The 72089-nt window shown below is 35.0% G+C and overlaps 3 protein-coding genes across 3 annotated transcripts; all 3 read left to right on the top strand.

The window, feature by feature from the left end:
• Positions 1-29652: 29652 nt before the first annotated feature.
• On the top strand, positions 29653-30600 carry LOC133803204 (auxin-responsive protein SAUR50-like). Its single transcript, XM_062241179.1, has one exon. The coding sequence runs from the start codon at positions 29765-29767 to the stop codon at positions 30095-30097; it is 333 nt and encodes a 110-aa protein (XP_062097163.1). The 5' UTR covers positions 29653-29764; the 3' UTR covers positions 30098-30600.
• Positions 30601-48590: 17990 nt separating this feature from the next.
• Positions 48591-50696, top strand: LOC133806640 (uncharacterized). Its single transcript, XM_062244734.1, has one exon. The coding sequence runs from the start codon at positions 48591-48593 to the stop codon at positions 50694-50696; it is 2106 nt and encodes a 701-aa protein (XP_062100718.1).
• A 14972-nt stretch (positions 50697-65668) lies between these two features.
• Positions 65669-66377, top strand: LOC133806639 (uncharacterized). The gene is made up of 2 exons (XM_062244733.1): positions 65669-65959; positions 66162-66377. Exons 1-2 carry the CDS (start codon positions 65669-65671, stop codon positions 66375-66377), a joined length of 507 nt encoding a protein of 168 aa, XP_062100717.1.
• Positions 66378-72089: the final 5712 nt, after the last annotated feature.

Here is a 72089-nt window from a genome sequence, read left to right as displayed (position 1 = left end):
AATGGGAGAAAGTGTGAGAAAATATATTTTTTATTTGATTGATTTTAATTTTTTTTAAATATTTTTTTATTTAAAATAATTATGTGGCATTAATGTGGCAATGACACATTATTTATGTTAGGTCACGTCAATGGCCACATACTGTTAACAATGTTAATGGGTGAGTAGTGACAGAGAGAGGCTTTGAGTGGGTTTGGGTATATTGACCGCTAAAAAATAGATTAAGTGTAAAAGTGGAACACTACAAAAATATTGGGTATTTTTGCTGCCAAAAATCCTAATTATAATATCTTATACAAAAAATATATTGTACAATATATATAGATATATTACTCCATAGAATCCAACTGTCCGTAAGGCATTTCCAAGCCCATTTGGTTAGGAATGCCTTGTTTATCATTGCCGTACTCCTGAAACCCAATCCTCCTTCTGTCTTCGGTCTACAAAGTTCTTTCCAACTCACTGTGTGAAGAGTTTTCCTTCCAGGATTGTGTCCCCACCAGAAGTCACAGAGAGCCTTATCAATTCTAGTTGCTACATAGACAATAATTACTTAAGAAGAAGCCACATAAGAAGATAGGGATGATCCAACTGATTGGATGAGGTAAACTCGTCCTGCTTTAGAAAGCAGCTTTGTTTTCCATCGCTGAATTCTTGTCATAACCCTCTGTGGGAGAAATTTCACATCTCATGTTCTCTTTGATAATCTGAAAAGAAGTAGTCCCAAGTACATCGTATCCTTTTTCATGCGCTTCATTTGAAGTAGCTCTGAAATCTTGATAGCTTTGGACCCCGGAACTCGTTTCGAAAAATAGACACAGGATTTCTGATTGTTTACAGCTTGTCCAGACCATGCATAATAAGTCGATAGACAATCCAAAAATGATTTTGCTCCTTTGTGCTCGCTCTTCCAAACAGGATGATATCGTCTGTGAACATAAGGTGGCTTATGGCTGGGATGTTTCTGCTTGTCTTGAAGCCTTTTATTTCACTTGTCTGTTCCTTAGCCAAAATAAGTCGAGAGAGGACATCTACAACTAGGATATAGAGGCTTGGGGATCGCCCTGGCGAAGACCGCTGGTAGGAATGCCTTCCTAGCCAACTTTCCATTTAAAATCAAGTTCATCTCCTCAACAGAGATACATTTTCAGATCCAATCACTAAAAGGAGTTATAAATCCTCTTTTTTCCATCACTTCGATGACAAAGTTCCAATCCATTTTATCTCACGCCTTTTCCATATCAATTTTTATCATCATGTATCCTTTCTTCCCACTCCTCTTTCCCATCGAATGAAGAATCTCTCTTGCCACCATTGAATTTTCAGCAATTAGACGCCCTTGGACATAAGCTGCCTGGTTTGGGGCAACTTGTTGAGGGAGAATACTTCTGAGTCTAGTAGCCATTATCTTGGATATGATTTTATAAGATACATTGCATAAAGCAATCAACATATAATCATTTACCTCGGTTGGGCTATCTCTTTTTGGGATAAGAACCAAGTTTGTGGCAATGATAAACTTGGGCAGCTCCTTAGTAAGGAAGAAGTGTCTTATCATTTTGATCAAATCTTGGTTTACGGTCTGCCAGTGGTGAAGGTAGAAGGCCACTGGCATGCCGTCTGGTACCAGTGCTTTGTCTTTTCCCATGGATTGAATGGTTTCTGTTATCTCCACCTCTATTGGGATTACATGCATGTTTTCCAATACTTTAGGCGGGACATCACTCTCCAACAGGTTTTCTAAGTCCAGCGGAACTGTCCGATCAACCTCATTTAAAGTTGCATGGAATTTATTGATGAACAACTTTGCAATATCGACTGGTTCTTTGAGCCATTCTCCCTCGTGGTTCCTTATGAACTGGATATAGTTTCGCCTTCTTCTAACAATTGTGGATGCCATAAAGAATTTGGACTTGTCGCCTTCCTTAAGCTATGCAACTCTGGACTTCTGTTTCCAAAAAAATTCCCCCCATTGTAAAGCCTCGTTGAGATAGGCTCTCGCCATTTCATTGGCCATTATGTTGTGATTACATATCCCGAATACAACACGATATAAAAAACATATCCAAGAGATAGCCCAACCAAGGTAAATGATTATAGGTCGATTGCTGACATCATGAATACAACACGATATAAAAAACATAAATGTTTTAAATTTTATACTTAAACAAAAATAGAAACAAAAATCATAATGAGAATTATATATTTTACAAAAAAAGTTAATTTTGAATATATATCAACAAAAGACAAACAAACAAATTTACATACATTTAACATAAATGATTAGAAAGTAAACATATCAAATAAAAAACACATGTAAAAAAATTCCTATTATAACCTTAATAAACATAAAAGTTTAAAATTTTATAGATTACTAAAATTTATTTTAAAATTAATAATTCCTATTATTTAAAATTTATTTTTAGTATCCTATAATGCAAATAAACATAACAATTATTAATCTTTTAAATAAAAAATAAAACAAACTAATTTATAGACATATGACACAAATGATCGGCATAACAAACAAAACAAATAAAAAAAAGTTGTAAAACAAAACGCAACCTTTAAATTATATCCTAAATAAATATAAATGTTTAACCTATTCATATTTACATCACCAAAGTTCACAAAAAATAAGAAAATATTTATTTTAGTAAGAAAAAGTGCAAACATGCCTCAATGAACAACAAGAGTAATAAACCCTAAATCAATTACAAACATTACCTACAAAAAAAATGTAAACATTTGTATTATCCCCGTTTCCTGCCAGGCGCCCGGGTCCGCGCTTCAGGCCCACGGGCTGGCCAAATGAGTTTGGGCTCAGCCGAGGCCCGTTTGGCAAGAAGTATAATAGATATCGACAGCCCAATTCTGAGCGAGGCCCGAAAGGCATCCGGGGAGTATGGTCTGGAACAGTCATCCAGGAGGTGGTGTGTTTGGCTTCCGGATAACAGTCGGGATCGATGAGGATGATCCCGAAGCATGGTAAATGGTCCGAGCCCCTGGTAAATGATCCAGGCCCATGGTAGAAGGTCTGGGCTCATGGTAAATGTTCCGGGCCCATGGTAGAAGGTCTGGGCTCATGGTAAATGTTCCGGGCCCATGGTAAACGGTACGGGACCTCGACGATCGGAGAGGGACATGGGTAAACGAATCTGGGACGGTTCTCCAAGGTTGGCAGGACAAAGCATCTGTGACCCTGACTTTGTCCCATGAAGCGTGGGAGTTGTCCCCACGTTTCACCTACAGAAAAGGTCACCTCGGGATTGTACGCCGTTGGTTCAGACCTCCACCGCCACTACTCTGATCGATCTTGTCCCCTGAATCTGCCTCGTAACTCGAGATGCCCAAACCAAAGCTCCAATTTGTCGCATGATAGATATGGTTTGGGCTGGCCCAGTGGGCTCAGATTAATGTATTTCTCTTATGTTTTAATCCTTTGTATTGGGCTTTCAATGAGAAGCCATCAATATTTATACCTTTATTGGGCCCGGGTCAGCCCTACCTAAGCCCAGTGCACCTGTGAACCTATAAATACATGTAATAGAGCACTGGAGAGGGGATCTCTTGGGAGCGTGTATACAGTTACTCTGCCGAAACTGATAAAAAACTCCATTGTTGTAAATTCTCTAAGCTCTAATACAACTGTCTCGTGGACTAAGGCTCATTAACGCCCCAACTACGTAAAAATATGGCTTACAACTTCTAAACCCTTTCTCTTTAGTCTCTCTTATCTTTTACTATTGTAGTTTCCGAAAAACTCGGTAAACATTTTGGTGCTTTCATTGAGAGCCTGAGAAAGCTAGTGTTGACATCAAACCTCTGCAACAATGGTGAACACAAGACACACCACTTTCGACCCTACTAACCCAGAACAGGGCAATGGAGAGCCACTGCCCACCCAACCTCTTCCTCAAAGTCCACCTGAGGACACTCCCCATCAGATGTCCCAGCCTGACGAGTCGCAGAACTATGAAGGTGGAGCGGAGTACGAGGAGGACTACTACGAGGAAGAGGAGGAGAATGAGGGGGAATACCACGACGAAGCTGAGGATCCCGAGATCCCAGGAGTGGACCCCAACCAGGAGGATCCAGAGGTGACTAGACTGAGGCAGCAGGTCCTGGACCAAGAAGCCAGGATTGCTGAGCAGGCGGAGGCTTCTTGCCGGATGTAAGAGTCCCTCCAAGCCTTGCGGGCTTTCATAGCCGCCCAGGGCTTGGGGACCACTCCCCCGGCTGGCCCGCCTCCGGGAGCACAACCGCCCGCTCCATAGGCCAGAATCGGCGCCCCTGAGGACGCGGTGCCAGCTCCTCCTCCGGGACAGGCTCTTTAGCAAGGCCCAGGAAACCCAGACCGAGAGAAAAAGAAAGACAGGGAAAACGCCCAGAGGAAAAACCCTCCGGTCCAGAGATCTGGGACCCGTCCTCGACCGCTCCCTAGGAAAGAGAAGGTGCGCCCTGTCCAGGGACAGGGCCACCCGACTAATCCCCAAGGGACGCGACCACAGGGTACTAGGCCCCGGTATGCCCCAGGGCAAGCCGGACAGGAGAGGTCTTTACATCCCAGCGCTTTAGTGAACAAAAGCCGCTGGGAGCGCCTGCGTAACGATGAGCATCATGCCCTCATCTCTGGGGACGATACCTCCCGAGTAGACCTGCGCGATAGGTTGAATGCTCGGAAGGAACGGGCCCGCAAGGAAAAGTTCCACCCCCGAGATGGCGACCTTAGGAACAACATCAATGACAGGAGGAACGAGAGGGTTCCCCTAGAAGATGGCATGGCCAGACAGCTCATGGAGCAGTTGGCCGCCTTGAAAAAGGGCACGGACCGCTTGGTCCGCAAACAAAAAGGAGCGGACAATGATTCCGATGAGGATGACAAAGAGCCCTGTGCGAGGCACATTCTGGGCGCCCTGCTCCCCAAGGGATTCAAGATGCCGAGCCTAACTGCCTACATCGGGAACAAAGACCTCAGGGATCATCTGTCCCGGTATAATCGACTAATGACCGTGGCCCATGTTAGTGACGACGGCAAGTGACTCTGTTTTTCGATCACTCTAGGCGGCCCCATAGAAGAATGGCAGAAGAGACTCAAGCCAGGGTCCATCCAATCCTGGTCAGGACTATAGTCGGCGTTTCACAAACAGTTTGTGGCCGCCATGAGAATGGACATGCAAATCAGTGCCCTCGCCAACATTAAACAGCTCCCTACAGAGACACTGAGAGCCTACATCCAGCGTTTCACCGAAGAGGCCTCCAAGACCAAGGTGGACGATGGGCAACGCCTGGTGGCGCTGCAGTCCAGAATCCGGGCCGGATCCCCCCTCTGGGATGATATGCAGCGTAGTAAGGCGGCTACCCTAGAGGAGTTCATAAGGAGGGCCCAAGGATTCATCAACTGGGAAGAGGCCCAAATTCAGGCATTCGGATGGCAGCCGACACCTCAGCCCAATGGCCAAACATTTCCGGGATACGGGGTGCAGTTTCTGGCACAGCAATACGTCGCTCCCTCGCTTGCCCTAGGATCGGCGGCTGTGCCCGGGATGACCTTCTCCACGCCCACGGTGTACGGTCCTGCCTCTTCAGGGTACGCCCTAGTCCAGACCTCCCCTTTTTCCAGATATGGAGTCGCACCGGTCGGGTACAGCACTGCCCCTGTCGGAGCCCAGCCGTCCCAGGCAAGGGTAACTGAGGCGAGTGCAAACCCCTCCCGGGGGAAGAGATCCGGCAAGGGCCAAAACCGGTCTGAGCTGGCTAAGAAAGGCAAGAGGGGCTACGAGCCCCCAGTATTCGGAGTACACCAACTTGGTGGACACTAGGAGAACATCTTCTTGGCCCGAAAAGGGCAGTTCATTACTGGAAGCCTACCCCCATGTTTAAAGGAGGAGGGAATCCGAGAGATACCAGTAAACGGTGCACTTACCATAAGGATTTGGGCCACACGACTGAAGAGTGCCGACAGCTCAAGGATGAGATCGAGAATTTGATTAAGTTAGGGCATCTCCACCAGTGGGTCAGGATGCCCATGGGAGTCCCGGGCCTGTCAGCAGTCCTCGGATAATCCACGGTCCCGGGTGCACCTGGAGCATATCCCCCTCAGGGAGGATACGCAAAGGGTCTGGCAGCACAGGCCCCTCAGGGGGTCCCTGCTGTGCAAGTACCCAGACTTGGAATGCCTTATCCATCCGGGACAGCACCCCCCCGAGTGGATGGCCATGTGTCCACCATCTCGGGCGGGCCTCATCTAGGAGGGCTATCCAGGAATGATAAAAAACGCTACATTAGCGAGCTCGACCACGATCAGGAGGTGTGCGCTCTGCTCCAGGCCCCGGCTCAGTGCCCGAGGCTGATGAACCTCCCTATCACCTTCACGGAAGACGACGCCCGTAACGTCCATTTCCCACACGATGACCCTCTGGTCATAGACGCCCAGATTGCCAATAAACTGGTGTCCCGGGTGCTGGTGGACGATGGAAGCTCCATCAATATTCTGTTCAAGCCCGCCTTTGCTGCGATTGGCTTGACCGAAGCGGATCTGGCATCAAGCCCAACCAAGATCTACGGCTTCAACGGGGACGCAATACTCCCTAATGGAAAAATCCAGTTGCCCGTAATGTTGGGGAGTGAGTTGCAGCGCTCATTCAAGTTCTGCACGTTCGTAGTAGTGGACTACCCCCACTGCTTATAATGTCATTTTCGGTCGGCCCGCATTGGTTGAGTTCGGGGCTATCACCTCTATTCGTCATCTTTGCATGAAGTTCCCTTGCAATAGCGGAGGGGTGGGAACAGTCCAGGGAGATCAGAAGAGCGCCCGAAAATGTTACCACGTGTCCGCCCGGCCAATCTACATGGTCCGGGAGGAACCCTTTGAGGGAGTCGTCAGCCTGGTTCCGCCTCCTCCAGCTAGAAGAATTATTCGGGAGGAGGATGATCTGGACTCAAGGATAGGAGACGACCGCGTCCTGGAGCCCATGGATGAGATTGAGGAGGTGTACATTAGTGACACCGACTTGACCAGGGTAATCCAAGTCGGAAAAAATCTACCACCAGAGGTCCGAGCCGCCATCGTCGCCCAGGTAAAGGAGAACCAGGATATCCTAGCCTGGTCTCATTCGAATATGATGGGGATCGACTGTAACATCATCTGCCATGCCTTGAACATCGACAAAGATGCGACCCCGATCCAAAAGTTGTCGTCGATCAACTTCATCCTCGAAGCTATATACCTCGTATGGCTAGCCAACCTAGTTCTGGTACCAAAGCCGAACGGAACCTGGAGGACATGCATCGATTTCACGGATCTCAACAAGGTTTGCCCTAAAGATTGTTTCCCGCTTCCCCGGATCGATCAGATGGTGGATGCGATGTCCGGGTATGAGATCTTGAGTTTCATGGACGCTTACTTGGCTACAATCAGATCTCTATGCATGTAGTAGACCAGGAGCATACCAGTTTCCAAACCGAGAAAGGGGTATACTGCTACATTGTCATGCCTTTCAAGCTCAAAAACGCCGGAGCCACCTATCAGAGGCTCGTCAACCGAATGTTCCGGGCCCAGCTGAGGCGGAACATGGAAGTCTACATTGACGACATGCTGGTCAAAACCAGAACCTCCGGGAAACATTCTAGCGACCTGGCCGAAGCCTTCGCGGTCATCCGAGAGTATGGGATGAAACTGAATCCCAAAAAACACTTTCGGTGTGGCTTCCGGGAAGTTCCTGGGTTTCATAGTGAGTTTCCAGGGAATAGAAGCCAATCCAGACAAGATCAAGGCACTGATTGAAATGCCCTCTCCCTGGAAGCATAAAGACGTCCAGAGTCTGACCGGGCGGGTAGCCGCCTTAAGCCGTTTTGTCTCAAAGGCCACGGACAAGTGCATCCCGTTCTTCAATGTTTTTCGGGGAAGCCAACGTTTTGAATGGTCAGTCGAGTGCAAAGAAGCTTTTCAAAAGTTGAAAGAGCACCTAGCCCAAGCACCGATATTGGCAAAACCGGTGGATGTGGAGCCTCTATACCTCTATTTGGCCGCCACCGAGCACGCGATCAGCACCGCACTAGTGCGGGAGGATGAGGAAACCCAACTCCCAGTGTATTACGTGAGCAAGAGGTTATTGGGGGCGGAGTCAAGGTATCCGTTGATTGAGAAGTTGACATTTTGTCTACTGGTGGCGTCCCGGAAACTCCGGCCTTACTTCCAGGCCCACGCCATAAAAGTTCTGACCAACCACCCTTTGTGGCAAGTCTTGCAAAAACCCGAGTCATCAGGAAGACTCTTGAAGTGGGCTATGGAACTAAGTCAATTCGATATAGCTTACATTCCTAGAGTCTTAGTCAAGGGGCAGACCCTAGTCGACTTCATCGTGGAATGCTCTAGGATCACCGAAGGGGACGATCCCGTAGAACCTGCGGCGCCCGTGTGGAAGGTGTTCGTGGACGGAGCCTCGAATGAAAATGGAGCAGGGGCCGGAATCATCCTAGTGTCGCTGCAAGGGCACCAGTTGCAAAATTCCCTGCGCTTCCGTTTCAAGGCGTCAAACAACGAGGCTGAGCACGAGGCCATGCTGGCCAGGTTGCGACTGGCCCGGGAAGTGGGGGTCGCGAACCTGGAGATCTATAGCGATTCCCAGCTAGTTGTCAGGCAAGTCTCAGGAGAATACCAAACCAAAGGGGAAAAGATGGCGGCTTACGTGACTCAGACAAGAGAAATGTTGCAAACATTCAAGAGGCACTCCATCCGCTAGATCCCCAGGGAACAAAATGTGTTCGCGGACACACTGGCAAAATTGGCCACCGATGTCGAGGCGAAGCTGGCTGGACTGGTCCTCGTCAACCATCTCCCTATCCCAAGCATTCAAGTCTCCGCGATCAACGCCATTGACCACTCCAAATCCTGGATGGGACCCCTTATCCACTATTTGACGACTGGCGGGTTGCTAGCAGACAGGGCCGCAGCTAGGAAGCTTTAGTACCAGGTCCACAGATACGTCATGATGGACGAAAAGCTCTACGGTAGAGGGTTATCCATGCCATACCTCAGATGCGTATCCGGGACCGAACTGAGCGCAATCATGCATTAAATGCACGGAGGTTTCTGCGGAGACCATACAGCCGGACTCAGTCTGTCCAAAAAGATCCTAAGCCAAGGATATTTCTGGCCAACCATGAAGAAAGACTGTATTGATTACGTTCGCAAGTGCGAGCAGTGCCAAAGGTATGCGAAGGTCCCGCAAGCCCCTCCAACAGAAATAACCCTGATGATAAGCCCCTGGCCTTTCGTGGTGTGGGGAATCGATCTGGTAGGATCGCTCCCAACCGGGAAGGGAGGGGTGAAGTACGCCATCGTGGCCGTCGACTACTATACCAAGTGGGCCGAAGCAAAACCCATGAGTACAATCACCTCGAAGAAGGCCCTAGATTTCATCATCAACAACATCGTGTGTCGGTACGGGCTCCCCTACAAGATTGTATCCGACAACGAAAAGCAGTTTGACAGCATCCACTTCACGAATTTCTGTGAAAGACATGGTATCGTCAAAAGCTTCTCCGCAGTCGCCAGGCCTCAAGAGAACGGGCAACCAAAGGCCGTCAACAAAATCTTGAAAGGAACATTAAAGAAAAAGCTCCAAGCCTGCAAGAGCAAATGGCCCAAAGAGTTGCCACGCGTGCTATGGGCTTATCGAACCATCGAAAGGATGTCCACCGGGCACACTCCTTTCTCCATGGTGTACGGGTGCGAAGCCGTCATCCTCGTTGAAACGACCATCCCGTCCCACAGAAGAGACAAATACGATCCCGCCCAGAACCACGCTTTACTCCAGGAGTCCTTGGATCTCATCAAGGAGATCCGGGAAGAGTCACAAGTTCAGCTGAAGATGTACCAAGGCAAGATCGCTCGGCATTTTAACTCGAAAGTAAAAAGCCAGAGGTTCAAAACCGGTGATCTGGTCCTGCGAAGAGTCTTCCCTGCAACCCAAGATCCGGGAGTAGGGGCTCTGGGCCCAAATTGGGAAGGGCCGTACGAAATCCAGCACGAAGTGTGCCCCGAAACATACCATTTAAAATGGCTTGATGGCACGGAAGTCCCAAGAGCCTGGAACGCAGAGCATCTCCGTAAGTACTATCAGTAGTCAGGAGAGCATGTTCCAGTTTTATATTTTCGTTGTAAACAATGTACGCCTCAGGGCGATTCCTTGAATAATAAAAATGGCGTGTACAAAACGTCATAAAGAAATATTATCAGACAATGAAAATTCCAATCTGCTTCCCTAATAAAGTGAATTCGTTATTAAGGTCATGTGCCTTGATTACTGTGCCAGAAGGGCATACTCAGATTTATATGTGGAGCTAATCAAATATATGTATGAATATGCGATATAAATGGTTTATATGGTAGTGTGAATGGTTATGCATGTTTATGTGTATTAAATATGCATGCAGGCCGGTTCTTGTAAATTGAGGCTTATTTGTAATTTTTGACCCGTTGAGGGTATATTTGTAATATATATGCTTTATGGCGGAGACCACAGTATTGTGGGGATATATTTGAGATGTGGGGTCCAAGGCGATCCTAGTGAGCAGATTAGCAGAATAGTCACAACGGGGTTAATACCCGGCTCGGGGTGAGCCTAGGGATATTTTGGGAAACTTAGTGAGTATTCGTGTTTATCGGGTAACAGGTAGTTATTTGGTGATTAATTGGGTATGTCAGGATTTATTGGGAATTTATAGGACCACTTGAGGATTAGCGAGAAATGCGGTAAATAATGGGTTTGCACTTAAAGGCAATGTGAGGCTAAGGATAAGTTTAGGGGCATTTTGGTCTTTTGTGTTAAGAGATATACTTAGGAAAAACTTCAGAAGTGACCAGAAAACATCAAGACACTCAACAACTGTCTTTCTCTCTGTTCGGTTCTCGCTCTCCCTTGGTGTGCATAGAAGTCTAGTGAAACTCATGGAGAATTGGTGCATAAGTTGAGGATTTAAAGCTTGGGGACTGAGGAATCAAGCTAGGATTACTTGAGGATCAGCTCAGGGCCGGAATTGTGATCAAGGTAAGTTTTATAACCTATTTTGCTGGGGGGGTTATCGATTAGTTTAAACTTTGGCTGAGGTTTAGACTTTAGTTTTAGTTTTGAGTTGTGATAAGTATGTTGGCTGGTTCTTGGGTTATAAATTATGCCTAGGCTGTGTTGGTGAGAGTTCTAAACTCACTTGTGACTTGGAACTGTGGTTAGGACGAATTTTGGTAAATTTGGCTGGGGAAAACGCAGTGAAAACCTTGGGGATTTCTGGGCTCCCTACCTTGAGGCTCCCTGACTTGTAGCGCGCCGTGACCCTTAAGGGCTGGGCCGCCACTCTAATTAAAGAAAATAGCCAAAGCATGTTTTTAAGCTCGGGAACTCAAATCTAAAGGCTCGAGAAGGATTCTACTACCCGATTTAGTGGAATTCGAGGTCTCGGAAGCTAGTATATTATTCCAAAGCTTCTAATTGATTTATGTTTTGATAGTTGTTCGTTATTACATTGTGACTAGGTTATACCACTAGGGCTCAGGGATAGGGATCATGCTCAGGACTGCCATACGCCAGCTGCTCGGGAATTGAGATAAGAAAACTCCACCCGAGTTGTGATTGGGGCTCAGACCCCTGTTAATAAATATGAGTATGACTATGATTATATATGAGAATATGGTTATAACTGTGTTTGAAAATATCTGGTTGGCCATGCTTGTATATGCTGCCTCTGATTGCTTGTTGTGCAATGTATATTTGTGATTATATCTATTCTGAAGGTCGGCCTAAGGGAACCGGGGGCCGATATCAAGCATGCGGAACGCAGCCCAGCTTAAGTGTGTCGGGGTCAACTATAAGACCAGAGGACTCGGCCTAAAGGCGTCGGGCCTAAACATTATACAATAAACAGAAGTGTTGTTTGTACTTAACTGATTGTATTGGTTGATGAGATTGGATTATGTGTTTGATTGAGCTGAATATTATTGTTAATCTTATTGCTTATATCCTGTCGTTGAATGAATTTATTGATCTAAGTTTACTGTTTATATATTGTTGTTTATTTGTGCCTGTTGATTTAAGTTTCCTTGCTGTGCCTTTGCTCACGGGTGCTATGTGGTGCAGCTAAGGGAAAGTGATAGTTGGACCAGCCATGAATTTGAGAGCTTTAGGGGTGAGGCATACATATGCAACCTACTCGACCGCCACAGTCGAGATAGCCTGGGAGGAACTAGGGTTAAACCCTTTTTTGCCGTTTAGGATGACTAATTTATATTCTTTTTTGTCTTTTATCAGTCTGTAAACACTTTTTGGGATCCTGTGTATCAACTTAATATTTTAATGAAAAATAATTACTTTGTTGGCCAAAATTTTTAATACCTAACCTTGATCTAGTCTTTAATTACACGTTTAAGTCCAAATGACTCGCTTAGCAAGTTAAGCACTATTTTAAACACACAGTGTAACGGTCTTGGCTAACCAGGGCGTTATATGGATCATCTTCTCAGATTGTCCATCTGTCTTAGGATGATAAACAGTAATAATTTCAGTCTTGTACCCATTCCCTTCTGTAGGCCTTCCCAAAACCTAGAAGTAAATATAGGATCTCAATCCGACACTATAGACTTTGGTACTCCATGAAGATGTACAATCTCTTTCACATATAGTTCAGCATACTAATCCACCGTATGAAGAACAAGGAGAAGAATTCATACCTTTTTCTTATCATTAATTCTTATGATGCAAGTGTATCTTAGCAGTTGCCAATTCCATTTAGAAGCTATAAATCACCTTAATAACTTGGAAGAAATTGAAGAACTTGCTTGAGAGAATTTTTGTGAGGGAGTGTTTTTGAGAAAATGTGAAAATGATGAAGGAAGAAGGAAATGAAAGGGTTTAATGTCATATTTTACTATCTATTTACCCAAAAGACTAAATTTCCCCTCCATTTAATTGCTCACTTAACTAACCCCAATGGTATTTTGGTAGTCTTTCCATTATTACTAAGTACCTCAATAATCTCCAATAACTCCAATAATATCATCAAGTATATAAAAAAAAATCTACCATTTAACTTAACCTCAACAATATTTCAAATTCGACTAAAGTCGGATATTTCCAATGTGACATTCCACTATTATCGCTTGAAGAAATCCACTATTGCTGACATTCAACATATTACCACATAATAATGTGGTCATAAAGCACATAACATACATAATCACAAATATATCCTCAATGGGTCTAATCACAAATATGTCCGTTCTCACCAAGAACGAGCCTTAAACACATTTAATGTACATAGTCAAGTATTTTCTATTATAATAATATAATCCATCAAATAATTCCACTCATGCTCTTGGGCATGCCATTAAGGTACTTAACCTCAATAGGAGATTTTGTGTATTACAACTATCCCTTCCTAATAGAAATTATGTCATTAAAATTTACTTGAGCAGCTCGGGATACCAATCCCGCATATCCGACTCTAGCTCCCAAGTCGCTTCCTTTACTTTGTTATTCCTCCATAATACCTTTACCAATGCAATAGTATTATTCTGTACAACTTTATCTTTTCTATCCAGAATCTCTACCAATTTCTCTTCGTAAGATAAATCTCGCTATAATTCTAGAATCTCATAACTCAACACATGTGTAGCATCTGCACATACTTTCTTAGAATTGATACATGAAATACATTGTGAGCCCCTGACAATGCTAGGGGCAAGGCTAATTTGTAAGCCACTTTCCCAATCATTTCTAGGAACTGAAAAGGTCCAACAAACTTAGGGCCCAATTTCCCTCTCTTTCCAAATCGTTTTACCCTTTTCATCGGTGAAATTCGGAGAAACACACAATCTCCAATCTAGAACTCCACATTCCTACGCTTTGGATATGTGTAGGTTTTTTGTCTATTATGTGAAGTAAGCATCTGTGCTCTAATTTTCTCAATGACTTCATTGGTTCTCTAAACAGCCTCAAGACCAAGATACTTTCTCTCACCCATTTCATCCTAATAGATAGGTGATCTGCATTTTCTACCATACAACTGTTAGGATTTATGCCCTAAAACCATGTAAAGACATTTTATTGATTTAAATAAAAGTACAATTTTATTATATTTGAATGTTATAATTACTATTTGAATAATTTATATGAATATCAAAATAATTTCATATTCATTTATGGGGATATGATCTTGTATTAGTACGAGATAATTAAGATCATATACAATGAATAGAATATTAATTATCTTATTTATAACAAGAAATTTATTCATTTATTTAAAATTGATATTTTAAGATAAAGTTAATTTTGAATTAATTGCAATTTATTTTGTGATAAATATATTATCTTAAATATTAATTAAAGAAAAAGAAAAAAAATCAGGGAGAGCCATATAGTGGCTCATGCCACTCACTGTATTGTACAGTGAGTGGCGCCACCTAGAGATATTTTCTATCCATGGGATTTGAATTTCAAATTAATTAATTAATTTAATTATTCTTTTTTAAATATGATTTAAATTAAATAATTAAATAAGTTGTAACTGATCAGTTTTATTTTAAATAAAATAAAAATTAATTAAATTAGTTAATTATCTTTATAAAACTGAAAGAAGTGATATTTTCAGAAGAAGTTTTAATAAGTTGTTTTGGACTATCAGACTTTCTCAAGAAAAGAAACAATAGAATTTCCTAAACCTGAAGTTCTAGAAATTTATGTAGCATCTTTCTTCTCAATCTTATCTAGATCTCATGTGCTGAGTATATCTAGAGAGTTCTAAATCAACCTTCGAATCCTACGTGCCCACACACGTCCTAGTGTGTTTCAGGATTGATTTGGAAGATTAAGGTGTGAGCTTTCGGAATAAGGATAGGAAAATCGTTGATTTACACAAAAAGATTCAAGGACACTTGATAGGCTTCAAGATGTAATATTTTATCTATTTGTATGTGATTTAATATATCCATATATATATGATCATGACTGGTATTAATAAAATTTCAAAAGATCGCATTCCGCTGCGTATTTTGATTTTCATATTTAATACCAAAAATTGGTACCAGAGCAATCTACTTATATATAAATATATATATACAGTAAAACCTCTCTATAGTAATAATGTTCGGAACAACATATTTTATTACTATGAGGATGTTATAACTCAATAGAATTATATATATAAAATGTTATAAATATACACATTTAAATCTAACTTAAATAATAATTGATAAACATGTCAAATTCAATGTATAAACATTGATAAACGAACATGACCTAAACGTATAGCTACAATATACATATCTATATAATGTTGGAAATATACAAAGTTATTTTATAAGTCTAAGTTGATAATTATTTTTATCATGAATTTTTAGAATGTATAAGATATCATATATAAATATATTTAATATTAACACAATTATTACCATGTGGAAACATATTTTCTAAAGGCGGGACCAAGAAATATTGCAACTTATTACAATATGGAGTTTATTCCTATTTATAATTGGTCTCAAGTTGGGGCTAAAACTTTTTATGACTATATGAGAATTATTCCAATATAGAGTAACATTTTATGGAGGTTTTACGGTATATTAAATGTTGTGTGGGTTTCTTGCATTTGTTATATGTATGTTGATATATATATTGAATGGATGAATGTGTTTTTTGAATGTATGGTTGAATGGTGAATTGTTAATTATATGGTGCAATTGGGTTAGGAATTTGAATTTCTAGATCTTGTGTTAGCCATAAATATATGATTTTTTTGTAAACTTTTATTTTTGAAATTTTAAATCTAAAAAATTATGTACATAAGAAGAAAGGGACTTGAGCCATGCACCATGGAGGCATAAGGCCCGAGCCCCTCGACAACAAGCCAGTCGCGCGCCAGCCCTGCGGCCTGAACCCTACTCCCGCACGTCTGCTCCTAGGCCCATGGCCTCGCGCCCAGTCGTACACGCCCCTGCACCCGAGCCCTCTGGTCCACGTCCCACACCCGAGCCTTCGGCCCTAGCCGTCCCTACGCGTGCAATCTGAGCGCCAGCCACCCTTGACGTAGCCTGCCAAGCCCCTTGTGGCTCTCCTAGCCACCGACCCTAACCGAAGGGCACCAATCTTGGTGCCCAAACAATAGATCCTATTTTTGTGCCAATAATATTTTATTCAATTAATTTTAAATTGTTTGAATTTAAAAGGATAATTATCTTATTTTCTTTTTGTTAGAAAAATAAAATATCTTTTAGTTGGTTATGATCGTATCTTAAGTTTAAATAATTATTTGGATTTGATTATTTAATTATTTAAATTCAACTAAATCAAAAAGATGACAAAAATGATTATTTAATTAAAATTTAGTTTTAATTAAATAAATTAGTTAGAAAGTTAGTTTCTAATTAATTAGTTGGGCCTAACAAATTCCTAAAGAATTATAAAGAAATGCCTAAATGAGAAGATAAGCATTCTTAGAGTCTTGCAAACAATAGAGGTCAATTTTATAATTTTATTTCTATTTTTTCAAAGAATTTTAAATTTAGAAATATCCAATAGTACTCGGTTCATCATTTATTGTTTATTTATTTATTGTATTTATTTAAATAAATGTTAATTAATTTTTTATTGATAACATGATCATGCATTAGTCAATTACATGTCATTCATGAAACTCCACACAATTTTAATTAATCATGCATCTTTTCATGATTATCTAGGATTGTCTTAAGTGTTTATATGAATTGTTTTGGAGAAATCAATTGCGTATAAACGACTAAGTCTTAAATTAGTTAAAACTTGGTAAATCACACCATAATAAAGACAATAGTTTTATAGGCCTTTAAGATAACCAACTTTATTTAAAAAAATGTTTTAGTAAAGTAAGATGAATGTAATGGGTAACTATTTAGATCACATTAATTGTAGGAACAAGTTCTTTTATAATTACATGTATTTTGTAATTAATCACATTCATAGGGTTATCAATAAACTAGTAATTAATTTAGAATTAATTGATTAGTTTAATAAAACACATCTTTTCTAAAATAGTAATTGGGAGAAGGTGAACATCTCAATGTGACTTATGGTCTCCATTATTAGTACAACACCGTGAAATATGAATACGGTCTCGAGGCGACTTTGTTTTCATCCCCTTAAGGAATGTTTCTAGACATATTAATACCAAGGTTGACTTCTTACAAAGATAGGAAAGAGTGATGTATTTTAGGCTTGACCGACCTTAATGCAGCACTCTCTAAGTTAAGTCATGAATTCTGAAATAATGGGTCACACTTACAAAGATGCAATTAAGCTTTTGCGGTGGATAATTGTATCTTGACCAAACCAGCAATACTTTATTTCTAAAAGAGAAAATAAAAAGTTATTTTAAATTTTAAATAATAAAGATAAGATTGTCTTATAAACTATCTGAATTTAACTTGACTGACCCTAAGGCGACACTTTATTTGTTGGATAATTTTATCGCGGAATAGTAAATGCTAAGTTTACATGTGTTAATTGTTGCATTCGTGCATCATATTTACTTTCCAAATTATTGATATTTTTAAAATAGTAATATTATTGCATTTTATTTCTTTCAGTAATGTCGAACTGTGACAATCCAATTACTGCTTTATTTTCACTTGAAAAACTTAGTGGTGATAAATTTATAAGATGGAAATCGAATCTAAATTTAATGTTCATCTGTGAGAACCATAAATTTGTCCTAAATGAGGAATGTCCTGAAGAGCCCGCTGCCAATGCCTCGAAGAATATTTGGGACAAATATGATGCCTGTATTCAATCCAATAATAAGGCTAAGTGTTGCATGCTTGTGAGCATGAATGATCATCTGAGAACAAAACATGAACCCACAGAAACTGCTTTTGAGATAATGGAGTCTCTGCAGGCCATGTTTGGGCAGCAATCTGATCAAAGTAGACATGAGGCTACTAGAACCTACATGACAACTAAGATGAAGAAGGGTGTTTCTGTGCATGAACATGTCTTGAGCATGATCAACGTGATGCATGAGCAGAAATACATAGGGTTATCATTGATGAGCGTACACAAGTTAGCATCATACTTGAAACGCTCACTCTTTCTTTCTCTGCGTTCATAACCAACTATATTATGACTAAGTTGGAATTCAACATGACCCAGCTGTTGAATGAACTACAGACATTTGAGTCTTTTTAAAGAACCATAATTAAATAGGCTAAGGCAAATGTAACAGAGGAGAAACCTTCAACCTCTGAGGATAAAACCAAGAAGATGAAGAAGAACAATGACAAGGACAAGAGTAAGGGCAAGAAGTCCAAGAAAAGCAAGAATGCATCAAAAGCTGAGGAGAGCAAGAATGACAACAACTCTAAAAAGAAAGAACCAAAGGGAAAGTGTTTCCAAAACTGTGGAGTTGAAGGTCACTTGAAGAGAAACTGTAAAAAGTATCTCGCTAGCTGAAAAAGAAAGGTAAATCTAATTTACTTGTACTTGAAGCATGTATAGTGGAAGACGATATGTTATCCTGGGTTTTAAATTCAGGAGCCACTAACCATGTTTGTTCGTCTATGCAGATACTTGAGCAATCAAGGGAACTTGCTGATGGTGATGTGACTATGCGAGTTGGAAGTTGAGCGCTCGTTTCAGCAAGAGCGAATGGAACAGTCTGTTTATTTTTTGGGAACAATAATCTTATTTGAATAATGTTTATTTTATTCTTGGATTTTTTAGAAACCTATGGCCTGTTTGATATTATTTTCTGTTTTTTGTGTTTCAAAACTGTGTTTTCAGAAATGAGAACAGGAAACAGTTTTTGTAGTTTTCAAAAAACATGCGTTTGGTTAATGTTTTCTAAAAATAATTTTTTAGTTTTATTTTTTTTTAAATTATAAATAAAAAATTAATAAATATATTTACAAAGAGAAAAATCTTTTAAAAGTTTGTAATAAATAATGAGATAAAATAATGTGAAAGAAAAAATGATGAAAAATAAGGAGAGAAATTGATGAGAGATAAAGTAAGGAGACCAAAAGTGATGAGAGAGAAAGTGATGTTAGAAAAAGTGAGGAGAGATAAATTAATGAGAGAGAAAATAATGTGAAATAATAATAATTAAAAATATTATGTAAGAAAAAAATTGACAAATTTTTTTTTTTGAGAACAACTAAATTTCAAAATATTATGCCTGTTAGGCATTGTTTTCTGTTTTTTGTTTTCAAAATTTTATTCTCAGAAATGAGAACAGAAAACTGTTTTTGTAGTTTTCAAAAAACAAGAGGTGTTTGATTAATGTTTTCTGAAAACAATTTGTTTTAAATCTTAAATAAAAAATTAACAAATATATTTACAAAGAGAAAAATATTTTAAAAGTTTGTAATAAATAATGAGATAAAATAATTTGAAAGAAAAAATGATGAAAAATAAGAAGTGAGAAAGTTAGGAAAGAAAATTTGAGAACAATAGAAAACAACTTTTTGTTGTTCTCAAAATTTTCTGTATTTTGTAACTTTGTTTTTAAAAATTGTTTTCTGAAAACAATGCCAAACACTCCAACTTGTTTTCGAAAAACAGTTTTTTAGTTAAGGTGTCAAATACCCTCAGTTTTTTGTAACTTTGTTTTTAAAAATTGTTTTCTAAAAACAATGTCAAACACCCTTACATACTTTCAAAAAACAACTTTTAAGTTTTAAAAACAAAAAACTATTTTTTTAGTTAACGAACCAAGCACCCTATTAGTTTGTTTATGATTGTTGCATAAACAATCTTTTGACATTATATACTATTCTAGACGGGACCAGAATGAATTGGGCTGAATGATAATTCTCTCCAATATGGTTGGGTTTTAGTTGAAGGACATGAACATATGCGGATTGTTATTGGTTTTAATTGTTATTCTATTGGAAAAATTAGTTGTAAACAATTGGCTGTTTAACAGTTAACGGTTAGTTAGCTTTCAATTATAACTGAGTTCTTCGGTCAAGACAAACCCTCTTTGGGCCTAATTTCCTCCTGCATCTTCTTCTATTGCTACATTCTTTCGGCCCAACTCTTCTCCTACCATATAGTTTAGATCTGGCCCCTTATTACTTGTGGATTGCCAAAATCTTCAAGTCTAGTCTATTTTTTAAGCAGACTGATTTGGACGAGAATTTGGTGCTTCTAGCAATGTATATACTCATTGCCAAGCATAGGAAGAACTTATACAGAAATCAAAGATGATTTGAGCTCATTGCCTTAAAGAGTAGTTGCATCGTTAAAAAAAGGATCTTCTTTTGGAAAAGTGGTAATTCTTCTATTTTCAAACAATAGAGGATTGACAATTCTTAACCTAGCTCGTGGATTCTTATTATCATTATGTAGGATTGAGAATAAGCAAGTACAACAAGAGGAAGGAAAAAAACAAAAAGGTCACCATTTAGAATTAAAATGGGTCTACTTTTCTTTTGAGAACGGATAAAGTAAAGAAACTTGCTTATAAATCCATATTCTTAATTAGTATATACAGCCTCTTCTAAAATTGGAAAGCAAGAAACGTTAAAATCTAACTCTAAAAAAACTACTAATAATAACTCACAAAAACAATAAAATAGAGACAATGACACAAAAATAAGTAGGGGGAGAAAATGCTTCTTCTTCTTCTTTTTTCAGAGGAATAGTAAAATAAAAAGACGAAGGAAAAATAAAAGTTGTATTATTAATCAAAGAAAGTAGTACGAAGAGATAAAGTACCACGAACTAGCTAGCTAGGGTGTGATGTTTCATTATTATTTGTTTTGTAGTAAAAATACCTATTCGATTGGCACGAGCCTAGCCCAGCTTTTGTTTCTATAGAGTAGGTCACTTATGGTCGTTTTGTTGCCCAATTCTCAACACTCAATACTTTTTAATTTATTCACTTTTTCAGCTTTCACTTCACCATTATATAGAATATATTATTTAATAGGTGGCCGACGCTCCTCCTCCGATTTAATAGTGACAAAGTTTTTCTAAGGTGATTAATGTAAGTGATTTTAAAAAATATATATATATAATCAATAATATGAAATTGCAAAAGAAATGCAAACCCAAATAATATATATACCACAAACCTTAACGTATCATTTATCAATAATTTTAATAATGATCCTAAATTGCCTTCTCAAGTGTAAAATTTTCAGGCTATAAATGTAAAACGCACTCACGCAGTTTGGTTGAAAGTTTAGTACGTAGTAGAAGTGTAATCATATCACTTTGTTTGTAGTAATAATATTCAGCTTTTTTTTTCCTTTGGTTTTTTTGAGGTTGATCTTTCTAGTGCAAAAATATATTGAGCTAGCTAGTGCCTAGTGTAGTGTGGATTGTAATGTAATAATACAAGCGTGATCTCCCTTCACGTTGACATGTTAGACAACCTGACTAACATGTCACTCACACAACAAATCAGCCGAGCTGGCTTAGACCCATCAACACAAGGTGGTTCCCTAAAGTGGGTCACTTGTGTTTTATACTAATCTTCAACTCTAATACCCAATTTTCCTCCTTTCTATTCTACAATACATGTGACCGTAACTACAGTTTGAGCTACATCATATGGAAAAGAAAGTCTTTCAAGCTTTGGGTTTTCATTTTTCAATAGTGAGCTGTAATGGGCCATATGCTAATGCCATTTCCATTCTCAAATTTTCTCCCTCTTATTCCAAAAAAGAGGCTCTTAATCAGCTTGTGGTTTAAAAAATGCCATAACGTTGAGTATATATATATATATATACTCGTCTAAGCTCCACAAATATACACAAGCACTATATTCTTTATATATTTTTTCAGCAAAGACGGTTTTTCTTTTGAGATTTTCTAAGGAGAGGGCAAGACAGACATGTTTGTTTCTGTCTAATCCATATTCCAACTAGACACATCATTCTCTATAGACTTAACCTAAGCCTGCGTCTCTGGGCTTTTTGTCCATTTTGGTAACATGGGGTATTAATTAAAGTTGTAAAAAAAAAAATATGTGTAGTGTTTAAAAAAATGTGGGGTTTGCTTACAAAAATTGTAGGTAAGGATGGTAACCCTTATCAAATTCTTTTGACACCTCTTTTGTCTCGTTTATATTACTCTTATTATGTTTCCAACCAAGCAATTCTCATAGGAAAGTTGCAGCAAATTTAGGCCAATTCTGTCTTTTACATTATGTGGGGTTTAGATTTTAGTGTCAAGTGAGTTTGGTTTCGCAAAGCCAAAACGGTTGAGAAACCAGACAATTTGTGCTTGAATTGAGTTAGTCTTTTGGAGAGAAAAATTTAAGGAGGGCAAAAAAAACGTGGTCGTTCTTTTAACGGTTCTACCCTGTCATATAGAGATGGAGTGGATAATGAAGTTAGTTATTGCTTCTTTAAGGAGGGAGGGCAAAAGAAACGTGGTCGTTTTGAAACGTTACAGTACCTCAAATAATATTTATATATTTATGGCATAGTAGTGAATAGAGAAGTTATTGTTTTTGACTGCCTTTCGGTGAGAATATAAAAGAGTGGGGTCCATATATATATTTATATTTATATCCTTATTTTTCCTCTGTTTTTATCTTTATTATACGAAACGTTTTGATTCACAGAACATGGGGGGCACTCTTTTGAAGTTGGTCTCACTGGTGGCCCACCACCTCATTTTTCAAATCTTCAGTTGAGCATCTTCTCTGCGGTTTCAAATAAATACATCTATACCTAAGTCTTGATCTTGATCAATAATATTATGAACCTATAGGCTATAGTAATGATTATAACTTCTTTTTTCAGAAGAAGAAGAAAAATATCGACTTGAATTATTTATCGATCAGTATGCATTCTCGTTATAATCTCTAAAATCATCATATTTAAATTGAAAAATATACATCAAAAGTAGACAATGATTATGTATAAGTCAGATTACCTTGGTAAATAACTTCATACGAGACTTTTCTAATGATTAAGTTGACTTATTAAGGAATCTTCAACAGTTCAAAAAAATCTTTAAAAAAAATTCTAACTCCTATAGTCAATGAAACCAGTGAATAAGCTTTAATTAGTTTTCAGTTGAAAAACTCTAATAATCACCCATTGTAATAATTATTTTGACTTGTAAGTCTTTTGTTGTCCTTGAATTGAGCATCTTCTACAGTCTCAATAAAACTATACAGAAAAACAAAAAAAAAAAACACCTCTTATTAGACCATCATAAAGGTGGTCAATCACTTTTCTTCTAACTAATTTAGTGTTATAGTTTGGTACGAAAAGTTTAATTTTTTTTTCTATTAACTAAATTTATGGCACTTTAGAATCTTGCATTACATTTATAAAAAAGATCATATATAACTTTGTTAAGTTGCATAGTATAATATATATATATTTTTAAATTATTTAATTATGTACGTGTCCTACATATTTATAAAAAAAATAATATATAACTCATTATGTTGATGAGTTTAATAATATTACCCCATTAAATGATAATAAGCAAAGTGAATCACTTTTTTGTACTTCAAAAAAAAAAAAATTTAAAAATCAAAACTTATAACAAAGAAGATAATATTTTGAAATTCTTTCCCATACTAAACTTATTTCATACCAAACGAACGGTCATTTCATTCTCTCCCTACAAATATATATTAATAATAATAATTAAAAAAAAACTACTATAATTTTTATTCTATACCAAACATTAACATCATCATAATTAAAAAAAGTGTAAAAATTCCTCATCTAGGTTCTTGATGGCTGTGTTAAATCACTTGGCAGTTCAACCAAAAAAAGATATTCTTATTTTCCTTTTTGCAATTAAACCAAACAGAGAAATACTAATATAATATATATATATACATACAAATACATTATATTATGGAAAATATTAATTGAAACTAGGCATAGCAGCAAGTGTCTTGTTTGTGTACGTACGGCCCTATGTACGAGTTTTAATGTGAAAGCAAGGAGGTGAAGATAGGCATAGGACTAAGGACATGGCCGGACGAAGCCGTATATAATAATATTATTATTTATACGAAGCATTTAATTAAATTTAATTATGAAAACATATATGCAATTCTTTTTGGTATATAATTAAAAAGAAAAAGAAAAATAAAAACAGAGACTTTTTTTCTAGGCCTTAGAACATGGGTGTGGGCTTCTCTCTCTCTCTCTCTCTCTCTATTATAAGTCATTAATCATGCATAATTTCACACCATAGCCAAGTCTATGACATTTCAGTACCTTTCATTTATTTTTCAATTTAATACTGATTATGACTATGCTCCTATTCGGTTGGTACAGTACTGCTGCTATTACAAGGGACCACTTTCCCCTTTTATTCTTTTTTTTTTTTTTTGCCATTTAATTCAATGATCTTAACCATTCAATATTATAGGTGCTCTAGTTAATTTTGATTAATATATATTTGGTTATGTACGTAGGAGGAAAATACGTATATAGTTAGTGTCGTGTTTTTGAATTTCAATTCTTTACTTAAACTCATATATATTATTGCAATCGTTTACTCGATCAATCAATTTTATTATTTTAAAGAGAAAACGATAGAAGTTTTTCAAATTTCATGAAAAATTTGGTCATAAACGAGACAATTAATTAAATTTTGAAGAAACTCTATATAAACCTCGATCAGTGGATAGGAATATTCCAATGGTATTTGGATACTAAATAAATGAGTAAAATTTAACTTTTTCAAACCTAATTAAAGATGTGAGAGAAGTGTATATTATATAGTTTAATTAATTTAATTCCTCTTGACCATTTCCAAAGTCCAAGATGGCCCGAGTGGGACACCACACACCAGTACCTCCCTCTTTTAAATGATATTTCTTTAGTTACATTTGTAAAATAATTAATTATTAACTTTTCAAAATCAGATCCACCATATTGGCACATTGGTTAGTCAAAATATTGAGCTTTCAAAAACAAAATCTACTTCTTCATAATACTAATGTGGCAAATGCTATTAATACTATAGCTTTTATTTTTATTTTTTTTTTAAAAAAACCATTAAATCAGGGACGGAGCCACACATAGGATGAGGGGGGATCTTGGCACCCCTCAAAAATTTGAAAAAAAAAAATTAAAAAATATTTTTGTACAACATTCCCTAATTTCTTTAAAAATTATATAATTGGCCCTCTTCTAATTTATTTTTTTCACATTGGCTCTCTTTGAGATAAATTTCTGCCTCCGTACGTACCTGGTGGGGTTGTTTTTATCTCACGTGTAAGTGTAACATGGAAATGTAACATGGACACGGTATACCTAAAACAAGTACGTACTATCTCTTCCTTAAATGAAAAATTAAATAAGGAAAAAAAAAAAGAGGTCTACTTAATGTTAGCATGCAACACAGTTGGTGGGTTAGTATTTTAGGTGTCAGTATAGAATTCGCATTAATATATTTTGTGGAGAAAAAACACTCTAAATTAGTGTTATTGTTTTTTATAGATTGACATTACAGTTAGAAATATATCTACCAAAAAATAAAATATGTTATCTTGTTTTCATTATCTTATAAAATATTAATTAATATCGGTGTTTAGAACTAAGCACCACATTAGTTTTAGTGTATCAAAAACATTTTTACTTATCTATGTCCAAAACAATTAATAAAATTGAAAATTCACGTAATATGTTATTCATTATTTATTGGTGTGCGTTGGGGTATTTATTTTTCAAAATTAGGTATACACTGATCACTAATAATAACGTTTAAGATTGGCCTGGGCCTCTTAAATCTTAACTAGGCAGCAAGAAATAAAGAACCTAATAATAAACAGAGCTCCTAGCCTATGATCAGTACTATTGAAGCTGAGAATAAGTAATTTCCTAGCTTTTGTTGTTCTTCTCTGTGAAGTAAAATAAAAAAGAAGGTTTGCTAGCTAGATCAAAACACAATGCTTTTGAAACGAAGCTACCTAGCTAAAACCCCTCAATTATTCTTGATTTGATTTGATTTCTTCTAGCTAGGGTTTTTGAAGTCTTGTTATTTGATCGTTGTTGGTATATTTTCTGATCCGTGTGCTGAACGAAAGTGTTAGGTATTTTCTGATGCTTCGTTTATAGGTGACATTTAGCAATGATCATAGAGCATGTCATGGGCTATTGTAGTGCCAAATTTAGTCTATTGTTATGTTTACTGACAAATTTAATTAGTATATGTTGTAAAAAAAATTGGCACATACTCCATCAAATATGCTATAAAAATCACATCCTATATCAATCTTAGATTTAAGGCAAAGTTTGGTCTTTTTCGATTGCCTGGTGTGTTTGTGTTCTTTTATTCAGTTCCCTTAATTTGTCACTAAAGATTTGGAAGTTGATTGCCTTGTTCACCAAATGCGTTTGATATTTGTTCGTAATTCTTCTGGTTTTGGTTATTGGATCCAAGAACTCTTGCTATGCTGGTTGTGCGAATTCGCTGGGTTATTGGTATTTTTTTTTTTTTTTTGCTGTGAAAACCGTTTTGAGGGTACCAAGTTTGTTTCTAAATTCAACGATACATTCATTGAGTTGGACCAAAAGATATAAATGGCGTGTGCGGTTGTGGTGAGGTGTGGGGTGTGGTGTGGTGTGTGAGCATGTGAATGAATGGGCTTTAATCTTCCATTTGTGATTGACTGATTCACCAAATCACCAAAAATAGAGTCTAGCATTCAAGGAGAGACCCAAATCCACAGACCACACCACTAAGTAACCGTACAATTTCACTATTATTTGTTCATTCAAACTGAAACATATATCTTCTGATTCTGATTCTGATTGTGGGCTGACCAATATACATGTATAATTATATATCATAACTCCATCTTGGGAGTCGTTTTACTTTTATTGTTGCGTTTGGGAAGTTATTAGCTTTTATTTAATAATTTATGAACCGTTGAAAAACTGATAAAGGGTACTTTATGTATTATTTATTTTTCAGTTATTTAAACCTTTTTGGTATATGTATAAAACGTGGAACCCATATCGTTCAAATTGAAGGAAAAAAGAAGAAGAAGGCATTCACTCAATTCGATCAAGCATGAAAAATTGTTGGAAGGTTAGTAAAAGTAAAAACTAAGGAGTAAAAAGGGCTGTGTTCTGTGATATGGATAAATGTGGACATAAAGTGAGTTATATATTGTGGAAGATGATGCACAAGCTAGCTAGTCATCTATTTAAGTGAAAGAACAATAAAGTAAGAGTAAGTTTAGTACTGCCGGGGTTTACCAAAGCTGGAAAACAAGAAGTGGATGAACGTGTCAAAGGCCCCAAAAAAGAGAGAACAAAAACAAAGTATCTCATTTTTTGAAACTTGAAATCAAATGTCTTGGATGGAACATTTGTTTTAAAACTATACAATTTCATGGGTTTAGTAGTGTACCACTGACAATGTTTTATTGGAATTTAGCATTTGCTTTCTTCGTCTTCTTCTTAATTTGTACCAACCAAGAAAGTTATTTACCTTTCTATAATAGATAATATTAGTACTTGTTGATAATTTTCCCGTAGTAATCATTTCCATACCCAATTCCCATTATAATAATTAATGTTATTACTTGTTGATAAATTTAATGAAATGTTGACTCTTCAATATTACTATTATTATTATTATTATTATTATTATTATTATTTTCGTGTTCCAATCTTTAAAGTTAACACGTCCCTGATTTTTTTTTTACCCTAAACATTGACGAGGGTATTTGTGACAGCAGGGAGATACCCCTCACCTACCTACGCTTGTTAGGGTTGTTAATTTTAGTGGTAAACTTACCCTAGTTTGATTAATAAATATATATTTATTTATATATCATCAAATGCATGTTGATATTAAATAAATTATTTTAAAAAAAATGCATTAATAGCAAAAACATATCCTATTATCGTTAAAAAAAATAGTGCTAAAGAATTTCTTTTTTTAACCATTTTTTTGTTGTTGTACTCTCTCATTACTTTCGTTGTACTTTCTCATTCTATTGTTTATTGTGTGAGTTTTATTTATTATTTATAATATTTGGATAACACTTTATCAACTTTTTACATAAGATAATACAAATTAATATATAAAAGATAGTTTTGTTAATGCTTATTTATAATTAAATGTTACACTTGATCTCACGTTCTCATAATACTAAACCTATTCTTTTCATTCTTCTTCTTCTTTTTTTTTTTTGCTGGAAGAAAATATACTATTATTTCTCAAAAGATGAAAAATATCCGCATATCTTATCTATTTTTTTAGAAGAATAAAACAACTAATTTGCGTGAAGATTTCTAGTCAAACTTCAGTTTTTATATTCTTTAAATACAAACAGTACAGTACCCTTACCAATGTACAATTCCATGTAACAGAAAAGATTTTTTAAAAGTACATAAAAAAAAGGGGTAAATGTCGTGTTTTACAAAGGTTATCATTGATCGACCTCTGTGTTTTGTTAAATGACAATTCGGATCATGTGTTTTGCAAAATGCAACAAAAGAGTACCTTATACCTAATTTGGTCAAAATATTTTCAATTATAAGATCAATTCTCGGGCCGTTAGTGAAGCGATGGGTTTGGGAAAGTGGTCAATGAGCTAAGAATGAAATATTATATTTGAATTTTTTTTACCAAAATTGGGTAAAATGTACTATTTTGTTCCATTTTGTAAACTATAAGGTTCAGATTGTCATTTAACAAAATAAATGGTCCAACCGGAATTTTTGCAAAATACATGGTCTAAAATAGTATTTATCCTAAAAAAATTAGTAAATATTTAAGTTATTACTAATTATTATTCTTTGGTTTTTAATAGGTTTTATTAGAATGTATTTGGCAAATTATAAAAATGTTATTAAAAAAGAAAAAAAAATCAAAATGTTTCATCGGAGGGTTACTTATTATTATTATTATTATTATTATTATTATTGAAAATGTAGCTAGGTAAATGTTTAATATTTAGTGATGGGAAAAAAAGGATCGAAATGGGATTTAGCATAAATAAACAATATAATTTTTTTGTATTATCATTTACTAAAATTTATTTTATTTTGAAAAATATAACATGCGAAATTGGTGGGATGCTTCTCAATTTATTTTTTCAAAGTATAGTAGTGTCTTTTATTGAAAAATCAAAATATATAAAATATGGGAAATCGCGGTAGGATGCTTCTCAAATTAATTATTTAATAAAAAGAAAAATTAACAAAATGTTTTTGTTTAGGATAAGAAAAGATGAAAAATGGTTTAACTCCAAAATTTTAAGATGGCGAAGGAGCCGCAAGGAGCGTGAAATTTGTATTATAATTTTCTAATTTTTTTTTTTTAAAAAAAAAAATAACATAACATGGGAAACTGGTGGGATGCTTCCGATATTATTTTACTTATTCAAAATTTATTTAAAAGAGAAAGAAGTAAGTAGTACGGGAAGTAATGTTGTGTTAGAGAAAAAGGAGAGAGGTACATGAAAGAGATAGGGGAGATAGAGAGGGACCGAGTTGTCCTTTGCAAGGGCAACAATTTGTAACTTAACCCGATGGGATTGGCTCCTCTCTCTCTCTCTCTCTCTCTCTCTTCTCTACCCCAAAACACCCGTGGTCTCTGTCCTATAGCCCCCACATGCCCTTATACTCTCTCTCTCTTTCTCTATACCCTTCTCCCCATAAATACACCCTTTCTCTTGTGATCCCAAAAACTCATTCACAACACAACACAACCCTCCCACTCTCACTGCCCTTAAACCAATTACCTCTAAAGCCTCTCAATCCTATAACCTTCAAATCATCATCATCATCATGGCCATCCGATCAAAATCAGGCAGCAGAGGGCTCCCCCAAGCGGCGGTGCTAAAGCAAATCCTGAAGAGATGCTCTAGCCTGGGTAAGAAACACAATAACGAAGACTACGACGAACAAGGCCTCCCTCTAGACGTACCCAAGGGACATTTTGTGGTGTACGTTGGGGAGAATCGAAGTAGATACATTGTTCCAATCTCATTCCTCAGTCGTCCTGAGTTTCAATCCTTACTTCATAAAGCCGAAGAGGAGTTTGGCTTCGATCACGATATGGGTCTCACCATTCCTTGCCAAGAAGACGTTTTCCTCTCTTTAACTTCAACTCTCAGATGAACCAACCAATGAATGACTGAATGAATAAACCATCATTAAAACGACGTGTCGTTCGTTTTAACCCCTCACGGCCTCAACTCTCTATAATATTAGTATTAGTATTAGTATTAGTATTAGTACTATTATTTTTCTTTTTTCTCTTTTTTTTTTGAAAAAAAATGGGAATAAAATATGTGAAGAAGAGGTTTCTTCTTTATTTTTATTTTTTTCTCCCTATTTTTTTTCTTTTTTTTTTTTGTTGGAGTGGGGATTAGTATTAATTTTACAGTGATTCTGACCCAAAAAGAAGAAAACCCATTAGTAGTACTATTTAATAGGTGGGTTTGAACTTTAGAATGTAAAATTGTAATTTAGATATAATTATATATATATATATATATATATGTTTGAGATTTTCCTCACGGCGGTGTAGGCCAGGACCTGTACTGGTCATTGATACCCTGTGAGAGAACTAATGTTAAGGATCGCTCTATTTTTCTTATAAATTTTTGTCTGTTATTTTATTTTTGTCGATATATTATTTCTCTTATTTTGATAGTTTTGTCTGTTTTGCCCTTATCTTCCGCTGAATTGTTTCCGGTTAACTCAACAGTTTTGGCCGTTAAAACTGTTAAAATATGATTCCCAACCAACAGAGAAACTTACACGGAATGTTCTCTCACGAACCAAACAATTACAAATAATAATTAGTTATATATTTTTGGCTTGTCTTTGATAAATTAATTATTTATAGTTGAACTTTTTTTTTTTCTTTTTCTAAACATTTAAAGCGAAAATTGAGAACTATATAGATTCGATTTTATTATAAAGTGAGAATTAGATCGAGTAGTTAAATATATGGATACGAAACATTAAACCAAAATTAATGTTTGAAACATAAGACACTTTTTACACATCTCCCTTTCTTCTTTGTTTGTTCTCTTTTATATTGATTGTAACATTTTTCTTTAGTGAATCAAAAGCAGTATCCTTTCCTTGTCCGACTTGACACAACATGTATTTACCTTCAATTAAAAAGCACATTTGCTAAGGTAGTAATTATTACGACTAAATATTTTTTTCCAAATAAACTTTTGGGTAATTCTCTACTAAAAGAAAAAATAATTACGTTTTCAAAAAATTCTGAATAATTTATAATTTCTAAAATATGATTCAAAATATTATGTTATGCGTGTGTTTGTTTTTTTATATACAACAAAATATTTTAACTTTGATTTCAATTCTATAAATTATTTATTATTTTTCAAAAAGTATTGCAATGCTACTATAACTTAAATGTATCCAGTAATTTAAAAAAAATTGAAATTATAACTATTTTCTTGCAAAAATAAAGATCCTATTGAGAGGAGAAGTGCCCTAAACGATTTTACATGTTAAGTATATGCATACAATTATTCCTCTAAAACCTCATGGTAAAAATTAATAATAATAAAGCCGTTGGAATAGTGTAATATTTTATAGTATAAACCATTAATCGTAAATATACAAATAAATATGGTTAAGACGTACGTGATGAACTGGTGTATAATATAATAGAGACGTGGCGAGCGGCCACCAATAAAATGGTCGAGGATTGGGCCTGATAGTTCCATATTACTGAAAATTTAACTTCTGCCCCCACCAAATTCGATGCTTCAGATTTCAGATCCACTTGGTAATTCGCAATAAATCTACAAATTTTATATATCCCTGTTGAAACTGACAATTTTTATTTTAAATATTATATATACATATGTTTGAGTACGGCTTTGATTTAGTACCTCCAACTTCATCAACTATATTTAAGTGATAATTTTATTATATAAATGATGTAATTTTGTCCATAATTTTATCCACAATTATGTAATTATTATAATTGATAGAGAATGAATTTTGTTCAATTTGGAGATGAATTTCGTTCAACGTCGTCCCCACAATCATCGAATCAAATAATACTGCAAAATCAACGTAAAATATAAACAAAATTTATTCTAGAACAGGACAAAATATTCTAAAAATTTTATATTACTTGTGAGCAAATTACTATTTCTTACTAATATGATATATAATTTTTTTTTTTTCGTCAAATTTGAGAGAGATTAGGGTAAGTGGTCCACAAACATGGGCTTAAAGTCTGTGGATCCCGATACCGTACACTTCCTAGCTAACTACTCTTTTTCTTCGCCGTTGGATGTATGACTTTTCATTACATGAATGGCCCCTCTCTCTCTCTCTATATATATATGTCTTCGGCTTCAATTGTTTCTTCAAATATTCCTGCTATAACCCACATCACCAAAATTACAGTTACACCCTCGTTATAAAAATCTTCATCTTTACTAGTCTACTATATATATATATATATATATATACTATTACTCTCCAAAGTTTAATTACAAGAAAAAGAAGTGCTCTTCTCTTTTATTATATTTCACAAACAAACAAAAAATGTGTTTACTTTGAATGAACCATTAATTGCTGAAAATTAAAAGATTTTTTTCAAGTTAAAAGTGGCACTATAGTATTCATATTATATAAATAAGAGAATGAAGGTGTAGATATAGAATCTTTAAATATTTTGTATTTCTAAATTCAGATAATATAACGTTTAATAAGAAACACGTACGGTTGATTGCAATCTTCATCATAAAATTTGGAAATGTTTATTAAAGAAGAAAGTAAACGCACGAGAGTTAGCAAGATTTTCTCTGTGAGATCATTGACTGACCCAGTTATTAGCTAGCTTTCTCCTTTGTTTAATCTCTTGTTATTAATTAATTGTTAATATATATATATATATATTAATTAAAGAAGAGACTGTATATATAAGAGTGAAATAACAAAATAAGATGGTTACCGTCTTTCGAGAAGGCATTACCTTAAGAAAATGTTTCCTCTCATCCTAATTCATTCAATGAATCAAACAAAAGCATGTCGATCTATATATTTTCTTTGGGTATCCAATAATCACGGCATTTCACACATTTTATATAAAAAATATATATTTTTTAATTAATTAATTTTCTTATTACGAGTTACTGTAATACTATAGAACTACTCCAACCAAAAAAATTAGGGTTATGAATTATTATTATTATTTAACCTCTAAAATCTTCTCATTTTACTTAAAATGTGTATATACATGCATACACTGTAATCAATGTTGACACTACTTGACTCAACTGATCTTATTAATTATTTGTTAGTATATATGCAAGTTGGTATTAATTAGATCGAGTTTATGGGATATTAAGTTGTTTTTATATTTGCATTTATATTCCATGTCTTTTCATGAAAATTTGAGTCTACAAATCTCTTTTAATTATTAGATAATAAGATATCCCATAGTATATATTTATATATATATATATATGATCGAGTCAACGAGTATGTTAATTGTTAGAGTAACTTGTTTCACAAAACACACACACATAAATAAATACATATAGAGAGAACAGATAGATTGATTGATTTGTTGGATTTACTTTTTTTTTCTTGTAACATATAATTAACCATAAGAAAAGTTTGGCCAAGACTAGCTAAAAACTAATTAAGTAATAAGTGTCTTACGTGCTCTGAGAGTCTGAGTTGAAAAAGTGGCAAACTTCACATGTCCGAGTGTACTACAATATATTCTCCGAAAGATGTTAGATCTGAATATGAAAAGAGCAATAATTTAACAGTGATATAATTCAGTTCATTTGTATTTTTCCCACTTTTTTTACTCTCTCAAGTCTTTTCAACTATTTTTTTATGTCTGTTCTTTTGAAATTTTTGTTGTTGATCAGAACGTACTGTATAATATTAAATAATATATGAACGACCATTATGATAACATTATCTATAATAATGTTCAACTAGTATATATATATGTATATATATACATATAAATACAAATAGAGAGGTATAAATTAATTATAATTTATATAGTGTAAAGCTTGTAAACTAGCTATAATATATAGAATATTGATATCTAGGGATTATCATTATATATCGACAAGAAACATGTGAGTATCAAAATCAAGTAGCTCTAGTGTCACATTATGTTAACGAAGCATGGAATATATATATATATATATATTGCATAATTGAAAAATGGTATACAACCCTAACTAGCTAGCTCGATCGAAGAAACCACCAAAATCATCATTTAAAACTTACAATTAATTCTTGATCAAAAATCATCATGCATTATTAATTAGTTATAATAATCACGATGAAAATGTTAAATGTCCATGTTGTACATGGAATTAATTAAATGTAGTTGTCGAGGTTTCGATTTATGAATTAAAAAGACCAACGAAAATGTCATGACGACGATCGAAGATTTCAAGGGGAAAAAATGGACATGTACTTGTTAGAATATGATGATAATTTTGTATTTCTACACCAAATATTTAATTAGAATATAAGGTCATCATATATAATTCAAATAGTATTCTACACTACATATATATATATATACACACATAACGATAATTTATAAATATACAAATTAATTAGTTTTCAATGCGTAAATATTATGTACTTGTTAATTTTAAAATTAGTTATTATTATTATTATTGTATAATGATGATAAATAATAATATTTTTATTTATTTAAAAGGCTACAAATTTACTATTTTTTGTAATATAGAAAGTTCCTATAAATTTTTCTCGTGAGTATTCATGGATATTGTGAACAATTATTAGAGTATACTATACGGAAAAAATATCTTGTGTGTATGATTCAAGTGGAGACTTGTAAAATGATAGCAACCAAATCTTTAGAAGCACTATATACAAGTTGATTTATTATAAAGAGGAAACAATGAGAGTCCACTTTTAATTGAATGATGATAAACATGTGTTGCTCCATGCATGGATGATATTATTCATCATCGCTAATTTGGTGTGGTTGTTGTTGTAGTTATCAATTTTGACGTGTACGTGCTACAATACAATTACTCTTATATTTATATCATTATATAAATATTCATATAATAAGTAAATATATATATATATGTATTAAAATTAATTCAGCTTTCTTTTTTGTTTTTTTGGTCAATGAAAGAGAGTGAGACCAGTTAGGGTTGGTATTAGACAAGGTGGGCAGTGTTTGTAGGGTTAAGATGTTTGGTGTTGGACTTACGTGGGAGGCTTTTGAGTGTCGCTTACTAAGAGTGGGATACCACTTTTCTCCTTCCATTGCAGCCACCCAGTACAACCAAACCAAACACATACATACATACATACATATAATCCCACCTCTAAAAAATAAAATCATAAACAGTAGTATATAATTATATATTTCTCTGAGAAAATCTGAAAATATAATAATAATAAGTATTAGGAACTATCAAATTTTACAAACTTTGTCTTCACTATTACTACTAGCCACGGCATGTGTTCTTTCGTCGCTAAAAATTAATCATCGTGTAACAACGGCATATAAATTAAGTTATCATTGTTCCCACTAGCAATCAAAAATGGGCTTGTCGCCACAAGAATCCTTTAATCATGTAATGTTAATTCTTAGTTTCCATATATTTAATTTCTCAAAATTTAAATATATACTTTTTTTTATAAAAAAAAAATGTTATGGCATAATGCAACTTGATTGTGTTGTGGGAGGTGGCCTGTCCAAGTTAAATTAATTAGAAAATCATAAATCAATGAATTTTCGGTTGTTTCACATTGATTATAATTATACATAAATCCATGGTTTTCAGAATAAAAATTTTAGTCAGCAATGGTGTGCTTGTGCTCTACATAGATCTGATATATATAATTATATATATATATCTTCCAACTTCATAAATTATTACAAGAAACAACACGAAGAGCAATAAAAATTAAACTTCCCCAACCATGAAAATAATAATAACCTAGCTTTATTACCTAATTATTATTATATCCGTCGTTTCTTATTATTTGCAATAATTAAACTACTTTCTAAAACGAAAAAAATGTATTCATTGAAGGGCTGCTGGGCTGGCGAAATTAATTAGAGGTAGCGATCAAATGGATAAAGTTTGTGTTATATAGCTAAAAGCATAGCATTATACAATCCAAAATTCGACCTATGATCTATTGCACTAGCTATATGTATCAGCATTTTCATTTTAGAGAACAAAATCTCCCTAGATACTTCGAATCAAGCAAGTCTCAAGAGTCATTTTTCTGCGCTTGCTTCTGTTGGAAAAAATTTGACAAGTTATATCAGCAAAACAGAACAAAGTATTTCGATTCTTTTGTTGATCAGGTGACACCTGGATTTGAACTGGGGGAAAAAGGATTTGCAGTCCCCCACCTTACCACTCGGCCATGCCGCCAAAATGATACAAAATAGATGACAAAATTTCTTTTTTTTTGTACTTGTATTTTGAATATCGTTTTCTTTAATCCATTTCCTAAAAGAAATCCTTCCTTTTTTGTTTGGATTAGATCAACCCCTTCGATTGATTGTATAGTATCTTAAAATATCGAATATCTAAAAACTTTCTTTTTAGTGAAGTGATCATATATATATACTGCAATTAACGTGCACGTTTCTGTAATTTTATTTATAGAATTTATTAATTTTATATTAATGTCATATAAATTTTAAGTAAATATTTTGTTTTAATTAAATAAATTTTTTTAAGTTTATGTTTGTTCTAGTTTTTTAATTTGGGAGTGACAACAAAGAATTATATATTATATGTTTAATGTAATATTAAATATTATACGTAGATTTTAAATTTAAGTTTCTTGTTAGTTTTTTTAAAATAAAAGTAATTTGTAGCTAATTGACAGTAGAGCTGTAAATACGAGCTGGGCTTTCTAGCACAGCACGAAACCGGCACGAGCCCGGGAGGCACGACACGAATTGAAAATTGGCACGGCACGACACGACACGACACGACACGACATGGGCCTGAGCACAGCACGGCACGACAAGCCCGAAGGCACGACACGAAAGCACGAACAAACTAATCTGAAAGTACAACACGATAAAAAGCCTGATATTTTGACATTAATAATGATAATATATTTTTATTTGTCAATTATCTATAAATTAAAATTATAATAAAATTCTATTATTTTTCTCAATTTTATATTTTTATAATTATATTAATTTATTTTAAGATTTGTGAGTTAAAATTTTTAGTAGTTATTATTAGGTATTCAAATTCTAATAATTATCTTTGACATAATTTTGTGCAAAGTATTGTTAAAAAGTATATAAAAATATCTAAAACTATAATAAAAATATAGAAATATATTTGGATTGGTGGTGATTCCATTGATTGTTAAAGATGATGCGGAGGGTTCAATTCCCCATCCTCACATTTTTTGGCAATAATAAAATGGGCCCGCATAAGGAAAGAAATAATTTTTAAGCAATAATTATTGTAGCAATAATTTTAAAGCATCGTTGTCTCTGTCAGGCTTAGGCAATTGTGCTTTTTTTATTATTGTACTATTACCTTATTATATATTATTGTTATAAATATTATATATATGGATGTCCATAATAATGAAGAATCACTAGGTTACCAAAAGTATTATATCAGCATTAATTCTTGATTGTATTCAGAGTAGCTGCTCGATTTCCTTAGGGCTAATGTATTTGTATAAATAGGGGTCTTTCCCCTATTGAAATAAAACACAAGAGTTTAACTCTCTCTTTTCATCTCTCTATTTCTCTGTCAATTTCTTTTCTTTATATTTTACATTTCAGTATTCTTAATAGTTTTATAACACGTTATCAGCACGATTCTCTAATTACCATTGTTTGTAGGTTTAAAATATTATCACGACTCTCTAGCCATAATCATTCCTTGAATCTGAACTTGATGATTCAATCTTCAGCCGCCATCATATGTTGATAACAAAAATCATCATCAAAACTCTAGTCATCATATTTCCATGAGGTAAAAATATTTTGTTGCAAATGTATGTTTATATCATTATCATATTATATATTTTAATAAGACTTGTATATATATATATATATGAGTTCATATTTTACCATTGTGATTATATGAGATGGTTTAATAACTTATTATCATAAATATGGTTATATTTATATATGTGTTAATATTATATCACATGTTTGATATTGATTTCACTATAGTATTTATTTTATAATTATGCTTCCATTAGAAATTGTAAACTCCCATGGCATATTGAAAAGAAAAAAATGTATTTATTATAGATTCTTAATAAGATCTTGCATATATCCTAAAGATTATGCAAATTAAAAATGATATTCATCATTATAATTATTTATTAAGGTACATGTGTTCTTTAACAATATTGAAAAAGAAATATAACATGTGTAACAAATACATCCGATCTTATCTACTTTGCTAATGTTCTGGAAAGAACATAACACTGTAATGTGTAAGTAGATCATATCGTAGATTGGCAAGTCAGTGTAAATCCGGTGCACTGACTAATCTTAGGACTAACTTATTTTGAACATATAATCATATTTATATTCCATTGTGATTACGTCACTATAAATAAGATTAGATATATGCTCGGGATTTAATAGAAGTTTATATTAAACAAATAATCATGAAAATAAAACATGTGAGCAAAGTGATTGACCAAGTCAAAAAATGATTTCTATTCTTTTATTGATAATAAAGTGAGATTACAAAGAATTTGGGTTTTAATTAGGGCATAAAACCCCAACAAATGATTCATTACTTATGTCAATTATTCATCGCACATTCCTAGAAGTGAATGTCTAAATTATTAGTATTATAGTGAACTTTGTCATTGATCAAAATGTAATTTATAATTACATTCCTCAAAATGTTATAAAGTCACAAAGATTATTTGAAAAGGTTCTTGATGAACTTGAACACAATTGCTAGCTAAAGTTAAACATATTTTATGTGCCATTAGTACAATGTCTATATAATTGTGAATGTGGCCAAAAATTACTTATAATATGTAACGCCCTGGATAACCAAGGCCGTTACACTGTGTGATTATAAATGTGCAAGACTTGTTAATCAAGTCATTTAGTTAAAAAAAAAAAAAAAAGTGATGCTAAAACCGTTAAAAGATTTTGGTCATAAAAGACAAATTTCATTTAAATAAACATTTGATACATGGGATCCCAAAAACAGGGTTGAAAGGATAGTTTACAAAATTTCAAAGTTTATGTACAACCACAAGCCACTCTAATGGATAAATAGGCACTATAGGTTCTCCTGTTCCTGTACCATCCCTAGGTCGTTGCGGCCGAGCAGCTGTCTATGTACATTCTGCCCCAGAGCTCTCCAACTCAGGACTGGTCCACCTTTACTTGCACCACGTAGCACCCGTGAGCCAAGGCTCAGCAAGAAAACCATAATGCAGAGCATAAACGATACAGACAAACAAATAATCCATAAAGTTGTTAACTAGGTATTCAGCATGCCATAACAGTCATCTATTCAGAGAGGTCAAACAATTATTCATAAGTCACTCATCTCAGTGCTAAACAAGTTATAATCAACATAAAACAATAACAACATATCAAAATTCATCATACAATACTCAGGGTCGACGCCCTTAGGCCGCGTCCTCTATTTAACCCACTGTCTCCGGCTCACTTAGGTCAAGCCCAGTGTTTAACCCACTGACTTCGGCCAGCTTAAGTCAAGCTAAGTGACTACTAAGCTGTCCTCAGCTACCAATGGCCGAGCCACGTCCTGTGCGTAAATATCAGTTCTGGCACTCTTTGGCCATGTATATCATGCTCACATAGCATATCACAATCACACAACATATGCATTCAAATACAAGGAGTCTCAGTCCCACACAATCACATAAGGGTGCGATTTTTCTTACCTTTAATTTCGAGTGCTTTAGTTAATAAAGACGGCCCTCGAGCACGATCCTGTTCTGAGCCCTAGCGTACACCTAGTCACAAATCGTAAGTAGAACCCTCATTAAAATTTGATTCTGTAAATCAACTTCGGGACCAATCCGAAGCTCTCGGGAAGCCCAATTCCACCAAATGGGTGGTGGAATCAACCCCCGAGCCCCTGGACAACAACCCTACAAAATACCCAAAAATCAGATTCTGAAAACAGGGTAGCGCTACAGCGCTACCAAAGGGGCGCTACAGCGCTATAGTCAGAACCCAAGCCCCCCAGAAACACAGCCTAGCGCTGTAGCGCTCCCAACCTAACGCTACAGCGCTAGCACCAGACATGCAAAATCCTGGGTTTTCTCATCAAACTTCCCCGAGCCAAAACCCCAAAAATCCTTCCCAATTATCCACCAAACACAAAATTAAGTCCTTAAATCACTATAGCTCACCCAATACAACATAATAACACTACAACTTAGCTAACAACCTCACCAAACACAAAAAATTGAAATTAAGCTTGAAGCTCAAGAACATCATCTGAGAACCATAAAACCAGAACAATCAAGGGCTAGAAATCATAACCTTCAAGAGAGTTTTAGCCTAGGCTGCCCCCAAACCACTCCAAGCTTCAGCACTCAAGGTCTCAAGCTCAATTCCTCACAACTTCATCACAAAACCCAAAATTTAGAAATTGAAATCCAAAATTCCCAAGAATAGATGAAAACCTAAAACCAGAAAATGAACTCCTTACCTCCTTCCCAAATTTCAAAATTCTAAGTGTGGGTGGCTGCAAATTCTTCTTCAAGTTGATCTCACTCTTTCCCTCCTTCAAAATCGAGCTCTCTCTCAAGACTTATGCTCTGTTCTTTCTTCTTCAAACTTGAACTAAAAGTGACTTATGGATGTTTTGAGAAGTTTGTACGTATAACATATCCTCAACTGTGATTATCCCATTTAAAGCCTAATTGACCCTTTCTACCCTTCCTTCAAAACATTTCCTTCCTAAACCTCAAGGGCAACCTAGCCATTTCTACTCTTTGCAAAAATACCACTTTTCCTTTCTTATTTCACCAATACCACTAACACTAAGGTTACTAATGGTTACCACCTCAACTAAGCATTACTTACCACAGTCGTGACTCTCAACTAGTAACACGAAACAGGATCGCCTCACACCAAAAACACCGCACATAACACCAAAATCATACCCTCGACGGGTTCAAATTACAAAGATGTCATTCTAAACTAATCAGGGCCCACATGCATATTTAATACTCATATGCGTTTAATCATTTATTCACATATAATCATATAATCATACATAAATACCAATTATGCCCTCAAGGCACGCTAATCAAGGCCCTTAAGCCTTATTAGTCATTTTGGGTCGTTACATAATATGTATCGGCCGTACATTTAATTACATAATATATCAAGTCATAAGAATAAGGAATGATTTATTTCATTAATAAATTTGACCACTTGTTGGAAAGAAAAATGAGAAAGAAAAATAAGTGATATATTCATATTATGATTATACCTATTTGGCTACAACAAACATGATTATTATCATTGTGTATTAACTTGAATGAATGATAAAGTTTTTGATATTTGAAAAATAATTGTGCTTTTAAGCAAGCACACCATTTGATAGAGAAAATTGTTAAATGTAATGTTGTTGAACATAATATATTACAAAAATCAAATGGAGAAATTTGATTCTTTAAGAATCAATGCTATTGTATATTTTGAAGGATATTAAAATTATTTAATTATCTAGTATATAAACAAAAATGAAACATTTATAGCGGTTATGTATATGTTGAAAATTTTAGTGAAATACAAAGTATAGTGAACCAGAAGTTCATTAATTGAATGATCAATCATATGTAATAAAATGTATAAAATTCTCTAAATTTAGATGAAGAACTACAAGATTCTTTTTAATTCTTATATGGTGCTCAAGAAAATATGTATATATATTTTGTTTATGGAAAGTGAAAATAAATTTGAATATCTTACATTTTTAAAAGAAAAATATATATATATATTTCAACTAGTTTTAAGATGTTTTATTTATAAATATTTTAACTCGTGCAATTTTATTGTTAAATTTTTTACTACATATATATATCATTTATAAAAGTGTCACTCATTAGAATGTTAGTGCATTCATTTCTCAAAATTTTCATAATTATTTATAATTTGAAATTTTTATATCTTCTGAAAATTATTTTGCCTATGTAAATTATTTTGATATATAGTTATTTATTTTGTTCAAGATGTACGAGAAATTTTTTTATTATTTTCATAATGAGTGTTTAATTATATTATCTTTGCATTCTTGAATCATTATTGGATTTTTATTGCATAATTTTTTATCGATATGATAAGATCGTATGATCATGAACTTACAAAAATTATAAGCTTGTATATTTTCAACTACTCATTCTTGAAAATGAAATAAGTTCATAATCACGATTTATTGAACCAGAAGTTCAATGACCCAATAATATATATGAGTTTCAAATCCCTACAGGTTAAATTATTTTTAAAAAATATTCTCCCGATCAGGGGGAGAGCAATGCAGTTGGATCGATAATTTTTTTGAAAAATGATCATTGCACAAAGTAAGAACTAGAAGTTCAAAATGATAAAATCATGCATATATGTATGTCAAATGCAAATTAATATTATTTAAATTGAGTCAGAATGAGTCTAATAATGCTTGAAGCGTAACAGAACAAAGTAAAATATATGAAAACAAATGTTCATTTGGTTCGTCCTAAAGATGTTGTAAGGAAAAGGCACTCATAAAGATATCGTAATATTATAAAGTATTGATAATTTGAGCATTAAATAAAAATGGTGCTCCAGACGAGACTCCCTAAAGAAGTTATAGACATAACAAAGTTGGTAATAATTAAAGCCCTTAAAATAGTTGTATAGATACCTATAAATAATATACATGTTTAACAAGTATGTTGAAAATAATGAGATCTCTTTAAGTTATGTCAATATGGAGGAAATTATCATATTATGAATTATTGTCGACAATACCAAATGTTTGCATATGCAATAAACTAATATGAGATAGCAAGGATCATGATATTAAACGGGTCAAGAATAATCGACGTATATATAGTTTTGGCCAAAATTATATAACACAATCCAAGCAGTATAAATTTACTCACATAAAGTGAAGTAAAACCTGTAGGGGTACAAATAAATATTTGTAAAAGAAAAGGTAATTAGAATGGGAATTTTGTATATTTGTATACAAATGAATTATTGTACAAAATTTACATAGCTTGGAGTATATATGTTTTATGAGAATTGATATGTGTCATATAAACGTTGCAACACAAATTATTTATTTGGAGCTCCTAGTAATATGAGAATTTAAAATATGCCTTACAGCAAAAATTCCAGAATAATTTAACATGTCTTAAGAGATATAAATTCAAAGTCACGCGCATTATACAATAAAGATGTTTGTCTGGATTAAAGACATGTAGGTGAATAATTATTTGAAATTACAAGTACGATTGTCTATGCAATGTGAATTCGTAAATAATACGTTGTAAAAGGCACTTGAAGGGTTTCTTATTATTTTATCTTGTAGATTGGGAATTATTAAATATATTCTTTTTTATAGATTAAATTATGAGTAGAGAAGTCCGAAGAACTTTGTATGCATAAAGAATCATAGTTTATATAATCATATGATGTAGAAATTAAATAACATGTAACGAGAATTTAACGAATATATGGTCCTGAAATACCATCTTTATTGCAAATGAAAATTGATATTATCGAAGATATTCATTCATGTGATCATATTTAAATTTCAAATTTTGGATTGAACATAGTCATAGATAATGAATATCCACAAATATGATGCATATTATAACATTGTTGATATGATATGATATGATAATGAGCAATGTTATATATATGATTGATTTAATATGTTGGATAAATATTCATATTCCATTCTACACATATGCTCTAAAAGAGTTATAGTAAATTTGTGATCGTAGAAAATTTATGGTGATTTATATTACGATGAAAATGATATGAGATATTTGATCACGAAAGTTACCATGGATATATGCATGAGGGGGAGATATATACGTGTTGCACTCTTTTTTCCTTTGTTCAGGTTTTGTCCCACTGGGTTTTCCTGGGAAGGTTTTTAACGAGACAACTTTAAATCATGTTGAGATACTAGCAATTCATGAGGCAAGGGGAAAATGTGTGATTGAGATCAACAAAACAACATATTTGAGGAACGTATGGATTATCACCCGATAAAGAAATACCAACAATTCTCTATAAAGATAATGATGCATCCACTACTGAACTAAAAGGATAATACCTTAAAGGAGATAAATCTAAATACATTTCACCGCAGTTCTTCTTCACACATGATCTTCAAAAGAGTGGTGATTTGATGTTCATCAAATTCGATCAAGCGACATTCTTACAGACTTATTTACAAAGCCATTACAAACATCAACATTTCAAGAAGATAGTACATAAGAATGAAATGCGCCGATTAAAGAATCTTCAAGAGCGTCGAAATGAGGGGGAGTAAATATACACTACACTCTTTTTTCCTTAGCCGAGTTTTTGTCCTATTGGGTTTTTCTAGCAAGGTTTTTAATGATGCAATTTTCATGGACATCCAAGGGGGAGTGTTATAAATATTATATATATGGATGTCCATAATAATGAAGAATCACTAGGTTACCCAAAGTATTATATCAACATTAATTCTTGATTGTATTCAGAGTAGTTACTCGATTTCCTTAGGGCTAATGTATTTGTATAAATAGGGGTCCTTCCCTTATTGAAATAAAACACAAGAGTTTAACTCTTTCTTTTCATCTCTCAATTTCTCTGTCAATTTCTTTTCTTTATATTTTACATTTCAGTATTCTTAATAGTTTTATAACAATTATATATATGTACATATTTTTTATTGTTGCTTTTATTACTGTTGCATTTTTTTAAACAAATTATTTTCTTCTATAATTTTTTTCTATAAATATTCATCAACCTTATTTAATTTTCAACCTTCCATCATTTCTTCTTCAAAATTGTCTATCACAAATTTTCTTTTTTTATCAATGGATTCCCAAAATTATCAAAATTTTCCACGTACCAACTCCCAAAATCCAAATTTTCAATATTCTCAAGTTTTTTAACATTTATCATATTCTCCACATACCAAACCCAGAATCCAAATTTTCAATATTGTCAATTCAATCAAAATTTTCAAAATACTCCCTCTACTAATCCCCAAAATCCAATTTTTTAGTATTCTCAATTTAACCAAAGTTTTCCAAATTCTCAATATTATCTCATGTCCTCTTACCCTTTCCAAATTTTTGGCTCTTTTGAGATACACCAACAAACTCCATTCTTCACACCAAAAAATTCACTACCATATGTATTTCACATGCCTTCCCTACACCAATCCGAAATGATTTCAAGAAATTATAGGCCAAGTATGGAAAAGTCTAGTATTGATTTGAATTGTGAGACATCATCTAGTATGGTAACGGCTATATTTTAATCGCTACATTTTAACGGCTAATTTAAATTTCGTGTTATATTTATTTATATTAATATATGAATTTAAAAAAATTAGTGTGACAATATTTATAATTACAAAATAATAATATGTGGGACCATAGTTGACAACTTTTAGAGTGGCTTAGCATTCGAGCATTTTATAGAAAAGGTTGTCAAATGTGATGTAGATGAGATAGAAAATAAAAAATTATATTTTTAGATGATTACATTTTAGGCCGCCAATAGAGTAGCCACCATTCTAATAAGGCTTGTTTGTTCAACTATGGATCCAAAATACAGAAACCTAAATAGCAAATCAGTCAAAGTAAACTTGGCATGAATGTGTACGTACGTTATCTACTGTTACCAACCCAACACAGTAACATTAAGGAGCATAGTGCAAAATGATCTTTAATGGTGTGTGAAAGTAAGTAAATGTCCATGTTTTTAATTTTATAGTAAAATAGCCTAATCATCTCTTTGATATCACATATTACCAAATATGTCATTTAACAAATTACTATTTTATTATAAATATTTTAATATTATGGTATATGTATATTAGTTTTGTTTAAATAATTTTTATTTTAAAGATATTTTGATTTTTTTTCGTTTTTTATGGGCTGTTGAATGATATACTATACCACAAAATATATATACTGAGTTGAAAAATAATATACCATCAAAACTTACAAAATTATTACTAAAAAATGTATATACTATGCTAACAAAATTATATACTACCACTATGTATAATAAAATATAAACTAAATATCACAAAACATATATATATATATACCATACTACAAAAAACATATACACTAATTGAAAAACAATATACCAACAACCTATAAAAAACTTAAAAAATCAATATAACTTTTAAATAAAATCTAATTAAACAAAAATAATATACATATACCACTATATTAAAGTCATACAGTCCTAAATAAATAAATCAATCAATTATAAAAATGGCAATTTAGGTAATCAACAATGTAAAATGGTCATTTCACTACAATTTTAAAAATGAGAACATTAGCTTCTTAATGCATTTATTTTGGGTCATTTCCTATAATTTTTCTAACGTTAACATTAAGGGATGTTAGGGCCCAACAACTTCATGATTTGGCAAAAGGCTTCATTATTTTTTTTTGGGGAATGGTCTGATTCCCTTTCGGATATAGTTCTCCAAAAATACTTACAAAATCAAAATTAACCACTTCTACTTGTATAGTTTTGCCCTCTCTCTTATTTTATTTTATATTAATTGCTACTATTTTTTAAAATAGTTCTTGTGTTATGAATTATTAATCTAGCTCTAGCTGATCATCTTATTCATCGAATACTTTTACTCATTTTCATTCTTTAAACAAATAGATAACTTTATAGTATTTGTCATTTTGTCCTTCTAATTATTACACTACAAGAATAACTAATATCACTAACGGCACTATCACTGACGGCAAAATGTTGTTAGTAAAAGTCATAGTATCACCAACGATATTTCACTGTCGTCAGTAATACTTTTTTCTTTTGGTTAAATAAAACATCACCAACGAAAATTACAACAATGAGGAAAATGTCGTCATTGATAAATTTATCAATGACGACATTGTCCTCATTGATGTTTTCTGCTGTTTTTGAAAATGAACCGTTAAAGAGGCGGGCTTTTTCCCTCTAAAAAGTATTGCCAACGACTTTGTCGTTAATAATACTCTGCCACGTCGTCAGTGATGTCCAATCACCAACGACTTTGTCCTCATTGATAGTCGTTGGTAAAAATCATTAAAAATCACCTTCTTCAACCCCGAGCCCCCATTTCCCCTTAACACATTTTATCAGTTTTTCAAATCTAAACTCTCCTCCCCTCCCGTCCCCTCCCTCTGCCGCCGTCCCCTCCCCTCCCGTCCCCTCCCTCTGCCGCCGTCCCCTCCGGCCTATCACCACGGCCATCGCCTCCCCTCCCGCCTATCACCACGTCCCATCCCCTCCCGTCTCCCGTGACTCGCACCACCGCCGCCATCTCCCTCTGCCGCCGTGCTCTCCCTCACCGCCAGCTTCTCCCTCTCCCGCCGTCGTCTCCCTCTCCGTGGCATAGATCGGTACGCACCACCACCATGGCATACTAATTTTTTTTTTATTTTTTTTTATGTATATATATATATATGTATGTTTATATTTTTGTTTGATTTTACAGATATAAAGGGAGCCGACAGAGAACGGGGAATCGCCGCATAAATCACTGTTAGTATTTTTTTCTTTTATCTGTTGCAAATTATTACTGTGTTTTATTATCAATGTTAGTATTAATTTTAGTGTAGGTTTAAAAAAATCAGATGTAATTTAATTTTGTATAGTTTTGAAAAAAAAACAGATTATATATGATTTTTTTTATAATTATTAATTAGTTGTTTAATTATTTCTGCATATATATATATGTAATTATTGTGTATCTTGAAATTCTGTGAATCTGTGATGTATTTAGAAATTTTTGTAATGTTTAGTGCAGGTTTTAAAATTTTTGGATAGGTTAAAAATTAGTTGTTATGCTGCCGAAATTTTAGTAGAATTTTTTAGACATTTAAAAAAAATTATGTTAATTAGATAATTTATAATAAGTTAGTAATTTGATAAAAAATTATTGAAAAGTTTAATTTTAAAAAGGATTATTATTTAAATAATTAACAATTTAAAAAATTTGATAAAATTAATTTCAGAATTAGTAATTTAAGTAAGAAAATATTATTGCATATTTTCTATAAAAAATAATATTTAATAAAAATAAATAATTAGACAATTAATTTAATAAATCATAAATAATAATTTAAATGATTTAATATTTAATTTTAACATAATAAAATTTTGTGCTCAAAAAAAGATTAATATTATTTTTTAAAATCAATAAATATATTATAAGTTTAATTATTTGAATGTTTCTTTTAGAATTATCTAAATAATATTTAGAATAAAAGTTAAAAAAAATTCATAAAATAACATAAAACACATTTTGTTCAACTTGTACTTTAATCATAAAATTTGTACCTCACAAACCAATTTGATTAAAATTAATTTATTTTAAATTTTTGGTAGATGACAATCGATAAGACTTGGGTGACCATGAGAAATCGTAAGGATCCTGCTTACTGGGAAGGTCTCCAAGTCTTTATGGCACTCGCGTCTAAACACAAAGATTGTGACGGAAGAATTTTCTGTCCTTGTGTTAGATGCAAGAATACCAGACTGCATCCTTTAGATACTGTGGAGGCACATATTTTTACCAAGGGTTTTGAAAGCAGTTATGAGAGGTGGACTTACCATGGGGAGCCAGATGAACCAATCGAGGCTAACAATGCCGATGCCGATGAGATGGTTGATGTCATTGAAGATTTCTTTCCTCCTATAAATGACGATGGAAGAGCAACCGACGATGGAATTCAGAGGGGTCAATATTATGATGAGATGTTTGAGGAGATCGAGGCAGAGTTGTACCCCGGTTGTGATTGGATATCCTCCCTCAACTTTGTAGCAAAGTTGATGCACTTAAAAAATTTGGGAAAAATACCAAATTATATCTTTGATGAATTGTTGAAATTGTTGAAGTTTGCATTTCCGAAGGAAAACAAAATCCCTCCAACATTCTATGAGGCGAAGAAGAAACTAAGTAAATTAGGCCTAGGGTATGAATCAATTCATGTGTGCAAGAACAATTGTTGTTTATTTTACAATGACCATGCATCGAAAGATTTTTGCCCGGTATGTGGGACCAGTAGATGGATTAATGAGAACACAAGTGGAAAAAAGATAGCGCATAAGGTGATGCGTTACTTTCCATTAACTCCAAGATTGAAAAGATTATACAGTTCAAGAATTACAGCCAAAGAGATGGTATGGCATCGTACTGGGCGTGTGAAAGAAAATGGTGTTATGCGTCATCCTGTTGATTCTGCCGCGTGGAAAAACTTTGATAGCAGACATCCGGACTTTGCAAGAGATCCACGGAATGTGCGCTTAGGCTTGGCTGCCGATGGATTTAATCCTTTTGGCAACATGAGCTTATCGTATAGTATGTGGCCTGTAGTTTTGGCGAATTATAATTTGCCACCATGGATGTGTATGAAGGATAACAATTTCTTGTTGACTCTCCTTATTCCCGGACCTAAATCACCTGGTAAAAACATGGACGTATTCTTGAGGCCTTTGGTGGACGAGCTAAAGGAATTGTGGACTAACGGGATTGAGACAAGAGATGCGACAAGCAATTCAATGTTCAAGATGCGTGCAGCTCTTCTTTGGACAATTAATGATTTTCCCGCTCGCAGTAGCTTGTCTGGATGGAGTGGCCAAGGATATAAAGCTTGTCCTACATGCAATGAGGATACTAGTTCTATTCGAGTGATTGGTAAGACCTCTTACGTTGGCCATAGACGTTTCTTGCCATCCAATCATCGTATGAGAAAGGACCGTGAATTTGATGGAAAAGTTGAAAAGAGGCTTCCTCCAAGACGATTTACTTGTTTAGAGATATTAAAACAAGTGAATGTTATATCAGAACGAGCTCCGGGGAAACGAAAAAGAGGTGAGACTGAAAGTAATTGGAGGAAAAAAAGCATCTTTTATGAACTAGAGTATTGGAGTACCAATGAGCTGAAACACAACATAGACGTTATGCATGTGGAGAAGAATGTTTGTGATAGTATCCTTGGCACCCTCTTGGATAATGACAAGTCTAAAGACACCACCAATGCAAGACAAGATTTGAAAAATATGGGAGTTCGTCAATCCTTATGGATTTACGAAGATGCTCACAAAAGGTTGCTAAAACCCCATGCCCCTTATGTGTTGACTGCTGAAGATAAGCAATTATTTTGTAGATTTTTTAAAGAAGTTAAATTGCCAGATGGGTTTTGTTCGAACTTGAAGAAGAAAGTAACTGACAACAATATTGTTGGATTGAAATCCCATGACTGTCATGTTATCATGCAACGGTTACTTCCTGTTTGTATTGGCAAGTTTTTATCGAAGGAAATATCAACCACCATAATAGAATTGTGTAATTTTTTCAGAATTTTATGTTCTAGGACATTGAATGTAAAAGACATGGAGAAGGCACAAGGAGACCTCATTCAAATTTTATGCAAAATGGAGAGGATTTATCCTCCAGCATTTTTTGATATCATGATACATGATATCAGATGATGCCGATACCACAAGGGCAGCAATATGGGCAGCAAACATCATCGATGATGCCTACATCACATGGGCAGCAAACATCGCCAATGATGCCTACACCACATGGGCAGCAAACATCGCCGATGATGCCAAGTTCGCAGGTGCTGCCCTACTACCCACAGATGCCAAATGTTCCTCAACAACAAATTCCGAGAAATGCTAGTGATGATGACGATGACGATGACGATGCTACTACAAATTTCTTTTAGTATTTTTATATACGTTTTATGGACTATTGATTATGTATTTATTTATGTTTTATGAACACTTTAGTATTTTATATTTCTATGTATGACTTTTTAAAATTTAATATGAACATTTTTAGTTTGTTATATGTTTTATTTTTAATTAAATTATTTTTTATATTAATTAGTTATAAAAAAATGAAATAATTAATTATTTTTATATTAATTAATAATTTAAAATAAATAAATAAATAAATAACACTAACGACATAGTCGTCATTGATAGTTAAAAGCATTAAAAAAAAAAAAAAGTTAAATTATCACCAACGATATTGTCGTCAGTGATACTTTTTTTTACCAACGACTTGTAAAGTCGTCATTGATATTGACTTTCACCGACGAGGTATCACCAACAACCTATCACTAACGACATGTCGCCATTGATAGCTACTACTGACGAAAGAAGCACCCTTCACTGACGAAATTTGTCATCGTTGAAGCCTTTTTTTCTTGTAGTGTTATAATATATAAACAAAAAGGAAGTTGATAAAATATAATGGGGCAAAAATATTATAGAAGATGAGAATGATTTAAATTATGACGACTCACATTAATAATTCACAAAGAAGAAAATAGTTCAATAAGTGTTTTCCCAGTGCAAAAGAGACGAAGATAAAACTAGTGCAATAAAGTCTTTTTTGTGACGAATGATGTATGTTTTTCATCTAATACATTACATACATGAGAAATTTGATTAAATACTCTGGGCAGTCGTTTCCATACATGAATAATAGAGTAGAGTCTATATCATATAGAATTGAAAAAATGTTTTTAACAATTAAAATGATAGAGTTAAGAGATATTATTGATAAGATAATGAACATAATAAGACAAAAATTTACTTAAGTAAATCATATTCAAGTACTGATATTAACTCAAATATAATTACAAATCTATATCATTAATTGCAATTACAAATATATATATAATAAATTTTGGATTAAATAATCTTAATCTATATCTAATTATCTCAAATAGTTAAAAAAAATTAAACTAAAAAAATGATCAAACAAAATTATTTTTAACTGTAGATATTTTAAATGCTATATTTTAGAAATTTCAGATATTTTTTCCTTACAAAATTTTGAGTATTTAAATGCTATATTTTAACATTTTTAGAACTATTTTTACTATAAAAAAAATTAGTATAAAATATAAAAATTAAAAAAAAAACTATATTTCTTCGTCCAAAGTGGGAATGAACAAGTGTTGCTCATGCGTGGTGGGAACTCGCCCTTTACTTGGTCCGTGGAGTTCATTACGCGTGAAATGGAGCTGCAAGTGGAAGCTTGGACTGGCTTGGAGGTGGCTGATTGAAATGGTGGCTCGGCTGGCTTCTATTTGTTGGGCTTGGGCTGAGCAATTTATTTGGGCTTTATATCATTGTTTTTTGGGGATTTTTAAAAAATATGGCTTTTTAGCCATCAATGTGCAAAAATATGGGAGTTAAATTTTCTTTAATTTGTATGGGAAAATTTAATTAAGAAAAACTTAGTTTATGGGAAAACTAATCTCATATTGGAAATCAAAATTAATCAAAACAAATGAGCAAAAGGAGGGGTCCTATGGTAATTAACATAGCCAAAACTCCTTCAGTCAAGTCTATCTTCTCTTTCATTTTGCCCTAGCCGCCTCACCATCTCCACCATAGCCAAAACTCCTCCACTCGGCTGCCTCACCATCTCCACCATCATCTCCGACCATCCACCCTCACTACCTACCAAGAACACCCCAGCCGCACCTCCGCGAAACCCAGGCACTCCTCCACTCGGCTGCCTCACCATCTACACCATCATCTCCGGCCACCCCCTTACCACCTGCCAAGAACACCCCAGCCGCACCTCCGTGAAACCCAGCCACCTTCACCACCTTAGGCGCGCACCTCCATGAAACTCGGCCAAGAACACCCCAGCCCCATCATCGACGAACACAAATTCAATCCGCGTATCTTTGCACAATTCTATTCACGAGGCCCCAAATCCAAAACGACGGGGATAGGCTGGGGTGAGGGATGTTCTAGTGGTGTTCAGAGGCGAGGAAGAAGGTGGCGCTTGGGTTGTGTGCGATTTGTGGTGCTCGGAGCTGTGCAAAACAACGGGGAAGGCTGGGTTTGCGACGGGGTTTTGCGCGTAGGGGATGGGGGTTTCTGGTGGTGGTCGGAGGCGAGGGAGGAGGTTGGTTCGTGGTCAAATCTGGTTTTTTTTTCTGTCTTGAGATCTGTGGTAACTGGTTACCTTCACGTTGTTTGTTTGTATATTTTAGGAGGTAACTGGTTACCTTCACATTCTGATGTGTATGTATATTTCTGGGTTCTATATGGTAACTGGTTACCTAGGTTACTAAATCATACTTACTCTTCTTTTTTTTTTTCCTTCAAATGTGATGTTTTTTTTTCATTTCTAATATGAGTAACTCGTCAACCTCTTATGATAACTGGTTACCCCCTTATGGCAGTAAGTTACTAATCGCACTATAACTGGTTACCCCTCCTGATACATGTTATTTAACCTCTAAGATTATTTTTTACATAAATGTGAAAAAACACAAACAAGTAACTGGTTACCCCTCTAGATAAATGTTATTTAAGCTAGCTGTAGGATTTTTTTTTACATAACTTTGAAAAATTAATTAAGTAACTGGTTACCTTACCCAGGTTTTAAAAAAAAACGTACAACCTAAAAAAAAGGAAAAAATGTTTACAATAAATAAAAAATAATAATAAACACAATTCATGTTACAAAAAAAAATTTGCAAAACAACCATGAAAAAATTTAATATAAAAATAGTTATATAAAATTAATATAAAAAAATAATAATCAAATAAGCTAAAAAAAATTAATCAAATTACAAGCACACCCTTCCAAATCCATAAAACTTGATTAAGAGTGAAAATATAACATAAACAAACTTTTATACAAAAATATGGGAAACTAAACCCATAAAAGTGAAATTAAAACAAAAAAAGCCATAGATTAACTTTTCTTGAAAAAAAGCCATATTTTTGCACAATCTATTAAAATTCTCATATAATATGTAATTTTCACTTATCTTTTTAGGATTTTTTCATAAATATGGCTTTTTAGCTATTATTGTGCAAAAATATGGTAATTAAATTTTCCCTAGTCTGTGTAGAAAAATTTAATCAACAAAAACTTAATTTATGGGGAAACTAACTAGATAGGCCAATTAAAATTTAAACAAAGACCGATCAGCCCAAGCAAGGGTAGAATCATAATAAACAACATAACACTTTTAAAAATCAATCAAACCCATTACCATGACATTGCCTTTTTTTTTTTTTTTTTCTGTCGTGACTCTCTCCAATTTCTTCTTCCATCTCCGGCTTCCTTCTCCAGCTATACATTCCTTTTCCGGCGAAATCTTCTATCTCTGACGATCACCTCAGTATTTGATCAACAATAGTTATTTTCGAACTCATCTCAAGCAAAAAACACTTCAAGAAAATCTGGTCACTTTTGCTAGAAAATTGGTGATCATCTTTTCCAGAAATCAACTCAAATTCAAGAAATCTTCCAATCATTTCTGCTGCAATCTTTGGTATTTCCGGTGACCTGCATCTCTGGTATCCAATCAAGAAACAAGGTATGCAAAAATCATCTCATCTCTCAGTTTTATTTTATTTCAAAATATTAATTTCCTAAACCTACTAATAAATGTACATTGATTGACCAAAAATACACAACAACAAAAAAACAAAAACTCTGAAAATTTTAAATTCTAATTTATCTTTTCAATAAAAAAATCATTTGATATTTATGTGAATTTTAACTGACAAAATATTCAGTAACAACAAGGTAACCAGTTACCTTAAAAATCGTTCAATATGTTCAATCAAGTGTTTCAGTAGGGTACGTGATTACAGATTAAGGTAATCAACTACCTTAATATATTCAATTCTATTCTATTGCCATCTTCTTCTATTTCAAAACTATTATATTCCTAAATGTTCTACATAAATCTATTTTGTTTGCATAAAAATTTGAAATTATTTTTTAACTATTATCTTGAATATAATGATAATAGTGATGATCATGATGTGCTTTCTAAAAACGCAAACAATTTATAAACTAAAAAATTAAAATAAATTATTTAAACCTACTCATATATGAACATTGGTTAATCAAAAATAGACAAAAAAACAAGAACTATGAAAATTTTAGATTCTAATTTGTCTTTTCAATTAAAAATCATTTGATATTTGTGTGAATTCTAACTGCCAAAATATTCAGTAACAACAAGGTAACCAATTACCTTGAAAATCAGTAAATATTTTCAATTAAGTGTTTCAATAAGGTATGTAATTACAGACTAAGCTAACCAGTTACCTTCCCCAGTTACAACCAACTAACTACTTAAAAATTTGCCAAATTTTGCAAGTATGGACAATACTACTTCTTTGATTCAATTTGGAGGCAAGTGGATTGAAAAAAAATGAGTACGAAGGGTACACAATGATTGGGATATTGATTCCACCAAATTGTTCTCTTGACAACTTGGTGAATTTGATAAAAGAGGAGATGAAGGAAACAAGAGCAACTATTAAAGTTTATTATCAAGTAGTCAAAGAACACCATCAATGAAGGTTGAAACAGACAATTCAGTGTTGTTCTATATGGAAATAAAGAAAAAAGTTGCTCCAAAAATAACAGACTTACCATTGTGTGTCACTATATTTCAAGAATCAAGCAATGAAAATAATCTTCTTCAACTAGCAAATCAGAAAGCTACAACAGAAGAAATGGAGGTGGGGACATTATTAATGCAAGCAAACAAAGCTTCCATCAATGAACAAATGTTACTTGAAGAAGGAATGTCAAGCACAACAAATGAGGGCATCAATGTGGCATACATACCTCACCTTGCTGAAGAAGTAGCTGATTTCATAATTGAAGACAATACAAAAAGACAAAAGAAGTTGGAGGAAATCCAAATAGTAATATCTAATTACAGAGTCAACACAATAGAGTAAGGACAAATTTACAAGGACAAGAACACAATCAAATCATCTCTCAGCTATTATGCCATGCTACATAATTTCTAGTTCAAAACAAAAAGATCATAACCAAGAGAGTACCTGGTTACCTCTGCATATGAAAAATGCAGCTGGTTTGTAAGAGCATCTAAGTACAGAAATCAAGATTTATTCAAGGTACGAAAATGCATTCCAAATCACACTTGCTTTGTTGAAATTGCTATGGAGGACCATAGGCAAGCAAAAAGCATTGTAATTGGTGAATTAATAAAGAATAAGTACAAGTAAATCAAAAGAAATTATACTCCAAGTGACATCATGAATAACATGAATGATGACTTTGGAGTAATCATGGGTAATCATGGGATACACAAAAGCATGGAGATCAAGAGAGAAAGTTTTGTGTCTAGTAAGAGGGAACCCCGATGATTCATAACAAAGTTGCCGATAACTCTATAATATAGAGTTATTTAGTCTTCTTTTACACTTGAGTTTATAAGAAAAGAGTGTTGAATTGAGTCTTTAATCGTTAATGTTTTAGTTAATTTGATCTTTGTGTCTTGTGTAGTTCAATTTTAGAGTTGAGTTTGTTTTACTTATTTTGGACTTAAATAATTATTTTTCTTTCATTTTCTATGATAAAGGAGCTCAAGCTAGTTTGGGAAGCAAAAGGAGTGGAAAAGTTGGCAAGAAATAGTGGAAACATGCTGAAATATGCAATTTTGCTAAGAGGGTTGCTACAACATTCTGGAACTGCGTGGTCAACTATAGCCCCGCTGGAAAAAGTCACTGCTAAGTGGATTTTCCAGCTAGCCTGAGGTGTAAAAATAGCCACATGGGCACTCTTATGTCAAAATTATGGTGGGAAAAAGTAGTGGATTGACCTTACTAATTTTAGAAGGGCATTGTGCCCTAGGGTAAAAAGGGAGCATCATGTGAAAAAGGAGGGAGTCTGCCATTTTTTGGAAAGGAGAGAGAAAAATATAAAGGAAGAAAATCAGAGAAAACAAGGAGGAAGAAGAGGAGAACGCATAAAGAAGATCAATCATCAATTGGATTTGTTCTTTCTCTTGTTTCTAAACTTCAACTTATATTTTCTATTTTTATTTCTACTTTGAATACTTATAGGGAGTATCGAATTTTGATTAATGCTCTTTAAATCAGCCATGAACTAATTTTTGTGTGGCTTGAATTATTGGTGAACCCTATGTCATAGTGTAGTAATTTCTTACACTTTATTTTAGTAAAATCTCTCTTGTTCATTCAAGTGTGCTTATTGTTAATTTATTGTTGTTGTTTGGCCAGCAATGGCGAGGTTGTTTAATTATGTTTGATGCTGGAAGGATTAAATATAATGGGAAGAACTTGTATGACACAAGTCATAATCTATGTTAGGTTATGTTAGTAAGTAACATAGGGATGTGTTATTTACCTTGTGTAACTTTTGAGAATTGAACTTTGAATTTGAATTCTTAAATCTGATTCAGCATAGGAATATGTTTAATTAGGTAAAAGAATTAATATCATAAAATTTGGGAAAGTTTTATGAGTTTTATTGAATTCTTGTTAACCTCGGAGTTTTGCTCAAATATTGCTCCCGCAATCTGTTATTGATATAGGGGGATTTAATAATTCAAGTCTATTCTACAATCCACATATTTCTTTCTAATTACTTTGTTCAGTTTAGTTTTATTTTCAGTATTTTTATCTTTTTAATGTTTCGTTAGCTTATAAACCACCTATTTAATTGTTAATACATGTAAGTTGTTTAGTAATTATTTTGCCTATTTTTCTATTTTGCAATCTCTGTGGAGACGATTTACTTATCACTGTATTACTTGTGTGATTACGTACACTTGCGTATTTAAATTAATTAAATTTTCACAACAAGTTTTTGGCGCTGTTTCCGGATGTATCTTTACATGTTGAAGCAAGCAAATCCAAAAACAATAACACACCTACTCACAGACAAGGAAAATAAATTCAAATACGTATTCATAGCTTTCTCTAACTGTAACGCCTTGGTTACCCCAGAACAGTTACGGTGAACCAGAAATTTAACTCGCTACCCGAGTCCTTTGGTTAAAAACGTGCTTCTAAGTGTTATTAACAGGCTAAGGTGGAAAACCAATCAAAAGGAAATTATATATTTTATGTAGAACACAAAACTGTTCATGGGCCCATCAAAACATTTACAAGTTATTTACAACTCAAAATGGCCATTACAGTTTCAAGTTTACAAACTCGCCGACCTAAGCGGCAAAAATAGGGTAAACCCATCGTTCCTCTGAGAACTCCTTGGCCGTGGTGGTCAAGCGGCTGCATATGTACACAACACCACCTAATCTCTCCACTCAAGGCTGAGTGAGCTTTTCTTTCCCTTTACCTGCACCACATAGCACCCATGAGCCAAAGCCCAGCAAGAAAACACAATATATCATGAATATAGTATCAACAATGATCATAATCATCATTCAGGACTTTCAGTCCAAAACAGATGAGTGACAGTCGCAAAAGTCACTAAGGTGGGTTCCGATTCCCTCTAGCCATGTGACGATAGGGTCGTCGGGGCTTTACAAATAAGTTAACCTTTCACTAGCTTAAACATGATAGGTGCATGAAGATTGGTCACCAACAAAACCTACCTCATGACCATAGAGTCATAACCATAGGATTCCGCTCCCTAGCCATGTGACAAGCAGTCACCTAGGCCTCAGGTCCTGGCTTTGAGTAACTAGTCTTAGATTAGTCAAGCACTGTATTGACCCAAATACTCTAGACTATGGACCATTAATGAAAACTTAAGCATAGACACTAATCCCTAATAATACTTACAAGTGAAAGAATCATACTTTATTAAAAACTTGTAAAAAACAAATGTTAAACTTACATAAACTCAAAGCAGGATATGGGATCCCATTGTTTTAAAAAAGTAAAAACATAACTGAATTGTAATAAAAAGGAGATTACATAAATAGGTGCAGAAAAATACACATAAACCATAAAACAAAGACTTCATCCTCGAAAATCGAAACTCTCGACTCCTTGAATCCATTCCGCCTCAATACACATTCCCCAAGCATCCACGAATCTTTCCCGCCACTATAGCTATTTTCCTGCACATATAAACATAAAAGGAATGAGTCTAATGCCCAGCAAGGAAAATCTAACATATAGCCATATACATAAAAATTCATAATGCAACATAAAAACATACTATAACACTTATGTCACATACATACTATAATGGTCATTATTACTTGGGGTCCCATAAACTAAACAAGTCATATGCCCATTAGATTAGTGGGGTCTTGCTAGCTAAGCAAGTCATATGCCCATAATCTATTTGGGGCTTGTTAGTTGTATAGGTCATATGCCCAAGTCTACAATCATACTTAACATAACATATTACATAACATAAAATCATAAGATAACATATAAAAGCATATAACACATAAGTCCTATCCTATTTTCCTTACCAAAATAACCGGGATATGAGAACTGATTTGGGACCTTGGAACACTCCTAAAAACCATTTATAATATGGTGAGTATATTGAAGAAAAGGGATGAAAGTGAAAAAGGAACTATGCTATCAAAATATACTTACCAAAAACCTTGTGCTTAAGAACTTGGATTTCCTAACCAAGAATAAGAATAAGGTTAGAATGAATAGAAGACTATGAGAACTTTAAAGAACATAATACAGAAATGGACTAGAGTTTGGGATACCTTGAGTACTTCTATGATCAATCTAAACCTTGAATCGAAATGTGAATAAACCTTACTTCCCCACGTGTTTGATAAGCTTATAATGATCAAGCTTATAATTCCCAACCCAAGTGTTTACACTCTCACACTCACCTAGCAACTTGCAGCCTCTGAACTTAGAGTAATAGATGAATAAATGGCTGGGTACTAGGTCCTATTTATAGAGTTTAGGAATGAAAAGATCTTCATTTAACTTGAATAAAAATAATGGCTTTTAAGTGAAAATAATTTGAATTATCGTTCAGCAGAGGAGGAAGACTCGTTCAGAAAGGTGCTGGACTTATCAAGAAGTTGAAGGTTTGAATGGAGAACGTTTTTGAAAACTTTCAAAATATGCTGAGAGGGGCGATATATCACCCCCTGTAGGCGATATATCGCCTGGGCCAGTATGCCCGAGGCAATCGTGCAACGTTTCGTGTTTTTTGTATCTTCGTGCTGCGATATATCGCCCCCTATAGCTGCGATATATCGGCATACGCTGAATATTTAAACACGAAATTACACATTTTTAGCTTAATTTAAATTGAGTAAACAGCCTTGACTAAGCCTTCTAACGTTTTCAAAGTTGCTGACTGACCCTAGGGTTTTCAAATTTTAACCTTAATAGATTTATTCCCCAAAAATACTTAATCATTAATAAACCTATGCATGACATGTGCTATTATCTTATTGGTTCTTATCTAAACCTTATAGTATATTAAATATTATCCTCAATATCAGTCATATTAATCAAACCTTAGGTTAAAATTAATATTCCTAAACTATAGGTTAAACTTAGAAAATCTACAAGTACTACTATGAGTGTCCAAATAAATCCCGGCCTGAACCAAAAATCCACAGTCATAGAGGTAATGCTATTATTACTATTATACTACTATCTAACTTAGCTAAGTAAAGTTCTTGGACTCTACAAGCGCTTATAAGTTTCATCGACCTTAGGGTCGGTCCAGCATCAATGCTCCCATAGTCATTCAATGCTGATATCAATTAGATCTAATCTTTTATCGGCCCTACGTTCAGGACGCTTATGCCGTTTCTGACTCACAGGTCAGTAATATGCGACCATTGTCATCCCTGACTAATCAGTGCCATACACAAGTAAGCAAGCTCTGCTAAGCATTTAATATGCAAGCAATGTCCACATTTATCAACCAACATGCCTCAACAACAATCATGCATGTCATATACACAGGGCGCAATTTTCTTACCTTTGATTCGAGCGAGAATGAATAAAAGAACGACCCTTGAGAACGATATGACTTTTAGTCCTTTAGCAGTCACCTAGTCATAACCAAATATGGGTCACCATCAATAAAATGAATAACAAAGGTTCCCAAATCAGGATCTAGCCTCCGGGACATCAATCCCCACTAATCCGGGCAGTGGGAAAAAAACTACCCAAGAGCCGTGGCCCTAGCCCCTTGAGCCGCAACCCCCAGCCACATCAGGAGCAAGGGCCACGGCGCCCCATACACAGGGCCGCGACACCCAGCAAGGCCAAAATGCCTCCACCTACTTCTTCGAGCTAGGGTCGCGGCCCCCCACCCAGAACCAGCCATAAACCCGATTTCCTTCATCCCAAACCTCCCAAAAACATACCTAAACACTTCCAAATCCAAAAATCAAAGTTCCCAATGATCCAAAACCATCAAATCCCGAGGCTCAAACGAACCAAAAACTCAACGATTCACAAAATCCAATTCGAAGCTTAGAAACTCTAAAAACTCAAAACTTAAAACTTAAATTCCCTTCAATTGGGTTGTTTCTCGTCAAATCCTTCGGTCAAGAAGCTTCTAATCCTTCCTAGGATCACTATGCCTTGATCCTCACTTGATTCCGACTCCTAGAACTCAAGATTTCTTCGAAAATGCCTCGAACGGTAAAATGAACTAACGGGAAGAGAGAAAGGGTTTTCTAACGGACGGTTCTATCTGACAAGCTACTTCAAGCTTAAGTAACCTCAAATAAAACCTAGTGCTCAGAGTCCCGAAAACACCCTCGGGGACATTGTAGTCAAAACTCCCAGAATTTCCTCCTGATCTCAATAACTCCCATTTTATCATCAAATAACATTCTCATTACTCAATATCCCAATAAAAGACCCCGTTATGACAAAACCACTAATTTGAAATATAAGACCGTCTCTTGCCAAATAGCTCGAATATATCTCCATAATAATGGGATCTCATCCATAACTCACAATATGCACCAAAATACACAAATATGCCCTCAACGGGCCAAATTACCAAAGCACCCTAATAATCAAATGCGGACCCACATGCATGCATATAACATCATATTATAATATAATTCACATAAACATGCACATAATCGTTTAATGGCATAATTAAACAGTTATAGCCATCCCGGCCTACTAATCCAGCCATTAAACCACATTAGGGATTTCAGGGTATTACACTAACTCAATCAAGGGCTGGAGATACTTGAGGCCTATAATTGTTGTTGATGGAACTTTCTTGAAAAATGCACATGGAGGTACCTTATTTTCAGCATCAATGTTAGATTCAAACAACAACATTTTTGTCTTGGCTTTTGGAATAGTAGACTCTGAAAATGATAACTCGTGGCTTTGGTTCTTCTCCAAACTAAGAGACATGTATGGAGAACCCGAAGGTATAATAACTTCAATTATATATTCTTGTTTACATAGAAAAAGGAACTGGTTACCCAAACCCAATACACACATACATGCTATTTTGTTTAGTATCTTATTAAAGTAACTAGTTACCTTCACAGGATTGGCTATTGTTTCTGTAACGCCCCAACTCCAGGGACCGCTACAGTGCACATTGCAAACAGTGCTAAACTCGTTAATCGAGTCGTTTGGCCATAAACGTGTAACTAAGTGTGATTAGCGGTTTAGGGGTTAAAAACTTTGGTTAAGATATAACGTTTCACTAGAACGTTTACTGTATACATTGGGATCCCAAAAATATAATTTCAGAGTCTATTACAAGAAAGTGTTTACAACAGGCCGGTCTAAGCGGCAAAACAAGGTTCAGCCCTAGTTCCACTTTCAAACCTCGCCCAAGTATTGGTCGAGCAGCTGCATATGTACACGTCATCACCTAAGCTCTCCAACTCAAGGATGGTCCAACTTCCTCTTGCCTCTACCTGCACCACAAAGCACCCGTGAGCCGAAGCCCAGCAAGAAAACTCATATGCTCATAAACAGTCATATCATGATATCAAATCATATCTGGCATGCCTAGCAATCATAGCTCTACTCAACATGCAAATGGATTCAAGCAGATGCTGGGGTATCTAGGACAAGAAGTCCTGGCCTTCTGATTGGAGGACTATAAAGTCAATCCTAATCAGATGAGTGTCGTAACACTAGAGGTTCTGATAAACCATGCTGAGTGACCAACAAGCAAGTCACTGGGGCCTCAGTGCCCAAGCCATGCATATGATGATCAAAATGATCATGCAGAGCTCATAGCTCTGATCAGATGAGTGAATATCACTTGAGGTTCTAGTAAACCATACTGAGTGACTGACAACCAAGTCACTAGGGGCCCAGTGCCCATTTCCCGCAATGGCTCTACATGGCTAGCCCTTGGCTAGATAAATGCTTGTTTATATTCATCGAACTTGAGGTCAGTCCTGCATTAATGCTCTTTGAGTCATTCAATGCAGAGGGTCAATTAGGTCCAATCGACATAATTTGCACTACACACTAAGGTTGTCATGACTAGTGAGTTAGCACAATGTGACCAGTGCCCAGTACCACTGCCGAACCTGACTAGTGAGTCACAGCTTCACAGTTGATACTAACACCTTTGCCAATTCTGACTAGTGAGTCAGCCCTGTGTGACCAGTGCCCAGTACCACTGCCGAACCTGACTAGTGAGTCACAGCTTCACAGTTGATACTAGCACCTTTGCCAGATCTGACTAATTAGTCAGTGCGTGACCAGTGCCCAGCACCACTGCCGAACCTGACTAGTGAGTCACGGCTTCACAGTTGGTACTAGCACCTTTGCCAAACCTGACTAATTAGTCAGTTCCATGCACAAGTAAGCAATGCTATCAATGTGTATCATATGCCAATTATCCAAGAACAGGGCATTCAGCATGCTTACTAAACAGTTGCTAGCATAATTATGATCATGAACAAATTCAGAGACTCAAGCTCTGACCAATCTCATATTCATTATTCACGGCATGCCCTAATCACATATTTCTCGTGTATCACACGCATCACACTTAATCATCCAGCATGCCTCAAGAATAATCATATGCAAGTGGGCAAGATTGCCAAGCATTCATTATGCTATCAATGTTTACATTTAAACATCCAACATGCATCAATCATAGCCACGCATGTCACATATGGGGTGCAGTTTTCTTACCTTGGGTTCGAGCGAGAATTAATAAAAGAAACGACCTTTGAGAACGATCAGCTTTTAGTCCTTTAGCGGTCACCTAGTCATAACCAAACATACAGGATACCATTAATAAAAATGACCAACATGGGTTCCCAAATCAATATCTAGCCTCCGGGACATCAATCCCCACTTAACCGGGTACTAGGTTCAACCCCGAGGCCTATGGCTTGAATCCCCAAGCTAAAAAACATGTTTTTAGCAAAATTGACCTTAAGGGCCGCGGCCCTCCTTGGCCATGCCGCGGCCCGCCCCCCATACAGAGGCGCCCAAACCCAGCTTACTCCAAGGGCCGCGGCTCTCCCTGGCCATGCCGCGGCGCAACCCCCAGTTCAACCAAAACCCCTGTTTTTCTTCCCTCGCGTTTTCTCTTGGAACCAACCCTTCAAACCAAGTTTAAACACCACTCAAACCTCCAATACAACCCCTAAACTTGATCTATAACACTCCCTTAGCAAGACCCAAGATAAACCCTAATCAAACCTTCCATTAATTCCAACTAACCACCAAGAAATCACAAGTTGAAATTTAACACCAAAACAGAGTATAACCAGACTTTCATGGCTGAGTTTCCTTACCTCAAGCTTGGTTTTCAATCCCCTTCAATAGCTGAATCAAGTCCCTAAGCCCAAACCTTGATTTCCTAGCTTGTTCCCTCAAGTTGGCTCTCAAAATTCCAAAGGGAGAAGGAAGAGAAATGGTGCACGGTGAGGGAGAGAGATGAGGATAAATATGCTCTGTTTTTTCAACGATTCTACAGCCTTCTAAAACTCAAAAGCTGAAGCCAATCCTTAAGGTCAAAAGACCATAATGCCCCTAGGCCAATTTAAAAGCTTCTAAACACTCCCAAGGGTAAATTCGTCATTTCCAACCTATACCGTTAATTATAATTAACTCTCTCCAATTCCCGTTAATCTCAACAATCTCAAATGCCAATAAATCATACCCCATTACCCTTTAATTCACGGTAATGTTCTAATCATCAAATGACCCCGAGACTCACCCCGAGCCTCGAACTTAATCCCGTTATGACTAGACCGAAAACTTGCATCTCATGATCGTCTCATGTCAAATGGCTCGAACCAATCCACATATAATGTGGTAAAATTATAACTCACTCAAATGCATAAAATTACACAATCACGCCCCCAACGACAAAATTACCAAAATGCCCTTGCAATTAAAATATGAGCCCATTTGCATGCATTCACCATCATATAATAATATAATTCACATAAACATGCATATAGTCATTAAATACCATAATAAATCAATTATGGCCATCCTGGCCTCCTAATCAAGGTCCTAAACCTTATTAGGAAATTTGGGGCATTACAGTTTCCAACAGACACAAGAGCATAGACAATACAGTACATATGGTGTACCCAAATGCTTTCCATGTAGCTTGCATGTTTCACTTGCTCAATAATTTGAAAAGCAAGTATGGAAGCCATGGAGAAGAGCTACAAACGAATTTCACTGCAGTAGCAAAAGCATACACAAAAACATAATGTGAACACTACATGAGAGGCCTTGATAGACTTGACAGGCGCATTAGACCCTATTTAGAGAAATCCAAGTATGAAACTTGGGCAAGATCATACTCACCAACAAAAAGATACACCATGATGACATCCAACATCGCAAAATCGCTCAACACTGCATTAAAAGCTGCAAGAAATCTCCCTATTGATATCTTGGTTGAATGCCTTAGAAGTTTGGTTCAAAAGTGGGTTTGGAACAACTCAAATAATGCAAACGGAACATTCACTAAAGTCTCTACAGCAACAGGAAATGAGTTAAGACATGACATTGTTTAAAAAATGAAGTATGAGGTATGCAGCTAAACTTATTCTTACTATTCTTTAATTTGTAAGTGGATGGTAACCAGTTACCTTACGTAACAGCAAAAAAAAAAAACAATAAGCTACACAGAGGGGGAATAGGTTACCTTCAATGTTAATTGTACATAAATTGTTTATTATTTTATTCTAATTCATGCAAAAATATTTTCAGGTCTTTCCTTTCAACCCAATAGAATATCAAGTTCGTGGTGAAAAGGGGACTAATTTCACAGTAAATATACACAATAGAACATGTACTTGTAATAGGTTTCAAGAAGATGAAATGCCTTGTGGGCATGTAGTAGCTGTAATTGCAAAGAGGAACTTGGGAGTGTATGATTACTGTGCAAAGTTTTACAAAACAGAAACGTTGAAAGCATTGTATTAAGAAAATGTTCATCCTTTGCCCCATAAAGATGAATGAAATCTCCCACAACACTTGGACATAGTGGTGCTCCCTCCAAAGGCAACAATCCCTACAGGAAGACCAAGAAAGAAAATAATAAGATCAAGAGGGGAACCAAAAGTAATAATCACCTGTGGGAAATGTGACCAACCAGGACATAACAGGAAGACTTGCAGGAATCCTCCAATTGACAAGGCAAACAAGCAATAAAAGCAAAAGACATAGCTTGATATTTTGCAGCAAAACAACCCTGTCATAGCTTCATTCATTAAAGGAGTGACTTTCATATTCATAATTTTGATTGAGTATTATATTAAGTCTGTTACAAATTCAAATACATTGAATGATTACACAAACATATGAAATTTATTTTAGAATAAATTGTTGGTTTTTTTGTTGCCTGTTATATATTTATACCACCAACACACGAAAAACATGTTTTTTAAAATTTAAACACAACATTCTGGGTAATTGGTTACCAAAGGTAACCAGTTACCTCTTTGTATATAACATGAAGATGCAGTTGGGTACCTGGTTACATTTAATATATCCCAGTTGCTTTAAAAAGTGGAATATATATTATATATTGTTAACCGAGATTTTCGGCAACTCTATTAATAACTATTATTAATACGATAATTATAATGAAAGCAGATGAGTAACAGGGAGTTTTTACGTGGTTGGGGCGTTAACTAGCCTTAGTCCACGAGTCTATATTATTAGAGCTTGAAGAACCTTTCACAATAGGGTTTCCCTCTATTTTGACAGAGTTTCTATACTTTTTCGGTGAAGAGACCCCTTTTACAGTATTCTGTAGCTTATATTTATAGGCTTATGGGAAGACCGGGTCTAGGCCGGGTATGACCCGGGCCCATTGGAGATAGGGAAATTCCTGGCCTTTCTAGCAGAGGCCCAATACATAAGGTCCAAAATACATGAATTCCAAGCCAGCTAAGGCCCAACAGGTTGACCTCAGAGCTGTATCTCGCCCGACAAAACAGTGCTTTTGGTCTGGACATTTCGAGTTACGAGGCAGATTCAGGAGACAAGACCAGTCAGAGTACTTGACAGCGCAGTCCTGAAACAACGGCATGCAATCCCGAGGTGGCCTTTTCTGCAGGTGAAAAGTGGGGACAACGCCCACGCGGAGTGGGGCGACTTCAGGGTCCTGGACGCTTGACCCCTTCAACCGGGGGTGAAGTGATCCGGGTCCGTTTACCTTTATCCCGCTTCATTTACCACAGGCCCGGACCGTATCAGGGTCCGGGACCTGGACACGTAGGCCGCGGGGGTCCGAACGCTCTGTACGTCACCCGGACCATTGTCCCGGAGGACGGACCCGGAGGGACATGTCGGACCCTTCAAATGGGCTCAGACATGCATCCCCGGTCCGTACCCCCTCTCCCCTGGACGCTCTCCGTACCACAAGGCCTTGGGCCGGGCCCGCATGCTTACATGGCCCTTGACAATGGGCCTGGACGAAGGCCCCGAGCCCATGCAGAGAATGGGGATAACATATATAATTATTAAACGTGAAATACGTAAAATTTAAACAAGAAACTATGTACTTTGCTCTAACAATTGCCACAAAAAAAAAAAAAAAAATAGCAAAAACATCAAGCACCAAAAATAACCTGTTACCACTTGTATATAAGATGAAGATCAAACTAAGTACCTGGTTACCATTAAAATATCTCAGTTGCTTTAAAAAGTAGAATATTATAATATATAATCATTAAACGTGAAATACCAAAAGAAAAACAAGAAACTGGGTACTTTGCTCTAACAATTGCCACAAAAAAAAAAAAACATCAAGCACCAAAGGTAACCAACTACCCTTTTGTATATAAGATGAAGACCAAACAAAGTACTTGGTTACTATTAAAATATCCCCGAAAACTAAGTAAATATATACAGATAAAGAACACAAGAAAGATCAAAAGATTTATAAAATAGTCTTAAGTAACCAAGGTCTTACAATAGTAGCAATTTAACATATACAAGTATCTAACTAACTATTGGTCATCATTTCCAAAAGCTGATCTAGTCTAGAGTATAGACAAAATAAAAAAAAAAATCTAATATCCTTTCCTAAAGCTTCCTAAATAACTTATGCAGCAGTCTTAAGTAAACCTATGCAGCAACCTTCCTCCTCTTCTGCCTCCTATCCAAAACCTTTTCACTAAACTCATCGTTAGTCAAAGATCCATCTTCTTATTTCTTCTTCCCATGAAAATACAAGCTAACAGCAATGTCTTGGCGAAGCAACTGAGCATCAAGTTCGTTTGGCATCTCATTTTCCTTTCCAATAATTAAATGCTCAGCAATTAAGTTGTAAAAACCCACAGTCGCTAAGAACATAAAAACAAAACTAGAAACAAACAACACAAACAAACTTTAAAAAAATAAAAATAAAAACTCACCACTCAACTTGTTGAGGAACGCCTCTAGCACTAGTCAATTGCAAAGCATCATCTCAGCAACATCATAAGGACTAAGATCAATATTTATATCAGGACGATCATAAAAACCAATCTTTTCCTATATTAGAGGAATCATTACAGCAAATGCTTCAATTACAGGTAAACTCAAATTTTCGTGCCTCACCCCCGACATAGAATCATAAACAATGAGCAACCACATCTTTATGTCAAAATGCAACAAAAGCCAGTGGGCAAGATCCTTCACATTAACAGGAATAAGAGTATAATCAAGTAGATTCCAGTGAGTACTACAAAACGATGACTCGCCCCTCATAATCTTCAAAGGAACACAACTATCATCAATGTTAAATGTACCACTGTCTGATTTCATAAACTTCTCAATTATGAACACAATATTTTGACCGAAACAACTATCAGTAGTAGAGACTCTCATTTTCAAACCTTTGCATAAATGTACCTTTCTCCTCAATTAATACATCATGACATCAATATGCTGCATTTTAAAAAAATAAATGCTTATAAGACATACTATGAAGAAACCTGTTACCACTTACAAAATAACATATTTGAAAAACAAAGGGTAACCAGTTACCATTAGCTACACAGCAAAATATAAAGTTTTAGTAACAAGTTACCATCAGCTAAACATCAAAATTATACATTTGGGTAACTAGTTAAACAGAGCATTGCAACACAACAAATGACTGTGGTAACTAGTTACCCCAGCTAAACTACTACAGTATACATTTGGGTAACCAGTTACACATATCATTGCAACACAAAATATTACTTGGGAACTAGTTACCCCATCACAACATAATATAGAATTGAACTTCAACAATGTAATTATTTTTTCTTAAATTGAAAAATGATAAACACAACATAAAAAGAAAGAAACTCACTGATGAATCAACAAATTGCCCAGGATAATACAAACGGTAGAACCAAGTCTTCTCATCAATAAAAATGAAAGTGAAATCGATTGATGGTGTAACGCCCTACTACCCAGGGACCGTTACGGTGCGCATTTTAAACAATGCTAAACTCGCTAATCGAGTAATTTGGTCATAATCGTGTAACTAAGTATGATTAGCGGTTTAGGGTTAAATTTTTTTGGTTAAGATACAACGTTTCACTAAAACATTTACTGTATACATTGGGATCCCAAAAATATAATTTAAAGGTTAATAACAAGAAAATATTTACAACCAGCCGACCTAAGCGACAAAATAGGGTTTAACCCTAGTTCCTCTTTCAACTCTCGGTTGTGGCGGTCGAGCAGCATCATATGTACACATCGTCACCTAAGCTCTCCAACTCAAGGATGGTCCAGCTTTATTTTGCCTTTACCTACACCACATAGCACCCGTGAGCCGAAGCCCAGCAAGAAAACTCAATATGCTCATGAACAGTAATAACATGTTACTAAATCATAATATGCATGCCAAGAAATAATAGCCCTATTCATGCATGCAAATTAGTCCAAACAATAATGGTTGTGGATCATGCCCTCCTGCAAGGATGACTATCAAGTCAATCCTAATCAGATGAGTGGTTTAAAATTTTGAGGTTGTGATAACCATGCTGGAGCGTATAGCCCTAATCAGATGAGTGATTTAACACTTTGAGGCTCTGTTAACCATGTTAGAGCTTATAGCCCTAATCAGATGAGCGATTTAAAATTTTGAGGTTCTGATAACCATGCTAGAGCTTATAGCCCTAATCAGATGAGTGATTTAATACTTTGAGGTTCTGATAACCATCCTGGGGCTTATAGCCCTAATCAGATGAGTGACTGATGAGTAAGTCACTAACTTAAACCAAATGAGTGACTGATGAGTGAGTCACTACGTGGGCTCAACACCCATATCCATGTGACAATCAGTCACCTGGGCCTTCTGGCCCTAGCTCTAAGTGACTAGCCATGGGCTAGACAAGCTTATAGTTTTCATCGAACTTGAGGTCGGTTCGGCATTAATGCTCATGATGAGTCATTCAATGCTGATGTTGATTAGATCTAATCTTTTTAGCTTGCGTTAAACACGCTAAGACCATTCTTGACTCTTAAGCCAATACCATACGATCATTGCTCAGTACTACTGCCGAACTTGACTAATGAGTCACATCTTCACAGTTAATACTGACACCATTGCCGATTCTGACTAATGAGTCAGTGCCATGGACAAGTAAGCAATGCAACCAGACATATATCATATGTCAAATATCCAAAAGTAGGGCATTCAACATGCTTACTTAACAATCACTAGCATAATTATGATCATGCACAAATGCAGAGACTCAAGCTCTGAACAATCTCATATTCAATATTCATGTCATGCCCTAATCACATGTTTCTCATGCATCACATACTGGGTGCAGTTTTCTTACCTCCGGTTCAAGCGAGAAATAACAATTGAATGACCCTTGAGAACGATCGATCCCTTAATCCCTTAACGATCACCTAGTCATAACCAAATATAACCTCCAATTAATGAAATCAACAATGAAAGGGTCATGACCTAAACTTCACTCCCGGGACTCCTAATTGTACCCAAACGGTGAGTAGATCTGATCCCGAGCCTTAGGAATTGAAACCCCAAGCCAAAAACCCTCAAAAGTGCCCAAAACAGGAATCTGGAAAAGTACAGTAGCGCTGTAGCGCTACCCCCCTAGCACCCCAGCGCCCTCGGTAGAGTGAAACACCCCCTAGCTAGCGCTGTAGCGCCCATGGATGGGCGTTGTAACGCTACAACCAGGGTTTTCAACCCTGGTTTTTCCCTCCTTTGACTCCTCCATTTCCAACCTGAAAAACCAGCTTCCAAACTTCATCCAAACCCCCAAATGAACCCAAATACCATATACGCAAGCCCTAGGCATCATAACCCAAATAACCTTAGCCAAAAACTCTCATCAATTCGCATTATCCAACTCAAAACTCCAGCTGAAACTCAATAACAAAAGCAGAGCAAGAACCATAGTTTTAATGGTTAAAAACTCACCTCAATCTCAGAATCATACCATCTTCAATGGTAGAACATAACACAAAACCCTCAAGACTTGGTTCCCTAGCTTAGTTCCTCAAAATAACTTCAAAATCCAAGGAGAAATGAAGGGAAGAAGATGATCGGAAGAAGGTGAAGAAATGATGCTGTGTTTTACAAATTCTGCAACCTTCTAATGGCTAAATATAACCTTAGGGTGAAAAGACCATATTGCCCTTAAGCCTAATTAAAACCCTAAACAACCACCA

The sequence above is a fragment of the Humulus lupulus genome, chromosome X (assembly GCF_963169125.1).
Source record: "Humulus lupulus chromosome X, drHumLupu1.1, whole genome shotgun sequence".
Taxonomy (NCBI): Eukaryota; Viridiplantae; Streptophyta; class Magnoliopsida; order Rosales; family Cannabaceae; genus Humulus; species Humulus lupulus.
This window is presented reverse-complemented; position numbering and strand designations above follow the sequence as displayed.

Coding starts and splice junctions, on each gene's coding strand:
- LOC133803204 (XM_062241179.1), top strand. CDS start 29,765: ATGGCCATCCGATCAAAATCAGGCAGCAGAGGGCTCCCCCAAGCGGCG.
- LOC133806640 (XM_062244734.1), top strand. CDS start 48,591: ATGACAATCGATAAGACTTGGGTGACCATGAGAAATCGTAAGGATCCT.
- LOC133806639 (XM_062244733.1), top strand. CDS start 65,669: ATGAGAGGCCTTGATAGACTTGACAGGCGCATTAGACCCTATTTAGAG. Junction 65,960..66,161: donor ATGAGTTAAGACATGACATT/GTTTAAAAAATG, acceptor AAATATTTTCAG/GTCTTTCCTTTCAACCCAAT.